This window comes from Bidens hawaiensis, unplaced genomic scaffold (genome assembly GCF_021521415.1).
Source record: "Bidens hawaiensis isolate Kalapana, Puna unplaced genomic scaffold, B.hawaiensis_p1.1 tig00016041_1, whole genome shotgun sequence".
Taxonomy (NCBI): domain Eukaryota; kingdom Viridiplantae; phylum Streptophyta; class Magnoliopsida; order Asterales; family Asteraceae; genus Bidens; species Bidens hawaiensis.
In genome coordinates, this window is record NW_027492454.1 from 12714 (window position 1) to 84238 (window position 71525).

The following is a 71525-nucleotide window of genomic DNA, read 5'->3' on the forward strand; positions in this document are numbered from 1 at the left end:
TCTGTTGGTTTTAAGTTTTATCGGTGTGAAATGCTTGTTTAGTTATGATTGTAATTTGTAGCTTAAGTGTTTGATTATTGATTTATAGCAGTTTATAGTACTCGATTTGTGTTAATGTTAGTTCTAGTTAGCTAATTAAGTAGTTGAGATTTAGATCTGATATCGAAGTTTGATTGATTACTTCAGTGAGCGTTAATTAATTTTCAAAATTAGCTGATTCAGTTCGTTAATATGTTTGACATGAGTTCCAATTGATGTAAATATAGCACTAGTGTATCTGTGCTTGTGAATTTGATGTGAATATACTACTAGTTTGATTGAGTGTTAATCAATTTCAATATTCTCTGATTCAGTTGAGCATTGAGCAACAGTCATACGTGATTCGTGAATGTGTTTGACATGAGATCCATTTGAAAGTTTGGAACTAGTGTTTTACCATATGCAGATTTGTGAATTTGATGTAACTATACCACTGGTATCTGTGTTTGTAAATTTGATGTAAATATACCACCAGTGTATCTGTGTTTGTGAATATACCACTAGCTTGATCGAGTGTTAATCAATTTCATCATTCTCTGATTCAATTGAGTATTGAGCACTGAATAACAGTCATACGTGATTCGTGAATGTGTTTGACATGAGCTCCATTTGAAAGTTTGAAACAAGCGTTTTACTATATGCCGACTTGTGAATTTTATGTTAACATGCTACTAGTTGTTGACTATATAGTTGACTGATGACGTGGACACTTGATGATGTGGCTCTCCTAATCAGCTATCCGTTTATTAGTTTGTTAGAATGGACCAACGGTGTATCTGTGTTTGTGAATTGATGTAAATAAATCACTAATTGTTGACTATATAATTGACTGATGACGTGGACACTTGATGATATGGCTCTTCTAATCAGCTTTCTGTTTATTAGTTTGTTAGAATTAGAATGGTTGTTATTTAGTTGAGTTGTAGATAATTAACAGATTAGTGTATATGAAAGTTCAGTTTATTTTTAATAGCATTTCACAAAACCAACACTAGTGTATGATCTGTGTTTGTGTGTGTCTATAATGATAAATCGTAGGAGCTTCATAGTTCTGAACTAGCTTCATTGATGCTAATGTTGCTTTCATTTCAATGGAATCAGGCATGACATAGACGTATGGACAGAAATTGCTAAGCGTTTGGACGGGAAGTCATTGGTGATGTTGGCAGCAACCAACAAATGGTTCCTTAGCAATATAATGGAGGATTTTATTTGGAAATTTGTCTGTTTGCGTGATCTTCAGATCCCTGATTGTGATGAAGTGAAGTTTAAGTGGATCAAAATTTATGGATCAGCTTTCGGTAAACATAACACATCCAACTATATGTTTTACATTGATCATGTTGTAGTTTCCTATTTACAGAATCATCGGTTATCGTGCCATTGATGATTGATTATGCAGATGGAAGTCATTCTTATTCCTTACGCCAGAAGGACAAGCATATTGGTAAACTTTTAAGTTTAGTTAAGAGTTTCATAACTATATAAATTGTCTACTAATACATGACAAGTAACTGTAAGAACTTTATTATGTAAACTTGATTAACCTTACTAAAATTATGTAGAAATTGCAACATAGATGTAGGAAAAACAAGTAGTTCCATATATACCATATAATGGATAAGCCATAGAACTGCAATACTGCATATGGATATCCAAAAGTTTGACTCCTCTTTGACTTGCATATCAGATTGGATGAGAATTGGTGCATTTTCCTTTGACTCACCAGATGCATTCCTCACGGAGAAGCTTATCCGCCCCACAAAGCTTCCAGTGGAAGATACCAAGCAAAACATGTTGGACTCTGACAGGTGTTGTCTAGTGCACAACGTCAAAACTGGAATGTGGATAGCAGGTTAAGATATATTGCAAACTCTCTTCAAAGATTCATCATTATTCATTGACTCGTTGTTGCTTGAACTAAACATCCTGTTCTTGTTTGTGTACAGATTTACAGCTTGTTCGGTGCCCTGTTTGTAACCTGAACACATGTGATGGTGAGAAAATACATATAAACACAAAGATTTGAACCAGTAATGTTTTCTTAACTACCTGTTGTATTTCTGGCAGGAACAATGCAGGTATTGGATGCCAGACACGCAGAGTTGTTCCTCAACGAAGGGTACAAGAATGGAAGCTGGGAGTACAAGCCGTTAGGATCTCATGACATCAAAAGAAACGTAAACAGTGCTTCTGGTGCCATTCTTGACATCAAGCATTTCAAAAGTCCATCCACAACCGGTAATTGATGTTTCACTGTTTATTACCAACTCATTTCATCAATTAAACTTGGTCATAAATTTATGATATTTCATGCTTCAATTGTATAAATTGTTACGACTTTGATTGAATTTTTGTGCAGACCTGTTCAATCTCAAGTCTTGGGTGGGGAAGCCGAACGACTGGCAGCCAAAAGCGACGGTGGCTGACAATGCAGTTGCTATTAACACAAATCTACAAGATAATGAAGGTAAAATACCCTTATGGTAACTAAATATTCAATTTAGTTTTAAAACCCATATCGTAAACTTTCTTTTATCAAACAACAAAAGTTAAACACACCATCTTATTTTTCAGGCCTTCAAATTAAATATCATGTCATGACATCTGGAGACACCGATGAAGTTGTGGCGATCCGAATATCCCAACAACTGCTCTAAAGTCTAAATAATAATGGCAAAGAAATTGATTCTCGTTGCTCTTATGTAAAGGTCAGTATAACTCTCAGTCTGGAACCTTGATAGTTAATACCATAAATAATATAGAGGCATTCGCATACATAACACCCCGCCTCCACACGAGAGTAAAAAAAAAAAAGATTTTGAAAAATTTATGCGGACGAGTTGGATACTTACAGAGTTACAGTTACAGGACAGTGGTTAGTTTCTGGTATAATGATAAAGTTTTGTAGACAGTGATATAGATATTGAGGATTTTGTAAACCGTTATGCAGAGAATGTAGTTCATTTTTAATACATGATGTTTCAGTAGCATGATTAAATATGGTTCGTTTTTTTACTCCATGATGGTGTACTTGAAAATGGTCCGGTTTACACAATCTAAACAGCTTGAACCGAACCGTGAAGGCACTATGCAAAATGTCGCAACATAGGACTATTAAACACATAATTCAAGTAAGAATTGAAATGACTCTTTTGGTGTGTTCACAACTATGAAGCTCACATGATCGCCTCATTTTCGATGTGTTTGTAAAAATTAATAAGTATACTCCATCCTCAATTAATGTGACTTGATTTGATGGTACACAAACAATTGTTATGTATACGCCTATACATGGCAAGAATGTAACTGTATACGTGCGTATAGGGCAGCAAATGTGATGGTGTACGTTTGTATTGAGGTATATGAGTATGACCATATAAGATATGCTATACGCCCATACAAGTTATGGTTGATTGATTGATACATGGTTAGCAGTTATATGTTGATGCATGCGGTATATGTATATTCCCTTAAAAAAAGTTATAACTTTTGAGGTACGCCGGCACCCCCTATAAGACGTATAAGAAAAGCGACTACACCCTTGAAATTTTTATATAATAATCATTTATAAGACGTAAATAGACATGTCTATAACCTATGCCCATTATTTTATACAAAACACAAGTTGACTGGAATCAAAAACATATACAAGATAAGTTTTTATTCTAAAAATACAAAGGGAATACCATTGACTTTTGTTAACTATAAACAAATGCAGGTTAGCTGTTAATAGGTTCAAAAGGCCAAAAACATTTGACCTGAAAAAAGTCAAATGTGTTGATTTAGTACAATGATGATGTTGATTTTATTATACACATGAACATTCAATTTCCATCCTTAGAATGAACAACAATGGAGGCTCTCAAATTCTTCCTTCACCTCCTAATATTCCTACATCTTGTTCCTACTTCATTAGCATCATCATACAACTGCCCGGTTTCCTTTTGTGGCCCGAATGCATACTCAATTCAGTTCCCATTTCGTGTGCTAGACCAACAACCCGACGTCTGTGGCTACCCGGGCTTTACTCTAGAGTGTAACAAACAAGGAAACATGGTATTAAACCTCCCGAATTCAGGATCCTTTTCGGTCAGAACCATTGACTACCGTTCTCAAGTTATCCAAATTTATGATCCGTCGGGTTGTTCTGCTTCTAGACATTTCTCTTTGGACCTATCCGGTTCACCGTTTTCGGGTTCTCCAAGCCGAAACTACACACTTTTGAGCTGCCCGGTTGAGGTCACAAGGTCCCGTTACACAACCGTTGGCTGTCTGACAAATTCTACATATTCAACTTTAGCTACTTCTTCTGAGAGTTTCGCTATCCGAATGGCTAACCGAACAGCTTGTGAGATCATTGGTTCTATACGGAGTCCAATATCGTGGTATCAAGATCAAGAAGGATTGACATCAGACTTAAATATGGATATATCTTTGACATGGGATAACCCGAATTGTCAAGAATGCGTAGAAGAGGGTGGGACTTGTGGTTACACAAATACAACTATGCAAGAAATTGCATGCTTTGTCAATACCAGAAAGAGTAAGACAATCCTTCTTAATTATCGCTTTTATGGGAGACGCTAAAGAGTCACTATCTACACACCACTGACGTGCCATATGGGCCGTGTGACAGGCGAAAAATGGTCATGCGAGGTCAAATCATATGAACTATATGATGTGTTATACTGATTGAACACCACTGACAAAGTCATACGACCAGTATGACCATTTTCCGTCTGGCATACAACCCGTATGATGATGCCAAATGGTGTACATATAGAAAATCAAAACTTTTAACATATCTTAGAATCAATCATATCTCACTAATTTTCCATTAAATTTTCAGGCAATAAGAAAATGACGATAGCTTTGATAATAGTATGCATAGCTCTAGCTCTACCGGCCATAGCCGCCTCTATGGCCATGATATATTACATCTTCAGGGACTACGGACGAGTAGCCACTTGGGTTGCAAGAAACGCAACACCAAATGTCACTGCAGTGACACCCGAGACCGCCATGGTTCCACATGACGGTCTGGTCATAGGTCTTGACCCGTTGACCATAGAGTCGTACACAAAAGTGGCTCTAGGGGAAAGCAAACGCCTTCCGGGACATGAAGATGCAGCATGCTCTATATGCTTATCAGAATACAATGTTAAAAGAGATTGTCAGATGCATTCCTGAGTGTAGACATTGTTTTCATGCTGATTGTATTGATGAGTGGCTTAAGTTGAAAGGAACGTGCCCGGTTTGTAGAAATTCGCCTTCACCGGCTCGTGTTGACTTGTAACATATTCAATATTCATTGTTTTTTTTCATACTTGATCTTGATTCATACCTTAAATCTTCTGAATATGCAAAATGAGAGATTTAGAAACAAAAAAAAAAAAGGTTGACTTTCTATATCTGCATATAAGTCCTTAACTTTTTTTTATTTTTATTTTTTTTGCATGAATAGAGCATTGAACTTATTAATTATTATATCCATTTTAATGCTTTTTAAGAGTCAAACAAATAAGTTTTTGTTCTGCATAATATCTGCACTGGAAGGAATGTTACAGTCATGAGAAGGTAATATATGAAGAATGTTATAATATCATTTGAAAATGGTGGTTGTTATGAATAGTTCTCTCTGACTGAATCAAAGTCAGACATGTGACAATGAATGTATGTCACCAATTATGTGTTTCTCAGCCATCTCTCTTTCTAAAATATGCAAGATTTAAATATTTGACTATTGATAACTAATACAAAATATTGGTTAGATTGTGATAAGAATGACCAAACCAATGATAAATAATAATAATAATAATAATAATAATAATAATAATGATGATGATAAAAAAAAGTAAGTTAAATCAATATGACACATCAAACAAGTTATATTAAAATCTCATGTTTAGATTAGTGGATGCATACCTCTATGTAGACTCTGATTTCATGTCAGCAAGTTACACCATTTGCAGTTATTCAAGTTATAGCTCAAGACTGTAATAAAGTTGGATAATTTTGTTGTTTGAAGATCACAGTCTTAGTTCAAAAGTTCGAACTAATTAGATCTACTTGATAGAGTTAATACTTAATACCAAAAAGAAAAGCATTATTATACATAGGTGGTTAATTCAACTAACTTATAAATTTATTTATGTTTAAGTTTTAATTTTATGAAAGGTTTTAATAGTCAGCCAAACTTTAGCTATGTGCCTATGTATATAGAGAGGCTTAGCTCTAGGGCAGTCCAAACCGCTCGCCGCTCGAACTCGCTCGGCGCTCGCTCGGAAATTGCTCGAAAAATGCTCGCTCGTTTTTACGCTCGATTGAAAACGAGCCGCTCTGCTCGGTTCGGTTTGTAAACGAGCCAAGCAACGAGCAAAGGTCTGATCGGTTCGGTTCGGCTCGAATATTTTTAGTTTATTTTATATATAATTATATATGAACAAATATATAAATATATAGACAAAACACATAAATATAAGCTTACAATTATTTTTACCCCTTTAAATTTTCATATTCAGTCAATTTTATAGTTTTATTTGTTCGATTCAAGTTTTTAGAATACTAGAAGTTTGTTTAAATGATCATTATATCTCACTTCGAACTTATTTTTTAATAAAAAATTACAATGTATTACACGTTTGTTTAGAAACTACTAATTTATTTATAAAATATATTATTTACAACCTTCAAATTTGTTTTTTATTGAAAATTTTAAAGTTAAAAAGAAATAAATAATGCTCGAAATCGCTCGACGTTCGTTCGAAATATACTCGATTCGATTTTGGCTCGTTTCGGTTTTCGTTCGGTTCGAATTTCAGCCGTTCGGTTCGGTTCAGTTGTAAACGAGCCAAGCAACGAGCAAGCCTTCGCTCGGTTCGGCTCGGCTCGTGAACAGCCCAGCTTAATGGTTTATTCAATCATTTGAAAATGAGCATTAAGGAACCAAAAGATAAGAACCATGTATCAATCATGCACATTAAAACCACATTTACCAATGGCATTAACATTATTATACGTCATACACTGAAACAAAATTCACCAGTTAGATAAACTCATTAAGGACTTATAACATACATAAAATAAACAAAATAAAAAAGGACAAAAGAACCTTCCAACATATTGTTACAAACTTATTTTTGACTTTTTTACCCCATATTGCAGGGTAGAGGTGCACAAATTGGGTTTTTTCTAATACCCGGGTTCGGGTATGGAACGGTTTCGGGTATGATCGGGTATAATCGGGTATTGAGAGAAATCAGGTAGGGTATTGAGGAGAAAAACTCAACCCTATGTACCCCGGTAGGGTATGATTGGGTTCGGGTATTAGAACCGGGTACGACCGGGTATTAATACCCGATTTTGAATTTATAATTTTTTTATACATTTTTTAATTGGTTTAAAATTTAAATTTGCTTTGTAATGTATAAAAATAATTAAACTATATTACAAAAACCACAAATCCACTCAATTACAAATTATTTACTTAGTAATATGCATTTTACAAAAGCTTAAACATAAGTTGTGAAGTAAACATAAAAATATACTATAAAAACTCATGTATGGTATTGGGTATCGGGTATAGGGTATGACCGGGTACGGATATAAATCGGGTACGGTTCCGGGTACGGGTATTGACCTCAAAATGCATACCCTATCCATACCCTACGGGTAGGGTCGGTTCCGGTTTCGGGTATAGAATACCCGGGTATAAAAAAACCAGTTCCGGGTATTTTTTCGGGTCCGGTTCCAGGTACGGGTTTTTTTTCACCTCTATTGCAGGGTCCCTTCCTACAATTACTATTTTATGATATAACTTACATCCTCTGTATCTTGCAAGTCATAACAATAACAACTTGTCTTTAATATAAGCTCCAAGAAGGAAGAAATTGTACTATTTAAGTTGTATGCATAATGACACAACTCACAACTAATGATTTTGATAGACAAAATATTTTGGTTGATTGCCCTCTCATTCATTCATCCTCAAATATATATGATACAACGTGATCTCCTATTTTGGAGATCGGATCTAGTTATCAAAGCCTGTTACAAACTTACAATAATATTTTTTTAAGGCCAATTTTAATTAAACAAAAAGGACCACTTACAAGATAAAAGTAGCCTGAAAACAAACAAAAGCAAAAAACAAGAAACAAAATATAAACATACATCTAATTCAATTGAAAAATTCACGAAATTGAACCGGCTCCATTTTTCCCACTCTAAGCACATTCTTTTGATTCACCCACATGAAGATGTCGATTTGATGTCGTTCACCAACTTTGATAATACATATCTACTAACTATAAGTCGTCTATTAGATCTCTATGGACAATGTCTCTTCCAAACTAGAGTTGTGTCCTAAATGATTTATTAAAAGGACATTCTGGACATATTCATTGTTAAAATAGACAAAGTCGAAATTATTTGCCTATATTGTTCCAAAATGTGTGATGTTGTTTGTAACACGTTGTGCCTTGTGATACAATTTACAAAACTCTTTTTGTAATATTATGCGGTTTGTACTTTGTAAGTAGATATGGCGAGACGGGTATCTTCCAATGTACATCATCACTCTGGTAAGTGGTATCTACCAATTTTCTTCAAAAATTTGTATAAATTTACAAAAAAAAATGATATCTCTATATATTAAAACACCAACAAACTATGCTTTCTTTTTTTATAAAAAATTATAAGTTAATCTTTTATCTATAACATAGATATAAACAATGTTCACAATGGCCAATGGGTTATTTTCAAAATTTAAGTAACGCTTATTTTACAAAATAGATAACAAATTATTAATCATCATCTGAATCCACCTAAGTAAATAATAGGATTTTGTTTATTGTTATGTTATCACAATTATCATCAATCTTTGTCTCCTTAGATATTAGAATCCTTCCTTGTTTTCCCCCTTGCACGGAGCATCCGAATTTTAAGAGACGACCCTGCTTACTACGCATTAGAAGGCGGGTAATAATAATAATAATATTAACCTATACGTCGTCGTATTACCCCATTTCTAATTTCCGTTACTCTTCAAATAATAATAATAATAATAATAATAACCTTATCTTTCTTCATTTCCAAACATCTCTGTCTTTCTTTCCAGAGGGCCTAAAACCCTATCCACTTATTATCTCCGGCCACCATCTCCTCCGTACTACCGTAGCATGCCAGCTAAACTACTGTCACTGCCTGAGGTTAACCCGTACAACTCTTCTTCACTTCCGGTAACCCTAATTACCATGAAAACCCTACCAGTTTCCAATTCAGCCCATGTGTTCACTCGTCTAACCTCCACTAGACTCAATTCACAATCAATTTCATCTTTTAATAACCTAGGGTTTCAAAAACTGACCACTGCAGTGCAATCTGAGCTACAGTTTTCGATTAAACACAGTAGGCTTGAAATTAGGGCTGCTAAGAGCTTAATTGAGGACGAGTCAGAGCTCGGTGACTGGTTTGGTGAAGTTAATTCGGGTTCTTTTAAGAAAAGAGAGGTGTTTAGTGACAGAGATGATAGGAGAAGTAGTTTTAGAGGCGGTATTAGGGGCGGAAGAGGCGGTAGTAGAGGCGGTGGTGGTTCGGGTATGAATAGGAGAAATGATGATTATAATGGTGGATATGATAATAATAGAGAAAGAAGAGGTGGCGGTGGAAGTAGAGGTTCGTTTGGCGGGAATTCACGAGGACGAGGGAGGTTTGATGGAAGAGGGGGAGGATCGGTGTCGGGAAGAGGACGGGGGAGATTTGGGGGTGAAGTGCAGAGGAGAGATGATCGGTTTGGTCGGGATTCGGATAATGGGAAGGGAGGTTGGGGTGATTATTATTCGCGTCCGGAAGGGAAAGAACCATATGTGCGTGATACGGATAGGTTTGGTGGTGGCGGTGGTAATGTGCGGGATACGGATCGGTTTGGTTTGAATATGAGAGATGATAGGTTTGGTGGCGGTGGCGGTGGTAATGTGCGTGATACGGATAGGTTTGGTTCGAATAGGAGAGATGATAGGTTTAGTGGTGGTGGTGGGAGAGGGAGAGGAAGAGGTGGTGGAAGGGCCCGTGGTGGTGGTGTTACGATGGGTGTTAAAAGGAGTATGGAAAGAGGAAGCTTGATGGTGTCGGTTGATGAAGATGTTGATGATGAAGAGGACGAAGCAAAATTAATGTATAACTATAGAGATTTAATAAGCGAAGATGATGATGATGGCGTCGACGACGAAGAAGATGATGTGCTATTAGAAAAGGAACATTCTTTGAGTTTGCCAAGAGTTCCAATGGAAGGAAGTGAGTCCTATCTAAGCGAGACCAGGTGCGTTGATCGTGTGTATTATGTTTGTATTGATATAATATTATGTACGCTAAAGCGAGTATTTTTATCTTATTTTTATCCGTTTAAACTTTAACAGGTTTGATGAATGTTCAGTTTCACCTCTTTCCTTAAAAGGAATTAAGGATGCCGGATATGAAAAGATGACCATCGTGCAGGAGGCGACACTTCCCGTCATTCTCAAAGGTTTGTGTATATTGAAACAAATAATAACATGGAATTGTGAAGTCTCAAACTTTTAGTCAAAACTTATGATTTATATGTATCTTTTTCTAGGAAAGGATGTGTTAGCCAAGGCGAGGACGGGTACTGGAAAAACCGTTGCGTTTCTGGTAATAATATACTGTTATCTAGAATTATGACTAATAAATGGTTAGCCTAATAGTATTATTGTTTGCTTAATAATTCAAGCTCCCGTCGATAGAAGTAGTTGTGAATTCGCCACCTGTCGCCCGTGACCAAAAGTGGCCCCAGATTCAAGTTCTTGTTATATGCCCGACTAGAGAGCTTGCAAGTCAAGCAGCAATGGAAGCTAACAAGTTGTTAAAATATCATCCTTCTGTTGGTGTTCAAGTTGTTATTGGTGGTACCAGAATCGCTACCGAACAAAGACGCCTGCAAACAAACCCCTGCCAGGTCAGCAGTTTTCAAATCGGTTTAGTTATAAACTTTTTTTGTTCATAGATCTTGAAAAGGTTAAAACTTGGCTTCTTCATTCACAGATTCTTGTAGCGACACCTGGAAGGCTTAAAGATCATATAATGAATACTTCTGGATTTGCCACTCGGGTCAAAGGGGTCAAAGTTTTGGTACTTGATGAAGCTGATCATTTATTGGACATGGGTTTTCGTAAAGATATTGAGATTATAATATCAGCTGTCCCGAAACAAAGACAAACACTTCTGTTTTCAGCCACAGTCCCACCCGAGGTTTCATTCTTTACTTCTTAAACTTGGTTATAATTCTATGAAAGTAAATCTTATGAAAGTTTGTTTTACTGTGAAGGTCCGTCAAATCTGTCATATCGCTTTGAAAAGAGATCATGAATATATTAACACGGTTGAAGAAGGAAGCGAAGAGACACACACACAGGTAACATCTTTTGTCATACTTATGGAAATTAAATTATTAAATTAAATTAAATTAAATTAAACTATCTGATTCATCATTTTTTAATGGTTTTTTAGGTTCAACAAAAGCATATGATTGCTCCATTAGACAACCAATTTCCACTGCTCTATACGCTTTTGAAAGATCACATCACCAATGATGCTGACTATAAGGTCTGTTTTCATACAAGCTTACAGCATATTTTCTTTGTTCTTTTTATTTATTTGTGTTTTGTATGTTTGTAGGGTTCTTGTGTTTTGCACGACCGCTATGGTGACACAGCTTGTGGCGGACATACTTGGTCAAATGAAGTTAAACGTACGAGAAATACATTCTAGGAAATCACAAAGTTACAGGACACAGGTTTCTGATGAATTCAGAAAGTCAAAGGGTCTTATTTTAGTTACATCTGATGTTTCTGCACGGGGAGTCGATTATCCAGACGTAACACTTGTTATTCAGGTATTACTTTTTATAATTACTCAATTTATACGACTTCCGTAATCCATTTTAATGGCTTAAATGTAACTCAAATATCTTGCAGATCGGGCTTCCGTCTGATAAAGCCCAATATATACATCGACTTGGAAGAACCGGGCGTAAAGGAAAAGAAGGTGAAGGGATATTATTACTGGCACCATGGGAAGAGTTTTTCTTGTCTACCCTTTCGGATTTGCCAATTTCAAAAGCGGACCCACCTGTTATCGATCCCGACACAAAGAAAAAGGTTGGTTTTATATTATTCTTTTTAATACGTGTTTATATAGAGGAAACAGAGTAATTGTGTGATTTTGTGTGCGCCAGGTGTCGAAAGCGTTGTCTTATGTGGATATGAAAATTAAAGAAATGGCATACCAGGCATGGTTGGGTTATTACAACTCGAATAAGACTGTTGCCAGGGACAAAAGCAGGCTTGTGGAGCTCGCAAACGAGTTTAGCCGAAGTATGGGACTTGATACTCCACCAGCAATTTCCAAACTTGTTCTTGGTAAAATGGGGCTCAAGAATGTTCCTGGTTTGCGTTTTAAATAGAGAATATATACGCCGGTAACATAAATTTCGACAACTTTCTGTTTGTGTGATTGTAACAAACTGTTTGCTTCTGTATTTGTAGTTGTAAGTTAGTGAAATGTTACTGTTAATGTCATTCAACCAATTTTTGCATAGAAGATTGTAATTTTGCTTGCTATGTATGTTTTTATGGTTGAAATTTATAATATTGAGCTTTTCTCGAGTCAAATTTTAAGTTTGTTTAAAAAACAAACTAGGGGTGTGACAGAAACCGAAAAAACCAATTTGAAACCGAAAATTTCAAACAGAAAAAATCGAACCGAAACAAAAACCGATGGTTTGATTTTATATTTTTGTAAAAACCGAACTAACGGTTTGGATTTGGTTTTGCATATAATAAAAATCAAAAAAACCGAACCAAACCGAAATTCTAAATTTTGTTATTTTATATTAAATAATTAATAAGAATTTAATAAACATGTAACTCAAATGTTTTTGGTAAAATGTTTAATACTAGTCTATTATTATACAACTAATAAAATTATTTATACCCAAATTAATTATTTTTTGAAAACTTTCTTTTGACCTAAAATTTTCAAGATCAAACGGTAAAAACCAAAAATAATCGAAACCAAAATGTAAACTGAAAAGGCGAACGGTTTCAAACACTCCAAAAACCAAAGTTTTGGTTTTCAGTTCATTTTAAACCAAATATCGTACCGAACCGCGCGTGATTTTAAACCAAATATCGTACCGAACCGCGCCACGCACGCCCTTAAAACAAACCACCCAATCAGAATTATTTGCACATAACAAAAAAAGCATGATTGACTTTGTGGCAAAAGTTTTGGCAATGACAATATGTTAATTTTAGGTCAACAATATACATACTTGTTGCAACATAGCATAAATTCTAAATTAACCAACTGTAAAAAAGCTACATGACAAAAGGGTGGGTCCATGGAAATTGGTACAAACATTTTTTTATGTACTAAAAACCCTAACCATCATCAGTTGAAAAACATGAGTAGCAAATGTGTAACAGGAGCAGATAGAGAGCCCTACAAACTTCAACAAAAGTTAATGTACTCGTGTTTTTTTAAACCGTAACATATTTGGCGGTGATGGCCCTTGCCTGCCTCGCGCATAACATACAAAAAAAGGATTTAAAGAGATTTTGTCACACTCAAATGCCACACCGCCTTCGAAAGCATATTAAACCAGTGTGTGCTGCAATTGATATAATCTGAGTACATATGGCTCCTTTGTTGGCACCACGACCCGCTTCCTTGTCTATTCCCAGAAGGGCAACTTTTGCAATTCTAATCGTCTCGCCTTGTTAACGAAGGATGTGGGATGGCAAAAGACAATCATAGCCTCCTGTCACAATTAAGAGATTTGTCAATATCATAAAAAACCAACATGTTGTTTTCATTTTCTATCGAGTCACTCGACATTATTTTGACATAACTAAAGTCCCAACACGTGTCAGAAAAAACCGACATTTAGAATGCATATACTTTCAAAATATACTTAAAATAATGACCCGTTACCGCCTTAAGTTAGAATAGAATGAACCATTATTTAAAAAATATTTTTTGTCATAAAGATATGCATTCTAGAAAAGTTTAGGGACTTCGGCGTAGTAATTAGGTTAACGGTCTTTTTTTTGTTTTTTTTTAACACTTTCTAAACTATTGTGGCTTGCAAAACGATTATAAAACTAATGCAAAGTTTATTTAGTTTTTGAAAATGTAAGCACTCGGGACTTATAACAGAAGATGTGAAAAATGTACGAAATGAGTCAAATCACAAAATGAAAATGATATGAAAATAAGACTAAAAAAAAGAGACTATAGTATTGCCTAGTCAAACCACCAAAGCCTATACGAGTCACATTATTTTATACTCATTTAGAAAACTAGCTTTAGCTCTCGAAAACTTATATTTTTAATCTTTTCAGGATGGCATGTTAATAATTTTCTTTAAAAGTTTCTTAAATTCTAAAGGTGAGGAGAACCCCTACACAGTTTCTAACCACTATAATTAAACCGATAACGATTCCAAAATGTAGTAGATAAAAAGTACCTTTGATGACGGGGCGATGACGGTTGATCTGGTGAATATAGCCTATGTTCCTCAAGCATTCCCCGGGCCCGACTCCCTTCACCACGTGGCGACTGCTCATTACCAGCAGAAGATCCCACCGAAGCAAACGCAAGCTGCTCGTTTTGAGAAGAAAAACCCGCGTTTTGCTCATACGGGTACACCATCACAACCGGACCATTTGACCCGTTCGACGGAACACCGGGTAAAGGATACATGCCATAAGTCACATTAGCAGGACCACTTTGACTTGTTCCAGGATGCAATAGCCCATTTTGTGTCTGGTACGTAGAAAACGAATCGTGTCTGTGTGAATTCATTGACCGACTTCCACTTGAACCCAGCCGGTCCGACCTCGCCGTTGACTTGTCCATTTGATTACGGTTGTGGTTCTGGTTACGGCCCGAACCACGTGACTTCGAGTTACCGTCTCTATCGGCATGATTATCACCTCTATCATTATTATAATTCACTCTGCGAGGCCGGTCCCTAACACCAACCTTCTAGAATAAAGGCCAAAATAACAAGTTAACTAATATTTTGTCAAAAAAGTAAAACTAAAAAAATCATAATAACATTATAAAAAAAATAAGTTGTAGTTTAACTAAAGTAGTAAATTAGTTCACTTAGTGTCAATTTACATAAATACCCTCCACAGACAATATACGAAAAAATATAATAAATAAAAATTTAACTTTCTTACAGGATTTGGCAAATATGTCCCGGTCCCACTACGATATCTTGGCATATCTTCAACATAATGCTGGTAAACATTAGGCGGTCGGTTGGAACTAGACTGAAGAGGTGCAAAGGGCACGAGCCGTGGTCCATAATTCATGAGCTGTGTAACCATATTCATGTTTGGCACGGGTCTTCCAGGACCGTCCCACGGGACCCGACCCTGCAAATACATGGGTGGAACCATGACGGGTGAAGGATAAACAGATGGTCCATGATGACGTGGACTTTGACATAACCGACCAAACTGTAGATTCTGCCAATGGCTAGCAAAGTCACTGTTAAGAATATCCGGCTTGTGTTCATCTGGTGTCTCACCGAGACCCACCTCTTGAGGACTAAAATCCACAGGCTGGTCACTTCCTTCATGATGAAAGTTTTGACCGATATCACCGTTTTCCATTCTCTCAAAACGGCTAGCTGCCGCGTCTGTTGACCCGTTTTCTGACGAGACGTTATAAAACGGAAGCATTGTCAGGAACGGAACGGGTGGCCCGGCTGGGTAAAAAGTCAAAGGCGTACCACCCGAATTCTCCATTGTCTGATGTCTCGGGTTGGACCCGATAATCATCGGGCCGATCGGAATTCCGGAACTAGACCCACTCGTTTGAGCCGGTTCGGTATCCGGGTTGTGGGGTCTCGGAACATGAATTGGAGCAATGGTTTGAGATACCGACTCAGACCCGAAACTCATTGGTGGGACCCATTCCTGGTCATCCTCCTCAGACTGAAACCAGTCAGACATAGACGACTCTACAAGGTTGACCGTTTTCTTCCCACGTTTTTCCTTTGTTGACTTGTTGACCGTCGATGTTTCATCTCTGGAACTCTCTGAAGAAGTTTTACTTCTTACAGAATTACTGTGAGCAGCAGACGAAAATCTTGAACTCGTGGCCCGTTCATCCAAATAAGCATTGTTCAACTTATTTTCTTGAGACTGTGAATGATCCGGGATACTATTTTCTCTTAACCGGTCTCGTTTTTCTTTGTTACTCTTGTGTTGACTTCTTACTAACCCACCGGACCCGCCTACACGACGAGGTGGCGGAATGTAATTCATCCCGGTAGAAGACGATTGTGGTTTATTATCTTCTTGTGGAACAATTTCAGAATTCACCCGATTGGGTTCCCGCCATAATTCATGATGATTAATATTATTATTATTATTATTATCATCATCAACGGAGTTCAGTTCAACCGACCCGATATTATTTTCATCAACTGAATCTTCAGAATTTGGAGGCACGTTAAACCCGGGAAAGTAATGAGGAACCACACCGTGAGGAAACTGCATACCCGAAAACTGAGGGTCAAGAAACGGCATATTTGCGGGAATCATTCCGGGAATATTCCTTTGCGTGTAACCTAATGAAGCTAAAAAAGAAGGTGAGATTGGAAACGGTAAATGACCCGACGGAAAATTCATCGGCCCGTTAAACCCGTGAAACCCAGAAGAAGCCATCATGTTCACAAGATCTTGTTCCTCTTGATGCATATCTTCATAGTGATACATGTTTGACTCAACTGACGGGTCAACACTTTGCTTTGGTGGAGCATGGGGTGAAAACGAACCCTCGGTTTTCTCAGTTTCCGGTTCAACCTTCTTTTTTCTGTTACGAGTTTTTCCATTTTCAGGCTGCTTGTTACGAGTTCCTTGAAAAAGGACATATTGGTATGTATCGGTTAGCTCTGGGCTGGACCGTGTTCTAGCAAAAGGAGACCGCTGAATGTCGTTAACCAAAAGGCCGGATTTCAAATTCCATTGACCTTGGTTAGCATTAGTAACACGGGTCTTCGGTGAACTTCCAGACTGATGATTGGTGGACCGAGTTTGGTCAAAGTCGGATTCTTGACTAACGGATTCTGACTTTTTGCCAACTGAATCGATCATACGAGTATCAACTTTCAAAGTCAATGAATCGGTAGCGGGTGCATCCAAACGAATACCATTACCATGTCGGTCCCACGTGTTGGTAAAAAATTTAGTTACTTCGTCAACGATATTTTCCTTCGGGCAGTCCAGAAATCTTCTCAGCCTTTTAGCCCCGAGCGAAATTGCACTACGTATTCTGAAAAAATTACCTGAAACATAATAACAAAATTGTCAAAACATAATATAATAATATATTTATAGATGAAACTTAGTAAATGCATACATATATATACCTTTACTAACACTTCTTCCGAGATTATTACTCACACGTAGTGGATCAACGACGTTAAAATGTTTGGAAATAAAAGGTTGCCCTTGATTATCTTGACCACTAGGAAAAACCGCATACACGGAACTACAAGCATCAAGAAACAATTTATTAAGCAGCAATTCTCCACTGTCCTTACGAGGTGGCTCGGCTGCATATATTACATAATATATCACCATTAATACAAATATGTTAAATAGTTTATCATTAAGTAAAAACATGTTTTAAAATAACACTAATACCGGTTACATCTGGAAGTGAGTTTATGGGCACCGGGCCCCACAAGCTAACACAGAAGTTATCCCAATCAAAATTACTGAAAAACTCCAGAAAACGATAAAGCACCTGAAAGTGAAATAATAACATTCTTTCAAGTTGCTATAAACAAATTTTTTTTTAAAAAAAAAAGAATATACTCATCATGGTTATAACCTCGAGTGGGCCCGCAAAAGAATTGTTGAAGACATGGAATATGTAAAGAACCAAAGTTTCAAGGGCATAAGTGGAAATAAGTCCATGATGAGCACCAAGTATACGACTCTCGTAATAACACCACGCTTTGATTAGTATAATGCTACGCTTAAATAAATGATTATGGTTTATCAGATGGTCAACCTGCACAACTAATACTTTATTAGACAAAATGAAAAATGATCTTTATAATATGTGTAAAAGCACTTGCACTAATTTTATTTTTTTTGTATGAAACAGATACCCAACCTATGTATGCATCACAACATAATAGTTTCTTGTCAATGTTTTCAAAAAAAAGACGGCGCCCCTACCATAGGCAGCATCTTGGTGTTGAAACCTATGCACTGGTTTGGTCAGGTGAAAGATTAACCTCCTACAAAAATTGTCCCCACCATGAGCGGTATTCGACACCTTTTGGTTATAGTGTGTCTACTAAAAGCAACCGCTCACTGAAGCCAGTAGAATACTAACTACACTAAGAAGTTACCCTTGGCAATCACAATCTCTCCAGAAATAGGCAAATATCGCCCATAGCGGGGGCTATTTTTGTGGGAAATGAATTTCTCACCTGACTAAATCAGACATGTGTTTTAACACCAAGATGTCACCCATAGTAGGGGCGCCAAAACCTTTGTAAGACATTAGCACTTGGCAAGAAACTACCTCCTTGTAATCTATGAAAAAGGTTGGGTACCGCCTTATGCAAAACAGTTGTTGCACTACACTAACCTCCTCAAGAAAACAAAGAGTACAAAGACCTCCAAGCTGATTAAAAGATATATCTACCACAATATTCTCCACCAAACACTTTATAATCTTCACCTGCAGTTAAATGGCAAATGTTTTCATAATCTACAACGGTTTTTTTAACACAAAGCCAATGACTTGACGCAAACTATTCGTATAGGCGAAAGAATTCAAAGCTAGAAGACTAGTTATAATAATGTATGAAAAATAATATATAAAAACATTAAAAGAAAAAAAACGCACTTCTGCTTGAATGTATTGAACTTCCTTTACGTGAAACTCTGCATTCTCGTTCTTCTCTTCGGTCTGCAACAAATCGCAAACTTCACTTGCCCATGAATCTTTCAAGTTTGGATTGTTGCTGAATGCTGTTAAGTCAATATCCCCATCTGGTAAATACGTTTTAAGAGGCACAGACCCAAACGTAAAAACCTGCAAAACCAGAAAAAATATCAATAAAAAATTCAAAAATCATATTCATTAACCCTAAATGATTAAAAAATCATAATCATAATCACTTTTTTCCACACTAAAGTTTGACAATATTTGCTAAATTAACATAACTAAAAAACTGATAAACACACAAATAATCAATAAACATCAAAGAACAAACAACCTGACAGGGGAAACACTGCATAATCAGCCGTTGAACATAATCCGCAACCGCATTTCTCCGTTCTTCCGACGGTTGATTCGGTTGAATACAACTAATAAGCTCAGCCGTCCTTTCTTCCGCAATCAACCACCTCTCCGAATCCAAATTATCCACCAACGACCGCGCATTCGGCACTAACCCATTCGGCAACAGGCGGCCCCCACCACCCACCTGTGCCCATCCCTCAAGCTCACCCATACACACCCACTAAACTACACACAAACTCTCAACTCCTTAACAAAAAAATCAAACTTTTCCAAATACCCAACACATAAAAATCACTAATTTAAAATACCCAGAATCCCAACCGCCATAAAAAGTTCCAATTTTTCAGGAACCCTAATGAACAAACAAACCCTAAAGAACAAACAAGCCCTAAACTTTGATCAAAATCAACGGCGAGAAGGTTATGAACAAAGGGTGATAAAGGGTACAAAACCCTTGAAGCGATTGGGCTATAATTGATGTATTGGGACGAATTGGGTAAATGAATGATGAATTGGGGGTTAGGGTTTCGACGAATAATAATAATAATGGAAAAATGATGAATTGGGGAAAAGGGCTTGGAGGAATCGGATGGAAGAAGAGAGAGAGAGAGAGAGATTAAAGGTGCGAAATTGTTGGAGGGTTTTGATTTGATTTTGATTTTGATTTCAAGAAAATATTAAAGGGGTTTTTGAAATTTTGGGCAAACGATTATGTTTACTGGGTGGTGGTGATGGGAATCTGAACAGAAACAAAATGGTTCATTTAATTTTTTTGGAATAATAATTACAATAATAATAAATTGCAACAAAATCTATATAAATAACTAGTGTTTCACCCGGTGCGGACATGTCGGTAAAACTCGGACGGTGGTAAAACCTAAGCGCTAAGAAGATAAGTCAACGCGAATTCGGTTCGTTTTAGTTACTCGTGTTATTGTAACAGTACAAAAACCCAAAATAAAACAAAGAATTATAAAAATTGAGGTAGATCAATGGGGCAATGTTGGTCGATAAAACTCGAGCGTTGTTAAAATCCCACTGCTGGTGATTCTGGGCGTTGAGGTGATCAGTCTACACAGATTAGGTCGGTTTCTGTCATGTTCCTTACAACACCGGAACTAAAACAAAAATATGGCATTCGGTTGGTTTTCGTTACGTTCACTGTAGAACTTGAACTACAACAAAACGTCGTGAGTCTACACAAAATTCGGTCAGTTTCCATCACATTCGTTACGATCCTAAAACTAAAACAAAACAATAACAATTACAAAACCAAAAAAAAAATTAAAAAAATCATTTTCACCATTAAAGTGCCGCCGAGTGGCCCAATAGGGTTCTTGCGGCACCAAAGTTCTTAAAATAGTAATAGTAATAGTAATTTTATTCTACTTTCCAACGTAGTTGTAGGATGTCTGATGTTACAAATAACATTTTAGGGGTATGGTGGTTCAATGAAAAAAGACTGAGATCTTGTTATTTTCAATTCAATCCTGAGGGCGTTTGGGTTGTACCACCAGTGGGTTTTTTCAGGGACTGGAGATAACTTGGAGGCACTTAAGAAATCCATACAGTTGACGGTGACATTTTTCTATTAGGTAATCCTGTGCGGGTACCTAGACAACTCTATGTTCGTAGGACGTTTAAAAATATATATAGAAATTTTCGTCATATTATATGTTAAAAACTTAAAATAAATTTATATGAATTAATAGAATAAAATGATTTATGATGTTTAGTAATCATGTGATATCTAACTCCTTTGATTGAATTGATTGATTAGTTTTCCCTTTATATAGTTTGTTTATGTAGCATGTTAGACCACGTGTAGTCGTAAAGCTCCACATCCAGGGGTTATGCGTCACGTGGCGTCCAGTCAGAGTTATGGTTTTGTACAAAAACAGGCTGTAGTCATAACTCTCCACATCCAGGGGTTATGCGCCACGTGGCGCCCAGTCACGTTTACACTTTTTTGCACCCACCACCGGATCCAATTATTCCGACCACCACGAAACCCACCGAATCCAACTATTCTGGCCACCATGAAACCCACCACCACCATGGTGTCACTAGATTCTCCGATTTGACACCGTCGGAGTTCCGGCCACCATGAAACCCACCACCACCATTTTTCCGGTGATCCCGTTACCACCCACCACCACCACCATTTTTCTCCTTCTTCTCCGATCTGTAACTCACCCACCACCACCATTTTTTCTCCTTCTTCTCCGATCTGTAACTCACCCACCATTTTTTCCAGCGATCCCGTTACCACCCGCCACCACCACCATTTTTTCCGGCGATCCCGTTAACAACAAGACCCACCCACCCAACGGTATTTTTTTTGGATGTGTGTGCCATTCTCGCGTTGTATCTAAAACGCACAAAAAAAATTTTCAACATAACGCGGGGGGGGGGGGCGGTGTACCCCCGCGTTTTCACCCAAAACGCAGCCACAACTTGACCATTACACATGGTCTTATCATTGGCATTAACTTTAGATGACCAGTTTTATAAACTGTTTTGAATAACTGCTTCTTTAGTAATTATATTTTTTACAGTGTAAAACATTGGTATAGGTCATTTTCAATAGCAAATTACTGTGATCATTGATGTTTTGGTTTGGTTTTTTTAAACTTTCTATACATGCTTTACATGTGTGATTTTGTATTAAACTAAAACAAAATAAAAGATTATCTCAGATTTTATCAATATAAAACTAACCAGTTGGAGTTGGGTTCTTTACCTAAAATACTTTTTAATTAGTGAATTATAGTCTGTCAAAGGAATTGTAATTGGGAAAAATTAAAAAATAAACGTTTATGAAAAGAAATTTCAAGTTTTAGGTGTTATTTGTAAAAATTTCAAAAATAGATATTCTAAATCAGTCGTGACGAGTATATTATGATAACACATGAGTAGTTTGTATAACCAACTAAAACTTGTCATATGCAATTAAACTAACTGTAACGAGCATGTTCACTAATCAATTACCCGTCACGACTAAATAAGTTTCATATATCGTAATCAACAGCCACGAGTAATTCATAAGTCATTTAGTCGTGACGACTAGTTTACCCAGTTTACATTCCATACACAAGTAGTTTATTAGTAGTTAACTCGTCGCAACTAGTTTAACCTTACAATATACTCGTCGCGACTAAATGACTTATGAATTACTCGTGAGCATTGATTACGAGCCATGAAACTTATTTAGTCGTGTCGAGTAAATAATACTTATCCGTTACGATTAGTTTAAGGACACGTGGAAAGTTTTTATTAGTTCTACAAACTACTCGTCACGATTAGTTTATAATATATATTTCGAGAAATTCTTGCAAATGACACCTAAAACTTGAAATTTGTTTTTATAAAAACTTATATTCAGAATTTTCCCATTGTAATTTGATTCGGGTCAAATTAATTGGAATATCATGCACTTCGGCACTTAGTTAAAAAATAAGCAATATTTCACTTTTTGTATGTTGTGGTTTTATTGTTTCTAATGATTTGCAATGTAAATTTGAGGTGTTTTTTTTCCACTATTATTAACTACCAAGTTAAATTATCTATCAACATGAACTTCATATCTTGATTATTTATTTAATTGGTTATTCCATACCTTGACAATTTATTCATTTTGTTGGCGAACATATTAACAATAATAGTAACATGTTTGGGGTATAAAGTTTAACGGGCGTTGGGCTAGGTACCCAATGCTGTTACATAATGAAAACCACAAAACTCGAACATGTTACGTTTAGACGTTAGGCCACAACCTGTTACTTGGGATAAACCACAAAGACCAGTTGGTGGTGGCATTTTACCCTTGAGTCACTATGTACGGAGTACCTATGTAATTCTCTGTTCGTAGGACTTTCAAAAATATATAGAGAGAAAATTTTGTTATATTATAAATTAAAATAAAGTTATATGAATTAATAGAATAAAATGATTTATGGTGTTAGTAATCATATGATATGATATCTAACTCCTTTGATTGAATTGATTGATTAGTTTTCCTTTTATGTAGTTTGTTTATATGGCATATAATTGTCATCGGCATTAACTCTAGATAACTAGTTTTAAGTATGTTTAAATTGTTATCTTTGTATAAGTTGTGTAAGATCGTTTTAAATTGTCTTTTTCAAAGTATATGTGATTTCAATAAAGCAACACACTAAACATATGTAAATTATTGTAATCATTGATGTTTTTTTAGTTAAATAACTTTCTATACATGCTTTACATGTGTGATTTTGACATTTTGTATATACTAAACTAAAACAAAATCAAAGGTTTTCAAAGATTTTATCAATATAAAATAAACCCGAAGAGGCTGGTTCGTTTCTAAAATACGTTATAATGAATTATAATTCGTCAAAGTAATTGGAATATCACGCACCTCTGCACTTGGTTGAAAATGTAAACAATATTTCTCTTTTTTATGTTGTGGTTTTATTGTTCCAATGGATTCGAATGTATATTTATCGTGTCAAATGGATTCGAACTGTCTATCAACATGAACTACTTGTAACCCATGTACTTGTAAGACAAACAAAATTAGAGCAAAATTAGAAGAAGGGGTATCCCGGAATGCTCATTAACTTTCTTGGCAATGTGCAAAATCAGTGAAATTTTGTTCCTTATCCGTTTTATTTATTCGAATACCCCTTAACTAATATTAAGATACTCGTATGTTAAAAAAAATATATTGAAGTGCACCTGAATATTTCCTCCGGATTCGCTATTGCCTACTAGTAAGGCTAGTGGGAGAATCTCCACAATAATCTCCTTGAGTCCTCGCCACTCTCAACCATTCGCTATCTAAAACAATTATTTTAATATAAAACTAATTATTGTTTATTTTAAAAAAATGATGGAAGATGATGGAGTATACCATATAGCCTTATTCCTCACCTTAACAATTTATTCATTTTGTTGGCAAACATAATAAAAATAATAGTTAATTACACAATCGTCCATGTGGTTTGGGTCAAATAACAGGTTTGGGGTATAAGATTTAACAAACGTTGGTCTTACTACCCAATGTTGTTACAAAATGAAAACCACATAACTCGAGCATGTTACTTTTATACCTTAGTCCTCAAACCTGTTGCTTGGGCCATACCATCGAAATACCTACATTGAGGTTTCAACCCTACAAGCTACTAGCTAATAACTCTCACTACGGCTAAGTGTTATACATGTCCCACATCACGATACCCATTGATAGGTGATGAATGCATTCATTGAATTTACAGGTAAAAAATTTATCGCCCGGGGTGATGAGATGGGTGACAACGTTTAGTGGTCACTAAAAACAAACAAAACATTAAATAACGAGTGACATAGTCACTTATACTAATTATTTATTAAAATGCATAATATCAAAATCAATATTTGATATTCTTGTTGCTTTTTAGTTTTTAATAAATTAACGATCAACGGAACTAGCAATCATAAACATGCAAGAAAAACAAGTTTTATTTAACCTTAGTATAAATTCTACTTTTGATGGTTTCAAACTTTTTAAAAATTGTAATACATTTACCATCCATAACCATGTTGAGTATTATAATCCGAAGATTTACAAATATTATCTAGTGTAATTCATTATTCTACGAGTGTTCAATATTCCTATTCAACAAGAAAATTTTGGCTTAAGGTATATGGGGTGCATGTCGAAGTACCTAACATACTCGAATGCCACCAAATCATTCATTTTTGGTTTCAAAATTATCTGAGTACACACGGGGCGATCTGTTGGTGTTCAGCATGCACAACAATCAATCATCTTTGCTTTCACACTCGTTTATACGTGTCGAATCCACAAACCGAACTAATTTTGTTGATGTTAACGAATAAGTCGATGAAACTGATTGAATACCCGAATAATGTCCTTAACGAACAAGTCGATGAAACTAATTTTGCTGATGTTAGCGAACAATGTGTTAAAAAACTGAATACGATTGTGTTTTTAGATATTTTTAAAAACTTAATTATTAAAAGTTATTATAAAAAAACAAAACTAGAGCTAAAACTAATTATTGTAAAAGAAATAAAGAATACACCCATTAATATGAGGTTACCAATTTAAATAGTGTCTAACTGATTTAGTTTAATCGATTGGACCCACCACTGCAATTTTCGTAATATAAACGTTTTTCTGATTTTTCATAATCAGTTAATTGATCACATATAATATAATAGTATTTTTTTTTGTCAAGTCTAAATATGTATAATATTAAACCTGGCCCAGTTAGCCAGATAAAAAATGCAGCCCGATAGTTATGATTTTGCATTTTTAACCGATAACCATAAACTGAACCGAACCGAACCAAACTAAAACTTTCGGTTATTGTTTGGTTATTGGCCAGTTTAAACTTCAAGCAGCTACATTGCTAAAATGATTAAAGTTTTCTTACATGTAACATGGTCTTGATAGTTTCTGGTCTTTAGAAGGTGGTAACATTTTTGCGTTAACGTTAGTATAAAGATATATATAGATCCTTGTGGCCCACAAGTTGATGTGGGCCCAAGTGTAGAAGACCGGGCCACGATGTTTCTAGAGGCTCAAGATTGCGCTTCCAGAGGTGCTGCACGAAAATGAGCTTAACTTGGGCTACGGGCCTCCGTTTTAGGCGTGCTACCAGTCAAAACAACCGTTGGAACGTGGGGCACGTTGTGGCAACCAGCCACAGGCGGTTTATCCCGTTTATTTTTCTGAAATAAGGCTTCTATATACATTTTCGGGCCACTTTTGTGTTTTTCGTCTAGTTTTCAGGTTTTGTTTTGGGCTGTTGTTGGGCCTTTGGTTGTTTGTGTTGGCCTAAACCTATTTTTGTTTCTCTATTAATATGTTATGAATGCTTGTGACTGATCATTGATCAATTATTGAATAAAAAAACTTTTGCTTTTCAAATTCATGACTTTTGAGTTGAATTTAGGGGTTTGGGAAGGATCATCACGCGTATTCGTAGAATCAACGTGATTTGCCTTCATTCTCTATTAGTATGCTGCATAACCATTGCTAAAACATCATACGAAAAAATTTGTTATTTTAGCGATTTGATTCTATAATCATATGATTGTAGGATCTTTATTTACAACATGATTCATATGATATGATCCATACAACATTAACATATGAACAAACTAAATTCTAAAGGACTACTCATATGAATTTTATTAGTAAATACATAATACAATAACACAATTTACAATTAACTAACCATCTCCTACTACATAACTCGCTTCACGCCACCTCTGTCGTAACCAGCCTCTTCTGATCCGAAACAGTCAACTTATTTTCTTTGACTTTCGTCTCTTGACTCCAATAATGTGGAGACTGTGAAGTCAACAACGGCCACAACACGTTCCTCTGTTGTTTAGGCTTCCTTATGAATGTCTTTGTGTGTTGTCTTATTATCGCGTTTAAAGCCTTTAAATAGTTGCTCGAGTCGTGGTCTCTAAGGATCGTGCCATCTGACCCGTATGCTGTCGGATGTTGTAGTGTTTCTATTGGATGTGGGGAGTTTAGAAACACCCGAATAGCAGTTTTGGTTAAATTGTGTTGTTTATTCTTCATAGCATATAAAGCACTTCCCGGAGGAAGTAAAGGGTGACGTGGCGATGACTTTTCGTCGGGTTGGAGAATGAACATTTTTCCCAATGGTGTATATAGAAAACTCTGCATATGTAAAATATTATCTAAATATATAAACAAGAATTTAAGCAGATAAAAAATTATAAATTATATAAAAAAGTGTACTTACATTTTTATTCAGGCACGGATGAGAACGAAACGTACCACACAACCGTTTAAGTAACCGCGCAACATGGTTAGGGTAATTGCATGAAAATGCTCTAGGCACAATGTCTCTATGCATCATGACACAATGAACATGATTTTCATCAAGGCCCAACTGATCAAGGATCTTTTGACCGTTACAGAACACAAACGGTGAACCGAAGGTGACCACTGGTCGTAGAGCGAATGGTTTGACCACCTTCCGGGTCAATAACATCAAGTTTACCAGTAAAGATAGACTCCCTCCTAGAGAATGACCTGTAAACTGAAGCTTCGCTCTTTCACCATATCGGTTTAGGTGTTCGAGAATATGTGGCATGAATTGCTCGTATATCCCCTTTGCCGCCTCGTATATTCCCCTATGAACTGGCACTCCTGTTTCCTGTAACATTTTTTTTATTAATAATAAGACAGAATTACAAATTTTGTCCTTTAAAAAAAGCCAAAAACCGGTTCGTGTCCTTTTCTAAGTTTCCTTGCAGGCGGTGTACTTTAAACTTTTTTTTCCTACAAGTTATGTCCTTTACGCTAACTGGGTTAGAAAAACTCAGTTAAATGCCCTCACGTGAGGCGCATGTGAGGGCATTTTTGTCTTTTCACCTGTACCTGCAACTCCTTCTTCTTCTTCATTTTGCAGATCTTAAGCTTCTGTTTCACCTGTACCATATCCATCTTTTCACCTGTACCATACTAAACCCACCACTAAACCTTATCATATCCATCTTCTTCATCTTCATTAGCCTCATCCTGTACCTGCAACTCCTTCATTTTGCCAAACCTCCTTCATTTTGCAGATCTGTACCTGCAACTCCTTCATTTTGCAGATCTTGAAAATTCATTACAGTAACTTTCCCAAACCTCCATTACACCTTTAAAATAATATTACTTAATCCACGTTTAATAAACCCCATAACCAAAATCACTCATCACTATTCATCGCTCCGACGTTCATAGCCACGGCTTCATCGCCTCCGACGATATCCACTGCCGTAAAGCATCGCTCCGACGATCTCCGCTGCCATAAACCATGCCGTAAACCATCTATCTGACGATCTCCGCTGCCGTATAACCAGTCCATTCACCATCTTCCTTTCTCTTTTGCATTCCTCCATCTTCGATTTGACCGAAAGACAGTGAATGGGTTTCGATAGGGTTCCGAGGTTGCTTGTTTGCGACGACAGTAGAGGGTACAAGCCTTCTCGTTTTCCGGCGACCAAAAGAAGCTCCCTTTGTAGCGATTGATGGTGATTGAAGCATTAGACGATGATTAGAAGTCCAATCGGACTAGTGACCAAATGAATAAAGGGACGGTAAGTGTACCAAGACCTCGATTAGTGTTCCGCCGGAAACCCTTATTTTAGATCTTAACGGCGATGTGGTTGTTGTCCGTCGGAAACCCTAATTTCATACCTAATAAGCTATTTAGAACACTAATTTTAGATATGAAGTGCGATGGTGTTATTATGGTTGTTTGGTGGTGTGGTGTGCAAGTGGCTACTTCGATTATGTTGAATTGTTGTTGTAGGTTAATTAGGTTTTGTGGTTTTGTGGCTGCCCTGATGGTGGTGGTGTTAGTAACGGTGGCAGGTGGAGGTCATGGTGGCTAGGAGAGAGAGAGAGAGATGAGAGAAAGAGATGGGGATAAAGAGTGGAGGTCATGGGAATACCGTAATTGTTACCGGATCTGTGTGTTAATAGATACAGCAGAAGAAGAAGAAGGGTAGGCAAAAAGACAAAACTACCCTCACATGCTTCTCACGTGATGGGATTTAACAGAGTTTTTCTAACCCAGTTAGCGTAAAGGACATAACTTGTAGGAAAAAAAAGTTTAAAGTACACCGCCTGCAAGGAAACTTAGAAAAGAACACGAACCGTAATTCGTCTTATTTTAAAGAACAAAATTTGTAATTCTGGCTAATAATAATTTATATTATTTTTATTATTATTATTATATCCAGTTATTTGAGATTCATCTTACCTCAAACTTAGCTGGTTCAAAGAAAAGATTTGCCTGCCATGATGCCACCGAATCCGAACCCTGAAATATTTACAGTTAAAAACAGTAAGCAATACACAACTCCATAACGGGCTCTTCTAATTAGCATACCTTATATATAAGGATCAGATCTTGAGAACCATTTTGGACCATGAAAAACCCAAAAATAAAAACAAAATCATAAAACAAAAATAAAAAACGCAAAAATGAAAAAAGTAAAAGAAAAACCAAAATTCTTATTTATCATGCCGGTTTCATAAAAAAACGTCTTGGTTTAGCTAAATTATACGTATATGTATAATATGTACATACATGTTTTTTTTATACACATATGTACAATTTAAGGTAAATGATAATGTACATATGTGTATATTACATAACTAAAGATTAAATGAAATTATACACATGTGTATAATATGATTTTTTTTATGAAACCAGAATGAAATATAAGAATTTTGGTTTTTTTACTTTTTAAATTTTTTTTTGTTTTATAATTTTTTTTAAAAAATTTATAGATGTCCAAAGTGGTTCTCAAAGATCTCATTTTTCAAATGGTTCTCTTAGGATCCTTACCCTATATATATATATATATATATATATATATATATATATATAGGGTAAGGATCCTAAGAGAACTCTTTGCAAATTGAGAACTTTGAGAACCATTTTGGACCACTAAAAACACATTTAAAAAAATATTTAAAAAATCATAAAACAAAAAATAACAAAAATTTTAAAAAAGTAAAAAAAACCAAAATTCTTATATTTCATTCCGGTTTCATTAAAAAAAATTCAAAAAAAATAAAAAAAAACATCGTATTATACACATATGTATAATTTTATATAATCTTTAGTTACGTAATATACACATATGTACAGTATCATTTATCTAAAATTATACACATGTGTACAAAAAAAACATGTAAATATACATATATGTATATATTATACATATGTGTATATAATTTAGCTAAAAAGGAAGCCCCCGTAAACTTCCTTACAGACCCCACGGAAGGGAGATCCACTCTACGACCGGCAGATTTGCTCGTCTTTGGTTGGGCCGGGGGAAAACACGCTTGTGTTGACCTCACAGGGTATCTCCCTTAGCTGGTTTGAGGGATAATGGGTTTGTAGCTGGGCAAGTAATGAAAAGGGCTGAAACGAAGAAGGTGGAGAAACATACTAAAGCCTGCGAAGATAACCAACATGTTTTTGTCCCTCTGGCTTTTGATACATTTGGCTCATTGGCACCGGAAGCTATCCGTTTCCTAACCAGGGTCCAACAGGTTGTGCATAGCAATGTGTCGACTCCAAAGGGGCAGGGGTATGTCTTTAGAAGGTTAGGGTTTGCAATTCAGAAAGGGGTGCCGGCGCAGCTTGTTGCCCGCCTACTATATTGATGTAATATCTATGTTTCTATATATTGTAGTTGGATCCTTTTAAAAAAAAATTATATATACAAAAAAAAATTTTATCGGTAAAAAATTTAGCTAAACCGAGTTTTTTTTTTTATGAAACTGGGATGATAAAATAAGAATTTTGGTTTTTATACTTTTTTGATTTTTGTGTTTTTTTTTATTTTATGATTTTTTTTATTTTTGGGTTTTTTGTGGTCCAAAATGGTTCTCATAGTTCTCAATTTCAAAAAGGTTCTCTCATGCTCATGATCCTGATCCTATATATATATATATATATTTGGGTAAATTACCTGTATGACAAAACACCGAGTGTATATACTTGAATCATCACAAATAAACCATTCACACGGTGACGAATGAAGCGACTGAAGATCCCGTGCAGCCTCCTGTTTCTCTTTCTCAGGGGCTGCAACTACTGCTGTCATAGTAGAAGCCGCCATGTACGCAGCCATTTCCGAATTATAAACTCTTGAACAAGAATCCGTTTTGTCCAAGACTATGTCATCATATTCCTCGGTGAGCAGTTCAGGTTCAGTATTCATCAGCTCGCCTGCTTGCGACTGTACATATGTTGCAGCCGAGGCTGCTATTTCATACGCAGAGGTACACATTATCTGCTTTTCGGACGCCTTGTTGTTTGCCGAAGAGGCTAATGGTACGCATGCCAACGCTTTCCTTTCGAGTGACGATGTTACAAATGTTAAGTCATAGTATCTTCTCAAGTCATCCTCCTATAATGTTTTCATATGTTAATATCTTTTCAGTGGGTTGAAACATTAACATATTACATATTTACATACCTCAATTTCCGGGATAACATAAGCCATGTTACAAAGAAAAGCGAGCTGCGAAAAATGCTTCGTATCCGACCATGAAACTTGTTTCAACAAACCCGAGAACGTTTCTTGATTAATGATAATATCATCTTCATCGTCACTATACTCCACCTCACATCCGCATCCGTTTCCATCTTCATCACACCCTCTTTCCTCTTCGTTTTCATCATCGAGTTCATTATTTTGTTTTTGAACCCACTGGCTTCTAATCTCCATCAACCTCTCAATCCAACTAGCCCGTTTCTTCTCGTCTTTATCCATTTCCACATCACTAACATCCGTATCCACATCCGTATCCACACCCGTGTTTGTATCATTACTCGTTTCAGGATCAAACAACAATGTCTTGAGTGATTTTGGAATAAAGGAACTCAATATATTCAAGTTGAAAATCCCAACAGAACGGCTGTTTTTCAGCTTCGGTTGGTTCATGGACGCTTGAACATTATTAGCCGAATAACATAAGTTGTTGTCCGAGTGAGCTCTTTGTATTCGTGCATGTGGTCTTAGGTTTTGACTTGAGATTGAGCGGTTAAGGATGTTCGGTTTCTTTCCTGTTGGCTGGCTAGAAACCGAAATACTACTGCATGCCATCGTTACTGAAAATCGAAGCTTCAAGTCATTGAACATTTATAAAGAAACTTGCTAAAAGGAGACAAACTAGGACCTTGGTATCAAAGACAACATTAGTCCAATGTAGATTACACCAAAATGTGACATGTATTCTGAGGATGACCGGCTTTTCATATAAGTTTGATGCTAAAATATATACAATATTAATATAAACATAACACCGTATCTTTTTCGGTACCTTCATATGTGGAATTTTGTTTTTGGGGACTTTTTTGCATACATCACTTGCGAACTTTTATAACTATGATCATGACACATTATATAACTATGATTCATAAGTGTTCATTATTTGTATCAGGCTCTAGGGGTGTTCAAACGGGTTTTACCCACGAAAACTGACCCGGACTCGGACCCAGTTAATGGTAAAGAATATACCTGGGAACTGACCGTATTGTAAATACTAGGTTTGGGTCCTAGGCAGGTATCTCGGGTCCTAGAACCGTTTGTTAGTATTGGAATTGATTTTTGCAGTTTCTAAAGCCATTTTTTGGCGTTCCTAGGACCCGGGAATCCACCCTATTTTATTATTATACATGATAATGATAATTAACAACTTTGGTGCCGCTAAGCCCTTATTGGGCCAAGTGGCGGCACCAAAGTGGTCCACATAATTTTGTTTTTTTTGTTTTTTTGTTTTTTTAATATTTAATAATTAAACAGTTAACTCACCAATGAAATGCTTGGGAAGGACAACTTTAGGTGTTTACTGACGCCCGGGTTTTACTGACCTTTTCGTTTACTTCCGGTATCGTAAAAAACGTAACCCAAACCGACCAAATTCGCGTCGACTCACTGTCGCAACGGCCGAGAACACTTAGGTTTTACCACGCCAGAGTTTTCGACTCATTGTTGCAGTGCTCAATACGAACAACGCTCTAGTTCTCTACATACATTGTTTGTTTGTTTGTTTGTTTGTTTCGGTTTGATTTTTTTTAAAATTTGAAATAACCTTAATTAATATTAAACAAAAGGATCTAATTACAACAAAGAGGCAGGTAAGCGGGCAACAACTTGCACCTGCGCGACCACCCCGTTCGAATAACCCGAACTCGATTTGTTCGAATCCGGTTTTGTAATCTCTAAAATGAAATAAACCAAATAATCTAACTCTTCAACCCGACAAACACCGCTAATTAAGCTTCGATTATACGCTAATTAAGCTTCATTGAAAATAATCATTTCTCACATGTATGTTAAACTGAATTAAGTAAAAGAAGTTTATTATCCCAAATTTATGCATTTTGTCCTTAATTGTACTGTAACAAAAACAAAAGCCCAAACCAATCATATAAAGTACTAAATTACTAACACATTTGTCTTCTAACTGTCCCCTGGAGTTGATACCAATGTGAGAAGACTACAGTTTTAACGTTCCAAAATAACCTGACACGAGACACTGTAGAACAAAATTTTGTTGTAGCGGTCAAATCCGTGTCGAGTCTTATAGGTTTTCTCACATCAGATCTGTACGAGGTTTTTGATTAGATATCTTAAATTCTTAATCCTTAGAAAAGTTGATGTCCTTTATGCATCTAACTATTATATGTCAATATAATGATTGCTTCCTAGGAGAGTTGATACCTAAATTTGTCTCATCATAAATGATAAAGAGTATATTCATGGATATATTGAACCTGTAATGGGACCCATTATTTTTTTTATGAAGAGATGTTATTATATATATATATATATAAAGGTTGTAACAAGTTGTCTTGTTAAGAGGTGTTTTATCATGTTATATTTGTGCTGCAAGATGTTACTTATTAAGAGGTGTACATGTTAAGGAGTTATATGATAAAAACACAAAGTATGTTTGTTTTTTTATGTGCAAAACATTGTTAATGGACTTTTAAAAGAAAAAAATTGAAAGTATGTTTGTTTTTATGGTATTTCGGGTGTTCACAGTTCGGTTTAAACCGTGTAACCGTCCAAACCGGTCATCGGTTTGGTTTCACGATTGGTTTTTTTCTTTTAATTTATGTCGGATGGTTTCAAAATTTTCAAACCGTAACAAACAGTTTGGTTTACGATTTATATAAAAAACCGGTCGTATAAAACCGGACCGACCCGTGTGAATTGGTATATATTTATTCTTCTGAATATGTCTTATTAATTGTTTATTTTAAAACATCTGAGTATAATTTTGAAGCACTTGGGTGGATCTTCACATAAACATATTACATGTTTAAATTTGATTAATTCTCTTAACTTCTGTTTTCATTTCTTACTCTCTTTTTCTTTTGTTTTCATTTTGGCACATTGTGTTTTATGAACTTTTTAATATACGATGCATTTCCAAAAAGAGGCCTAAGAAAGCCCAAACCGTGAAACCAACCCGTTTGTGACGGTTCGGTTTTAACCTTCAACGGTTTGGTTTTGATAACTAAAAAACCGTTAGTAACGGTTTAGTTCACGGTTTAACCTAAAAACCGCGAAAACCGGACCGTGAACGCCCCATTATTTCCCCTATACATTACATAAAATAAAAGACGGAACCAACTTTATTTGAATTGGGCCCTGAGGCCCACACATATCAAGAAAAAGTGCAGTTTTGGGGCATTGGGCCCTCAGGCTCACATTGGGCTTTTAACAAATAGTTATTAACTTATTATATAAAAATTCTTAAGCAACTAAAAATCTATAAAATACATTTAATACATAAATGCATGTGGGATGAAGTCTGATGAGTATGCCAAATCACTTGGGCTGTAAAAGTATTTTATGCACATCAGATGCATATCATGCATTAGTTTTTCATAAATAGGCCCCCCTAACAGTGTTTCTTAAATGATAAAAATGGACAAGCTGTCACGAGGTTTATGAGAATCTTGTCCCACTAATACTATCACTAATCAATTTCACTAATCAATTTTAAAAAGAGTACCAGAAAGGTAACATGGAATAGAAAATTATGTTATAAAAACAGACATAATTATATAAAAATGTTTAAGTACTTTCTAGACAATAATTGCTAGAATCCAGATTATTTGCTCTGTCAAGTAAACAATCATGTCTGAAACTTTCCTCAAACCTTGCAAATTCTTTTGAAAACATTTTTATTTATTTTTGTAATAAATCAAATGAAATTAAATAGTTAGAGTTTTACATGACTCGTTAAACCCGACAAAATAGCTCCACAACTTTAGGTGCAAGAAAACCAAAAGTATTAAAGACGAATAGTATTTGTTTATCTGTATTACACACTTGTATAACTAATTCTTAAATAAAACTACTCTGTCAGCTAAATAATCACGCATAATTAGCTCCAAAAACCAAGTCATATATTCTTCTGGTTTCAGTGCCAACGAACAATAAAATATTATTCGCTAAACGAGTATATCCATTAATCCATACAACAACCATATTCGTTAATATATTATTGTTATTTTTGTTTTTTTCGAACGGCTATGCTTTTATAAAACGAAAAAAATACCCGTGACCAAATGTATCAACAGGGACTAGAACCAAGTCAACTAACACGACACAGTTATATTGAACTATTAACTAGAAAGATGAAAATTACATAGAACCTGTGTTTCTAAAATATTATTATTATTGTTATATAAAACAGATTTACACTAGCATGAGACAACCAAAACACATTTAATGAGCCGTTCAAAATGTTAATAGAGTCAATTAGTTAGCAACTTGGCACGTATTCTTCAAGCATTAAGTTGACATAAATTCATAAACAGATCTCACAAAATTACCTGAAGCCTTGAAGACCGATCGGCTAGCAACTCAAGGGGTTTTGGCACCGTTTGAGATCGGATTTCGCATCAAACACATCTGCAAAAAACCAAAAATACACAACATTAACTAAACCTTCAATTTTCTCCGAAATTTTTACTCAATCTCTGCACGAAGATTAATGATTTTCTGAGATATTGTACTGACAAAAAATCATTAATCTTCATGCAACAACACACAAAATTAAACAATTCACCTAGATATGTGTCATCTATCATAGCTTTGGCTGTTCAAATAGCTTTGCATGAAGATTAATGATTTTCTGAGATATTGGACGAACACAAAAAATCATTAATCTTCACGCAACAACACAAAATTATATGTTTAAAAAATTCATTAATTTTCACGAAAAGCTATTTGAGCAACCAAAGCTCTATTATTTGCGTGAAGATTAATGATTCTCGGTTCGTACAATATTTCATAAAATCATTAATCAATCATTTAAACAACCAAAGCTCACAAAGCCGAGTCAACTAACTCAGAACTCTAGTATTAGAAATACAAATACAAATACAAATATTAGCGAATATGACAACGAAACGATGAATTTGCTCCAAATTCTCCACAATTTCACTCGGAATCCGATGAAAAACAAACTTACACATTTCAGCTGCTGCGAAAGCTCCAATCAATGGAGGACTCTCGCAGCAGGATTGCGAACGAATGCACAACGGTATGATCGAACGTGTTATCGGATTAATCGGTTGTCTCTGAAACAAATGTTGATAATTGAGAGACTCAATTACATGATGAATACGTATAGAATGATTACAATTTACACACAATGTAATGTGTAATGTATGTATGTATGTATGTATGTGTTTGAAGAGAGATGATATTGATAAAATATAAGTATAAGTGGTTAGTGAGATCTGGTAGGACTTTATATGGTTACCTGAGCAAGAATCTCATCACGTGGGTTTTCAACCTTAGCCACGTACTATTACCATTTCAAACTTTTTTTTTTTTTACCAAAATACCCCTCCTCCTCGACTCCTAAACTAAAGAATTTTGTAGGAGTTTTGGGTTTTTCAGTGCAGAGTTAAAGTTTTTCGTAAGGGTTTTGAGTTCTTTAGTGAATACTCAAGTTAGATTCTTATTTGTGTTATTTTTTGTGGATTAAGGTTATAAATGATTTGAGCTGTACATTGTGTAAAGTTGTGAGTTCGAATCCCGAGCCCACCGGTTTTCGTCACACCGTGTGTTACGCCAGAAAGTTTCGTGGCTCTTGTGGCGACACTACGACTGTCAAGTGGCAAGCGACGGGATGGTTTCCCGGGAAAACAACAAAACCAAACTTTGAAGTCAGCATGGGCCAGTTAAAATATTATAGTTTAGCATGAGTAGGGTTACGTGGCTCTCCAAATTAGGGAGTGTGTTAACCTAAATACAAGAAATTCGTCGTTTTAAAAAAATTAGGAGTGCAAACGCGCCGAGCATGAGCTTGAGCTCAGCTCGATTTGAGCTTCTTTTGTATGGAGGTATTGTTGGGACCGCGTTGAAAGTAAGAGAAGATAAGTCAATCTTTTTGAATGAAAGACAAAGATTAGTAGAATACCAACCTTGGATACTCTTTATAAAAGGAGAGCTTTTGATGAAATTAAATGGTGTCCACTGTGTCAATATGATAGGGAGTCGCTAAAACATATATCATATTATCTTGCCATGTTGCATCGGTAAAGCAATTAATTTGTAAGTAGTTTGTGCGGAATCTACGGTATATACTCTTGAAGTCTATGATCTCTTAAAGATTCATCTTACTATTGGAGATCTGAATACAAAAAAGATAGCAATCCAATCGGTGATGCTCACATCATGTTAGTGTATATGAAAGACAAAATTTAAATAAATTTAAATACTTTTCAACAACAAAAGATTTAGCCTCCTTTAGATAAAGAATAGGGGGTAATCAGTCGGACCAGATTGGAAAGCATAGTGTTCGTTTTCTTTTTGAAAATAATTTGTAATTGGATATGTATGTTATGCACTTATGCATAGTCTAGCCTCTTATCATTCTAGCTCTTGAATTTTATTAATAAAAATGGGTACATCAAAAGAAATTCTAACCTACAAATAATCATATAACTTCTTTAGTAAACCAAAACAATAATCATATTTCATTAATCAATTACATTATTAAAGATAGTAAAACAAAGTTATAAATTTTCTTTATAAAGTGAAAATTTAAACAACTTTTTGTATATACTCAAGTCTCAAACAACATGTTTATAATAATCAAACGAACTATACTAGTTAGCATAACATTCATATAGCAACAAACTAATGGTAATGAGTTGGAATTCTTTAATAGTAACATTCATCATTTAGAAGTAATAATAATAATAATAATAATAACCAGGATGTTACGTTTATTCATGACACTAGAACACTCTCTAACAAAAGAATCCGATGTTATCAAACAGACAAAACACATCAACTAATAATTTTCTTACATGTCATTTTAGTAGTATATATTCCAAAATTGATAACATCTTCTGAATCAAACTTAAATGTTATGAAATAAAACTACAGACTGGTCCAACTATAAATATTGATATCAATATGATTTTAATGACTATGTGACAACTGACAAATATATTAAATACACAAATTAAGAGATACTTGTGTATTAAAAAATTAAAATTAGGGGTGGAAATTTAGGGGGTGTTTAGGATTCCTTATTTTACTTATTATTTTTCATTAAGTTAATAAGTTACAAAAGTGTAACTTATGAAACTTTTTCTCTCACAATATAAACAATTCCAAACACCTCATTACTTCTCAAAAAGTTTATAAGTTATAAGTTTGTGAAAATAAGCAATCCCAAATACCCCCTTCATACATGATTCAAAATACAACTCAAACACGAAATAAATTTATTAAGCTTTCGGTACGTTCGTATAACCCGTATTATTGAATGTGACAACACAAACATGGTTCGTTTAATATATGAGTTATCCTGAAACGACTTTTGTAATAAACGAGCTAACACACATAGGATGCGTTTTTTTTAAGAAAAAGTACCTATTAGAATTTCAATTACAAAGGTTTCATTTGAGCCGGGTATTTGTTTTTAAAATTGCTACTAAATTACTTTTAGAGTAAACTAAGGTTTTTGTCCCTATGGTTTGTCTAAATATGCGATTTTAGTCCAACAGTTTCAAATCTGTGATTTCCGCCCCTGTGATTTCAATTCACTTGCATATGAACCCGACCCTACTAACCCCGTTAATTCTGGTCTTTAAACTCATCAGTGTGCCCTCACGTGAGATGCGATATGTCCTTTTTTTTTTACCCAAATACACCTCAGCCCCTCACGTGAGGGAGCTTGTGAATTAGAGCTGAGGTTTATTTGGGTAGAAAAGGACAAAACCGTCACTCACGTGAGTAGGCCTGTAAACGAACCGAACGTTCGGTAAATTGTTCGTGAACCGTTCGGCGGGAAGTTCGTTTATGTTCGTTTGTTTAATAAACGAACGAACATGAACACAAAATTTGTGTTCGTTTAACTAAATGAACGAACATGAACAAATGTTCCGTTCGTTCATTTATGTTCATGAACGTTCGTTTATGTATTAATAGAAAATAATTAAATATTATCTAAATATGTCATCTGCATAAAGGTTTTATATTTGTTAATTTGTGTTCATTTATGTGTTTTCAGATTTAAATTTGTTTATGTTTGTTTGTGTTCATTCACATTGGTTCGTATATATTTATTTATGTTCGTTTATCTTTGTTTAGTTATGTTTGTTTAGATATTAAACAAATGAACATAAGCGAACACAAATGTCCATGTTTAAATAAACGCACATGAACATAAATTTTTGTTCGATTAATTATAAAGTTAAATGAACGAACACGAATATGTCATTGTTCGTGTTCATTCGATTCATTTACGGGCTTTCAATATTTACATTGATGAATACATCGGTCTTATTCTCTAGCATCTACCAATTTATTTTTGCTCGTTTGTGTTCGTGAACCGTTCGTGAACACATTAATTTTCTTAATGAACGAACACGAACATAAAATCTCGTTCGGTAAGTGTTCGTGAACCGTTCGTAAACACAATATTTTCTTAACGAACGAACATGAACAAGGCCTTGTTCGTGTTCGATCGGTTCGTTTACAGCCCTACACGTGAGGGGCACGCTGATCGTTACACTTAACGGGGTTAGTGGGGTTGGTTTTAATTGTAAGCGAAATGAAACTATTGGACTAAAATCATAGATTTCGACAAACCATAAGAACAAAAAACAAAGTTTACTCTTACTATTATTACTTATATCTCAAATTAAACACGTTAATCCAAACACAGACACATTTACAGTTACGTACCCGTTTCATTTTTCTAAAACCATAATAAAATGTCAACGGAACTCAAATCCTTAATGATTTAAACTTCAGAAACCCTGAGATACGAATTCCATGAATCTCGACTAAAAAACAAAACCAAAGGGAATTTAGTAGTACAAATCCAACTGAATACTATCGAACAAACATACACACATACGTTAGAAAACATTTTAGTAAAGGGTATTATGGACACTTTACATATATGTCAGTCAGGCAAACATGGGCCAAATGTGCGGTTGCATGTAAGTGAGTGTGGCCCAGTGTTGTTTAGGCAACCCGTCAGCTAATATATTTAAAACCGGACTAGTTGTTAAATGTTTAATTGAATAGAAGTTGGGAGCTGGAATCATTAACAACGGTTTTGTTTGGTGTTTTGTGTAAAAGACATGTGACAGTAATCTAGCTGGTTTCTAACTTCTTCGGTCTTAAATGTGGATGACCAATATGTTTGACAAAACAAACATGTGACATACAAGTTACAATACACAATAATAGAAATGTAAATGATAGATAAAAAAAATTCAAACGTTTGATAATAAGTAGTAGGAAGTGTTTAGACTAGAGTATGAAGCCAGTTAGTTATTAGTTAAATAGTTAAGTTACTTGTATTTTGGTTTCATAGGCTATTCAGATGCTCTTAAGGAGTCAAGGTAATATTCTGTTGGTAAAGTGGTATACTCACCAATCAAATAATTGTGGGTTTAGCTTTTGCGAGTGTAAGGACATTTTTATCCAACCCCTATTTTATGTGAAAGATGTTTTTATAATTTAGAAAGTGATTTAAGCTTTTATGAGTGAAGAGTTTTTATATTTAAGAAAACGCAGTAATTTTTTTGTATATTTGAAAAACTACTATTCATCCATTATAATTTTTTAATATTTTTTTAAGTGGTTGTGAGTGAGAGAAAAAGAAAAAATAATGATAAAGGTATAAAAAAAATATTATTTAATTAAAATTAAGAGAGAAAATGTAGTGAGTTTTAATGTAATTTTTAGTTTAGAGATAGGGGGTGAGATGAAAATGCTCTACGTGTGATGATTATAGAAGTATAGTATAGAGTGGAGAGTATGTGTGTTTATCGGTAAATAGTGAAATGAAATAAGCTACTACATTTGTCCATCAAGTTCCCAATGGATGCTCGATATGTTACATGTCGAGTCCATAACCGCTTTACAACGACTGACATGCCAATTTTTTAGGCCATTTTTTTGATTATTTGTCCAATATCTTACACTCTAACCTTCTTAAACCGTATCCTCGAACCCTCATCCCCATACTTGTTCGTTGGAATAATACTTATGGCTGACGGGTTGTGATAAACCTGGGCGTCCTTGAGTTTTTCATCCTATGAAGGAGTTATGTCTTCTACATGAATCACGCTTTCACTTTTTTTTCTCTGGAAGATCAATAGCCTCGTCCACTTCATCACCATTAGATATAGTACCACTGGCCAACTCCTCTTGGTCTCGTTTGATTTCGGCTATGTCCTTAGGAATCTGCTTAACCAAGGCCTCAAGTCTTTTATCTCTTAGCTCGTTTTTTTATATAAATTATCCATCTATCATGTTCCATTATCATGTTCATGATGGTATCGAGCTTAAAGTTAAGTATATCTTATTGCTCTTCGTCTACTCACTTAGGATATTCATACTCATCTTTATCATTAAAATATTCATAATCATCCTCGTCATCCTCATCCCAGTCTGGTTTAGTATGTACAATCTCTTCATTAATTTGATCGGTCCCCCAACACAATGCCTCAAGAGATTTTCTTTGTTTCTCTGCTTTCTTGTTATTCTCAGCCACAATATTTAGCATTTGGTCAAGTTTGGATTCCAATATCTTGATAGCCGTGTCTTGGTAACTTGAGAAATAGGGCATATTAGGTTCACAATTTTCATAATACGGCTCTTGATCATGTTGGTAATACGAATTTAAAATACGCTCTTCATCGCAGTTCGATGACGTAAATTTGGGAGCCACAAAATATAACCCGGTGAATCATTATATAGGGTAAACATAGGTAAATGTGTTGTAATGATGATGTATACGTATTATTGAGGGTTCAAACTAGGGGCATGCTTTGGGTTACGAGTGTTCTGTATCAAGTTATTCGGGTTTCATAATTTCTAAACCATATTTGAAATTGGAACCTAATATAGCACGTCATTTACCATTACTTCTACGATTTCAAGGCATTCACATCTTTAATTATATACGACATACAGAGAACTCTAAAAATTTGATCATCACATGATCAATTGCTAAAAAAATACTTTCTCCTTTCCACCGACACATCAATTTAATGTTTCATGTATAAAAAAAACAAACAATCGAATTCAGTACAACTTTTGCATTAGAAATCCAATATAAATCTATGTACACCATACTTAACGCATACATCACGTAAGGTTAATCATACAAAATTAAACACACATTTAGTGCTTCATCATCGATAATGTCTCTCCCACTATTTAAGTCTATCAATATCATATCATTTTCTTAATTCCCATCATATTCCTACTTATCAGTTTGTAATGTCCCAAATAAAAACTTTTTGTTTCCACAGATTAAGTACTAGTTACTTTATAACACCATTGATACAATATATATATATATATATATGCATATAATGCATGTGCACAATCAAGTCACGTAACCCATTACCCACTATATCAAACACTACAAACCAATACGAGATGATAACTTGTGCGAACCCGCAGCAATGCGCAGGCACTTGATCTTTCTCATAATAACTAATCTGGTCAAATACCACGATTCTTAGAACATTTTTCATTAGAATATTTGAACCTATCCTTTAATAACTTTGTGGGTGAAGTACCGGTCTTAGGAGTGTTCGCCAATGCAAGCACATTCTCGGTTTCAAGGAATAATAGGCTTTGTGGTGACTTGGTTGAACTTGGGCTACCCAAATGCAAGGAGCCAAATATTGTTGCATATATGGAGCCTAATAGGGACCTCAAATTTGTAATTAAGCCAACCACGTATTAACCCGTTACATAGCCAGCCTACCAAAACCAATAAATAGGTTGATTTGTATTTTTGTTATTTCTATCTTAAACGGGCCAAACAAAATACTATACCAAAAATGGGAATGTGTCAAGCTGGCGAAACAGATTAAAGTTAACTTGAATCGATGAATGGATTCGGTGTACACATTACATTATCACAAGATCAAAGTACAGTAAGGCGTCTTATTTGCACTAATTCTTCCCCAACTCCAAAAAATATATTGAATGTTAAATGTTGAAATCAGATGTTTTTAGTAAATTTCCTTAAATAAACAAATATGGGTCATTTCTTGAACTTTTCAATCGTCAAATGTCCTACTTTAAAACTTCAAAGTTGATTGAAGTAGTGGCGAAGCTTGGACTGAGGCACCGGGGGGGGGGGGGGGTGGTCGGCCGAAAAAGACTAAACTTACATTACGTATAAAAATTTTCGGCCGAAAACGGGTAAATTTACACACTACTACGCAAAAAAACAGAGGCGGGCCACCCCGGGCCTCAATGAAGCTTCACCCTTGGATTGAAGATTTTAAGAAGTAACTAATACAAGCTTATTTTTTTATATCTGTTATTCTGTTAATATCTAGAAGTGTTGAATAAATTATCAACATATCCCTAAAAAGATAGCAACTATAGAAATTTTTTGAATTTATAAAGTTTTTCAGTTGACCTCAAAGTCAAATTTAGAAAATGCAAGAAAGGTTTATTAGCTGTAACATTTGACATTGAAAAATAACTTTTTAAAATTTTACATACTAGTATATAATGAAAGTTTTTCTTTCTTTCTTTCTTTTTTTTTTTTTGTCGAAAACAATTATCAATTCATTAACAGACTCACCTTCAAATTCATCACACATAAATAAAAACCAAAGCCAATGTAACCAACAGTCCACGTACAACAGCAAACAAATTCAGCAACATGACATACTAAGCAATTCAAATTCAAGGCTGGTGGGTAGAATCACACCCCATTATTAACACCTCATACAGAAGAAAACGATGCTCCATCCCTACAAAAAAAATGAAAAATAGAAGGGGAAACGAATTAGATGTACAACTAAGAGAGATGGTGAATCTGAAGAATAATATATAGGGTTTGGATCAAATACAAATGAAATTAACGTGCTAAAAATCAAGTAGAGTAATTATATATACAAGTAGAGTATTTATGTAATTACTCTATGATGTAATTACATAATTACTCTACTTGTATATATAATTACTCTACTTGATTCTCATGTTTAGCACGTTAATTTCATTTGTACGTTAACCTTCTCATATATATATATATATATATACACACACGCATACACACACACACCTGTTTATCTCTATTTCCGCTTTAGTAAAAGGACATGGCATCTCAAACATTTTGAAGTGTAGCCGTAACTTTCTGCAAATGTCTGGCAACATCACTGATATTCATTCGTTGTGGTGGGGAATCCATTGAGCATGATACCCCAATGTTCACAACTGAAGCCATACATTCCTCTATTTTCTGTGCATTTGATGTTTTAGTTTGCATAACAATTGCATCATCTTGATGGTAATTTATAAGGTCACCATCAATAACATCCATCACATTGTTCGGCAAGGCCAAGTATGCAAACTTATGAAGGCTAAGGCCATTGTTAAACATGTTGTCTGTTGGTCTTTTCCCTATCATGACCTCCAACAATAATACTCCAAAGCTATAGACGTCCCCACTACATGTCATCATATTCCTGAGACCATACTCTGCAACAAATAAGCATTTTAATATGAGAAAGGTAATAGTGAGTGTAACTAAATATGGACATTCTAGAATACATGAGTTCACCTGGAGGTGCATAACCAATGGTTCCTCTAAATTTTATTGAGTTGCTTTGATCTGAGTCCATTCCAAGAAATTTGGATAAACCAAAGTCTCCAACATGGGCCACCATGTCTTCGTCAAGTAGAATATTGCTAGGCTTCAAATCTCCATGGACAATTGCCGTTTGACAGTGATTATGAAGATAATCAAGTGCACATGCGACGTCGATAAGAATATTTATTCTTTGGATAAGGTCCAGTCGATGCGTACGTGTACTTGAATGCAACCAATCATCTAGACTCCCATTGGGCATGTACTCATAAACCAAAGCTTTGAAATCATTGCCTTGAAAATCAACACTTGAACATGCGGTTATTATCTTCAATAGATTTCGGTGACGAATACTCCGCCATGCATCACATTCCGCATCAAAGCTTCTATAAGCTCCTTGAATTTGAAGATGTAAAACTTTGATTGCTACAAATTCATCATCATTATCAAGAATTCCTTTATAAACAGAGCTAAAGCCTCCCCTGCCAATTAAATTGGCTTCGGAGAATCCATTAGTAGCCCCAGCAAGTTGATTGTATGAAACTTTCAAGAACCTTTCATTCACGGTTAATGATTGAGACGGTTGGCTCTTGCTTTTCTTACACCAAAAACATACTAACCATAATATGGTGAAAAGTGTTGCCGCAATCAAAATGACTATCACCAAAATAGTTAACCATTTTTTATGTTTCTTTGGCTCCTTGCATTTGGGTAGCCCAAGTTCAACCAAGCCACCACAAAGCCTATTATTCCCTGAAACCGAGAATGCACTTGCATTGGCGAACACTCCTAAGACTGGTACTTCACCCACAAAGTTATTAAAGGATAGGTTCAAATATTCTAACGAAAAATGTTCTAAGAATCGTGGTATTTGACCAAATAATTTATTATGAGAAAGATCAAGTTCGACCACTCCTCTCAAGGAACTTAGTGAGGGTGGTATCATGCCTTGAAATAAGTTGTCATTTAAGTATAAGATCGAAATGCTAGTGCAACCACTAAGGCTGGTAGGAATTCTACCTGATAAGTTATTATATGATAAATCCAGATTACTCAACATCTTGAGTTCTCCAACCTCAGTTGGAAGTGAACCAGACAACATGTTATTGGAAAGATCTAATGTTATTGACAGAGATTGAATTTGAAGAAGCTGCTTAGGTATTTTTCCACTAAGTTTATTGTCATCAAGGTACAACAATAATAGGTGACGACAATTCCCCAAACTTATGGGTATGTGACCTTCTAATCTGTTGGAACTTAAATAAAGATTTGTCAACAAGGATAAGTTCCCAACAGTGTCTGGAATTGGCCCGACAAACCGGTTTTCGTATAGACCCACAACCTGTAGCTTTTGAAGCATACCAATGGTTGAGGGTATATTTCCGGTGAATCTGTTCTCTCCTATATGTAAAGTGGTCAATCCAACCAGATTACCTATGCTTGAAGGGAGGTTTCCGTATAACTGATTGTCTAATAAATTTAAAGTATCGAGCTGATTAGAAAGATTACCTATTGATTTGGGGAGCATTCCTTGAAAGTTGCAAATATTAAGAGCCAATGTCAATAATTTGCTACAGTTATATAGAGACTCGATAAACTTCATTTCATCAGCATCATGTCCATAGAGGTTGTTATGGCGAAGGCTTAGTTTAGAAAGATCTCTTAATTTTGCAAAGTTGATTGTCACCTTTCCATTAAATTTGTTTGCTCCCAATTCAATAAGCTGTAACTTCGAACAGTTAGATATAGAGGGTGGAAGACGTCCGGTCAGATTGTTATTCCTCAACTGAAGGTTGATAAGATGTGGAAGCATTGTACCTATGGCTTGAGGAAGACTACCAGTAAGCTGATTCTCAACGGCGGCAAGATCATTTAGGAGTGAGAGGTTGTAAATGGAATGAGGGATGGATCCATGTAAGTTACAGTTTCCCAAGTAAAGTCCTGTTAAGTTTTTCAAATTGCCTAACTCATGTGGAATGCCCCCGCCCAACGGATTTTTAAGAATAGAGAAGACTTCCACTGATGTAATATTCCCAAGGAAAGGCGAGATTCCACCTGTTAAGATATTATTACCTAGTGAAAGCAGGGTTAGTTTCGAGAGGAAACTGATCTCTTTTGGTATACGTCCAACTAGCATGTTGCGAAGAAGCTTAAGTTCTTCAAGGTTAGAACAACCAGACAAGTTAGTTGGAATGAACCCAGAGAATTCGTTATAGGCTAGACTGAGGATACGTAACCTAAACAAACGTCCGAGTTCTTGAGGGATGATTCCTTCAAAGCTGTTGTTAGTGAGCAAAAACACACGAAGGAAGCTAAGGTTCCCTACATGAGGAGACAATGACCCTTTCAGGCCTTGCGAGATCAGTCGTACACGAGTCACTCTTATGTGCCGCTTCCCGCATGAAACACCACTCCAATCACAGAAATGGGAAGATGAGTTCCACGAGCTTAGAGCTCCATATGGATCTTGGTATATCATCTTCTTAAATGACAATAAAGCCATGTGATCGGTCTCATTTCCACTAAAGGAAGCCGAGATGGTGACAATAGTGAAAAGTATGATAAATCTGGAAAAGAGAAAAGTAATATGAAAGGAAGATGACAAGCAATTTAGGGGTTGCCTTGACTTCATTTTTGGAACTAGACTTAATTAGGATCACAACTAAGTTTAATGTTGCCCTCAGTTCTGTACATTGATCATTTGATTGAGTGCCATAGTCAGTCAACCTGGATTTATTATACGACTTGGTTGTTGCTTGTCGTCGTCTTCTTCTTCTTCTTTTTTTTTTTTTCAATTGAAGTTAGGGTCTGTAATTTCCATTTCTAGAAAACGTTTACAATAAAGTGCTTGTCATCTTTGCTTTATTGACTACCCCCGGCTCCACGTGTTTTTTTTGTCCATTCAAACGAAAATATTTTATATCAACGTGTAATTTGGAATTGGAAGTATTTTATATCAACGTTTAATTTAGCATCAAGATTCTTTTTCATCAGTGTATTAATTTGTATTCGAACGTATAAGTATTTGGAATGATTCCAGAAGTTTTTTGTCTTTCTGTTTAAATGATTATGTAATTTTTAAAAAGAGTTCAGCGGGTCGTGCACAGTAACTCAACGACGTCAAAGAACGATAACTTTGTTTTCGGTAAGATCGGTTTTGCCATTTAAAAATGGGTGGCGGCGCAGCTTATTGCCCGGTTAACCGCCTTTCTATTGTAATTGATTCCTTTTTTTTAATTAAATGATATGTGTGCCCGTAAAAAAAACCTTCTTTTCTTAAAATGAATACGTGGAAATATACAATATCAAGTATAAGCAATTACCATATAAAATTATTATATCATTGATTGAGACCAATTGGAAGCCGAGACGGTGATTTGAGTGAATTTGTCAGTCAACTTGGATTTATTAGAAGACTTGGAATAAAGATAAGTCGTCATAACAATTATGGAAATAAAGATACTTCACGAAGGAAGTTGCTTGCCCATCTTCTCTGCTGTCTATCCGCCACTTTGATTACTTTCACTTCTACCCGAAAATCGAAACCCAACCCAAGAAAACCTATATCCGAAAAACCTGAACTGAAGTATTTCGGGATGGTTCTCAGATTTAATTTATAAGTTTCGGGTCAACCTGAAAAACCCGAATAAACTTTTAGTTTTGATATTAAATATATTTTTAGGTATAATATGTCAAGTCTTAGCCACTAAAATTATCAAAATATGACTCTAATCGACTGTTGTCATTCCAAATATATATTATGGATCGATTGCTTATTGTTAATTTATGTTTTCTGTTTAATACTTATAGCAACCGTAATCAAACATCCAAATCATGCCCGACTAAAGAAGATTATGATTCGAGTTAGTTTTACTCTTCTTTAGAATTTTTTTATCAATTATATATTGGTTTATTATTTGATTATTTTCGTTATGAGCAAAAAAATAATATTTTGTTTTAATTTTGGCATTGTAGTTTTTTAAATTATTTTGTTGTTTGTTTTGTTTTATATAATATTCGAAACTCGATTAACGCAACCCCGAAAAAACCCGAACCCGAAAACACCGTGAGAGATTTGGGTTGGTTTCAGGTCAAGATATAAAGCTTTGAAACCCGACGCGAAAAACCTAAAACGCGAAAAACAAACCCAGAAAACACGCCTAGCTGTGATTTGTTAACTGAAGAAACGCCCCACTTGAGAGCATGGGCGGACCCACTATATTGGTTAGGGGTATGCCCTCTCTAGTGAAAAAAAAAAAAGAAAGTGCGATATGTGTGTTAAATGGAATTTTCGTTTGGTTCCGGTTTGATTTTCATTTTTTAATCTTGTTTCAGTTATATTTTAGTTTATTTCGTTGTTTAGGTTTGGTATCGGTTTTTGGTTTCATTTAGGTTTTGTTAAACAAAAGATCATATTAAAACCATGGTTGGGTTCGGGTGACTTCACATAGTGTTATGGCTTTAAATACAGCTAATACTTTGTTTAGAGTTGTAAAACTTTCGTTCAATGGTCTAGATGAAGTGTTCTTGTCGGTGGTTCAAACACGCATCCGAAAGTTGAAAAATGTCTGTCACCTGTGGATTGCTTGGGCATTGAACGAATTTGAAGTTTGGTTTTGAGAAATTTAAATGGCATGTGCATTTAGTATTAAGATTTGTTTTGAGAAATTTTAATAATCATCTTGGTGTATTATTTCTCATACATGAAGACATATATGTGACAAGAGCACCTAGAAGATTGGATGTAACCGGTGGGAATGCTGACTATTCTAGAAGCCTTGTTTTGGAGGTAAATATTTCTCTTGTAATTATTAATATTTGATTTTTTAATACCATCAAATAATTTTGTTTTGTCATGTGATGGAAATGTTGCAAGTGTGTTTTCTTCAAATGAACACCAACACAGTGAAAAGATCCAATACACTAATCCTTAACATACATTAATGTACATGAATCGATCCATAAAATCACATCCAAACATCTCGGAATCGTCAATACATATCCAATCAATAATTTGTTCTCCGAAAAAACAGTTTTGGATGGTTAATCGATCAATTTTTCACTTTTTCACGAAGACCATTTTTGAGCGTTTGGCTGAGCGTTTGCTGAGCGTTTAAGGATTCTGAGCGTTTTCTGAGTGTTTTAGGTTTTTTGCCTTTGTTTTTTTTGCCTTTGAGCGTCTCGCTTACGTTAATGTACGTTAAACATTAGCGTACAGTAACTGCACCCCACCAACCTAATTATATTGCTAGCACAATTTTATACAGTTATGATGTGAGTGTTGCCAAAATTGAATTATAATACCATTATATTGTTGAATCCATATCTGTAAAATCACCAACCTAATTATAATGCTAAACTAAAAAAATGATCTAAAAAACCTAATTCTATTACCACGATTCTGTATGCTAAATAATTGAATTGAATAACCGAAAATTACCATTTTACCCTTGTGTTTAGCCCTACATGTTATTCAAGATGCACTTGTTCTACGTTTTGAAAATGTTTGGTTTCACCTTTGGTTTGACTTTAGTAAGTAGACACTAAATTATTAACACTAATTTTATACTTTTTAGATCTTTATAAAAGTTAGAGAAATCTGCATTTTGTCTTCTTGGTTTATATCGTCACTGGATGGGTTAACCACTGAAAAAGATTTTGCGAACTTTGAACCATTGTGAAATTTTGGCGGGTCAGTCTGTCTCCTTGCCGTCAGTTGACTGACCAAAAAACGTTGAAATGACCATTTTACCCCCGAGCCTATAATTAATTTTAAAACTTATCGTGTAGCGGGTGGGGTTCGAACCGGCGATGTCTCGGTTAACAATAAACAAAACAAACCATTTGAACTAAACTAATGTATATTATATCTATACAACATGAAATATATATTCATCACTTTATTTAAAGGCTTCCTCATCATCATCTTAAGTGTTGATGTTGATGCTGCTGATAATTATTATGATACCCAGGTACTTCAAACCCTTGAAACCCTAACAAATTCGAACCAATTATTGGTACTTTTACTGTTTTGTTCAAGATAATTTCTTAACAATGATGTTCTTGAGACAACTAAAGAAGAATCTAAAGTGACATTTGAGGTGTAAATTCCCTTCATCAAGCATAGAAGTAGTTTTATGGCCATGTAAACCTTTTTGAGTGTCAATGTCTCCTGGATAGAATGGAAGGGAGCCAATCCAACTCTTCACATACAACCTACAAAATATTGGAAAATTTTGCAAATCTTACTCTGTACAGTGTACACGATAATATGGTATATTAATCCAAATATGCTAACCTCCGCATACAGTTGATAAGAGCTTATTGATGAAAGCTGAGGATAGTATAGCACACTGCCACTAATAAGATACCTGCTTTGAAGAAAGATAATAATCAGATTTAAATTATGAATTTGCAAACTTAATTCTCTCACCAGGTACCAGTTTCTGCAAAACCCTAATTCTCTCACTGATCTTATCATGCCGCTGTCGTGCCGCCACCGTCTTCCTCTTTGGCTTCTCAGCCACCTCATCGTCGCCAAAACTCACCGGCCGAAAAGCCGCCGCCGGTATATCATCTCCTTCATCTGCGCTATCGCCTCCGAGTCTGTCTCGTCGGATTCCGACGACCCTTGCCGGAAATTAATGGTGGAGGAAATGGTCGACCCGGATCCAATCTGGGTTTCTTGGATTTTGTTGGGTCGTCTGGTTCTTTTGCAACGGATGAACTATTATTATTATTATTATTATTATTAGGGTTAGGGTTTGAGATTTGAAACGATCTGTGTGAAGTAGAAGCAGATGATGGTGATGAGTGTTTTGTTTGTAATGGGAAAGTAGGGATAGTGGGCTTCTTGATTTTGTTACCACGTGTTGCTGCTGTTATTATTATTATTATTATTATTATTATTATTATTATTTATTAATATTAAAAGAGATGATTACCAAAATGCCCTTGACATCCGTCAGTCAACGCTTGGTCAACTGACGGTAGGAGTCAGAGGAACCCGCCGGAGAAACATAGGAGCCCAAAGTTCGCAAAATCTTTTTCAGGGGTAAACCCATCGCACGACGATATAAACCAGGGAGACAAAATACAGATTTCTCTAAAAGTTATTATATTTTTTTGTAAGTTGTGTAGGTGTTGGATTTGTGCTTGTGTGAAACTTAATTGTATGCTTGTGACAAATGATGAAATGAGATATCACATTTTTACATATAGAGGGAGTCTGGTCTCAAAGGTCTCTTGATAAAATATGCTTTCTTTTCTACATAATTAGTCCAGGTGAGTAAACTTAACAAACTATTGGTAGCTACTCCATGAAAAAAGTTACAACAACTAGAATTTGATCATAAGCATACCATGCATGCCAATTGCCAAACACACCTAATGAATGACACGTCGGTTAGCATCGAAGTTACATGCAACATGAATCTATTTGAGCAATTGTTAGCATTATTGTTACTGACTCATTTAATGAAACTGTGAAAGATAATATTCCTTGATAGTTTATTCAATAGTTCTATTTGGTTATGAAGGTCAATTTTGACTATTGTTGATCATTTAGGCTTCTAGCTATCCTTGCATTGAAGAAACCTTATTCTTATTTTTAATTGTGAGTTTAAGGTCTATTGTATATTACAAGCCAAACAGAAGAACTAAACCTAAAAGATTAGTCTGATAGATGAGAAAATACATTTGGCTTATAAACCTCATATCAGTTGCCCAATTGCCCATAGTTGCTCATACAACATTACAACTGATGTGGGATATGGGATAAGTCTCATACTTTTCAGTGGTTTCAGTTCATAACACTATAGTTTGTTTTGGATCTATACAGATAAATCACTCTATCATTGAATACTTTGGAGGAAAAAAGACTTGCATTACTCTATATCCAACAATAGCCATTATGTAACAGTGCTTTTAATTAGTTTTACTATGAATACAATTTATGGTATTATCTAAGTTAACAATTCATCAATATTTATTTGTATACTAAACAATAAATAAATATTTATAAATTATCCGGTTCTTGAATTTGATTTTACCGATAAAACTAGTTCTATGGATATACTAGGTAACAATTACGTTATTGCTAACGCCCTCATACAACCCCGCCACAAAGCATAGGCTCATTTGATAGTAAATTACAAATAGATGTGGTCCTTTTATTCGGATATTATTGAGAATTAGTTAATGTCCAATCGGAATAGGAAAGAGAGGAAAACAAGTTTTAAGAAAAACCCAATTTGATATATACTTTCTCAGTTTCTCAAGTACAACAAATTACTAAATATTTTTTTTTCATAAGTTGGATGTGGCTCAATTTAGAGCACTTACTTTACTAGTGAGATGTAGGGGGTTCAAACCTCACTATCACCAACTTATATGGGAGATATGAGGGATGACCCTGGCTTGTCAGGGTTCGAGTCCTGATCTCACCCGATTTTACCGGCTCTTCGCTGTCGTGCCGTTTAGCGGGCGTGGGGGTCGGGTTTTATCCGGTGAATCCCTCAACAGGTGGACCGCTAGGGGCTTCGTCCGTCCGGACTAGTGGCCGGCTCGGGCTACCTTTAGCCAATGGGAGGCGCGTACAGAGTACCCGGCGTTACTTAGTTGGTCGTTCAAAAAAATAAATAATTTTTTCAAACTATCGGTAGTTAGGAAAAAATCTGCCTTTCTTTTCCTTTTCTTTAACGTGGGCTTTTTGATTGGCCCATTAGTAGCCTAGTCTATCGATCCAGTTTAGATAACCTTTAAAGCCCATGTAAGCATTTATTTGTATATACCAGTATACCACTGTTTTCATAACCGGGCCGGACACTGAATCGAACGGCCTAGCGGTTCACCGGTTCAACCGGTCAAATAACTTTGGTAAAAGAAATGACGGGTCGGGGCTGGAAAAATGTATTTTTTTTATAAAAAAATATTTTTTTCCATTAAAAAGCGGTTCCCTGAAAGCCAAACGAACTATGTAGAACCGGACCGGTTGGTGGACCGAATCCCGGTCGAACCAGTTCGACCGGCCAGTCCGGTCTCAACAACACTGGTATATACATTAGGCCTCTTTTGTTTAACCCGAGACCAAACTTCCAAATGGTATAATTTCGTTCTTGTGGGACATGAATCTTAAGTAAATCAATTACTTTCGCCCAAAAAGCTTCAAGTCAACGCACTTCAATGTAAACCAACAACAAAAACTATTGTAATTTGATTTATATTCAAATTTAATATTAAGGCTCAAAAAATATTATAAACTACACAATCTTTATTTGTTATCTCCTGTTGATGTTGATTTAGAATTAGCTCGTTTAAAACTTGTTTTCGCCTTATGACAATAAAATATGAAAACTACTTAATCTTAGTTGCATTCCAAAAAATACTCAAAACTAAAAATGTAATATTATTAATAACTAGTCAATAACAAACACTTACTCATCAGGGTTCATTTCTTTGTTTGGGCTAACCATTTTTCGCTCGGCCTCCGTTTTCTTCGTGTGGGCCTCTAATTTCTTCGTTTGGGCCTCCATTTTTTCATTTTGGCCTATTTCTTCATGTTGGCATCATTTATATCATTTCTTCGTTTGGGTTTCATTTATTCGTTTGGGTCTAAATTTCTTCGTCGACCTCCATTCCTTTGTTTAGGCCTCCATTCGTTGGTTTCGGATGCCATTTGTACCATTTGGATTCCATTTGTTCGTTTAAGTCGGCAGTACTTCGTTTGGGCCTCCATTTATGCATTTTGATCTCCATTTCTTCATTTATGCATTTTGGCCTCCATTTAATTCGTTTGAGCCTCTATTTCTTCGTTCAGGGCTTCATTTATGCAGTTTAGCATCTATTTAAGCCTTTTGGCCTCTATATATGTGTTCAGGCCTCCATTTTTTGTTCGGGCATCCATTTATGAGTTTTGGTTCCTTTCAATTAAATAATATTTTCTTTTACCTATATCATAATATTCTCTTTATTCTTCATTCACAACTACTTTCTTTTAGAATATATTAAAAAAAATATTATATGATGCTACATTAACTTTTCAAATATACAGAAAAAAACTTCATTTTCTTTCTCTTCTACTCACAACTCCCTGAACCATACCGTAGATTATAAAAACCTCACTCACATAATTTGACGGGTAAGAGCATTCCTCATCCCATCCATTCTCTTTTCCCCAACTTTAAATTAAAAGAAAATACTAAAATTTAACTTCATCTCATCCTCCATTTATTTACTTCAACCCTAAATTATGAAAAGTTGTTATTCCAATATTTTATATATAAAAAATTGTATTATCATCCTTTAAATTATTATGAGTGTATAAAAACAAAAAATTATAATAAAGTAATTGTATGTGATAAGTTGTGGGAGATTTTTAGTTAAATTGTAAGATAAAAAGTATAAAGTTTTAGTTAATTTGTAAGGTAAAAAGTGATAGATGAAATGTGAATGGCATAAGACCGAGGGGGGTGGGGGTGAACGGCTGGGTGTGGTCCAGGTGGCTATCTAGGTGGCTCGCGAACACCACTACACCCTTCATGTGATCAGGGGCGCGGGCGAGGGGGGTGGCCGGGACCGCGGGGCGATCAGCTAGCCGTTGGCTAGTTAAAGTTTAAACAAACAGCCACGATCACTTGGGGCTCGCAAACACCACTACACCCTTCGTGTGACCAGGGGCGCGAACGAGTTGGCTTGATCCAGAGTCATGTCATCGCCTACGTGTCGGGTTTTCATTGTTTTCCAATAATAATACGTCCAAACTTAAACACGAACAATCTAATCCAAAACTCGTGGCTCATAAACGCATACATTGAATAATGATGTAACCACTAGTCCAATAGTGGGAGCCACTTTAGTCAAGTCACTTCCATTGTCGGTGGTGGTGGACCATACCATACTAACTTCAATAATAATAATAATTTATAAACACACGCACATACACATACCACCAATGTCTTCTTCATCTTCACTTAGGGTTTCAGTTTCAGTGTAAACAAATTGAAAATTGATGAAGAATGGAGGCAGCTGATTATATACGAAGACACCACAAGCATAATCCTATTCCTGGACGTCATCAGTGCGCTTCAGCCGTTGTTAAACACATCAAAGCTCCAGTTGATATCGTAATTATTAAATTAATTCTCTAATTATACATGCACGTATTTGTTATAACTGTGTTCCTGTAGATTCAATCAATCAATTTGCTGTATGAAGCTCTATATCTGTGTTTATTGGATCTAATTTGGATAATATGCATCGAGTTCCATGATTCTATCTGTTCCGTACATGATCTGTTTTGGCTAGGGGTGTAAACGAGCTAAGCGGCTCGCAAGCTACTCGAGATCGCCTCGCAAAAGAGCTCGAATCGAGCCGAGTTTCAGCGAGCTCGAGCTTTACTTATTGAGTTCGAGCCGGCTCGCGAGTCTAAAGGAGGCTGTTGTTTATATGATTTTTATTTAATATATGTGATATATATGTATACATATTTATATATTTAGTAATAGTTATTGTATATAAAGTTATGATTTGTATAGCTAAATAAAATATATTACATTATATATAAAATTAAATTATAATTAAAAAGTATATACTATATACATATATAGTTATGAATATATAAAAACTAACTAATAAACAGTAAACGAGCCGAGCTCGAGCTTGAAAAACTACTCACGAGCAAGCAAGCGAGCTTGATTTTTAAAATTGGAGCTCGAAACGAGCCGAACTCGAGCTCAAGCTCTTTATAAATCAAACGAGCTCAAGCTCTCTATAAGTCAAACGGGCTCGAGCTTGAAAAACTACTCAGAAGCGAGCTCGAGCTTAATAACTGGAGCTTAAAATGAGCCGAACTCGAGCTTGAAACACTACTCAGAAGCGAGCCCAAGCTTTAGAATTGGAGCTGAAACGAGCCGGACTCGAACTCAAGCTCTCTATAAGTTAAATTTTCCGAGCTCGGTCTTGAGTCAGCTAGGCTCGTTTGCATCCCTAGTTCTGACGTTTTTCACTGAATCATTGTGGATTTCTGAATATATTTACGCGTAATGCATTTATTTGAAACATTGAATTCAGTTTTTGCTCTGTGATAATTGTTATTGTTTAAAATTACAGCTAAGTGACCAACTGTTTCTATAATTGGTTAGGTGTGGTCACTAGTAAGGAGATTTGATGAGCCTCAAAAGTACAAACCATTTGTTAGCAGATGCACTATGCATGGGGATCTTAATATTGGGAGTGTAAGAGAGGTGAATGTCAAGTCAGGGCTACCGGCTACTACCAGCACAGAGAGGTTGGAGCTTCTCGATGACAAGGAACACATACTCGGCATCAAAATCGTTGGTGGTGACCATAGGCTAAAGGTAATAATTACAACTTGTATTCAAACTTTAATGCTTTAATAATCAAACCTGCAACTTAATTGTTCACACTAATGGTTGAACCAGACTAAAGACGATCATTGAACCATTCACACTACTAGTTTATAGATCGAGCCAGAACCGGACTAAAAATTGGAACATGCCAAACAAATATTACAATTTTTTTTAAATATTGTATTTTTATGCTGGTTATATTTAAGTATATATTGTTTTTCTAAAAGAATAATAATGAAATTTTTTTTAGAAGGGATCATTTAATTTATTTAGCTATATAGGGTAAAATGTCTTATGTATTAACTAATTCATCTAAACGAGTAGCGTTTACATTGAAATAGAAGAAATAGAAGGCAAACCAACAACAAGTTGCGCCGTTAGCCCTTCTGTGTTACTCAAAGTCTCAAACACTATAATATACGTATGAGATGTCCAAAGTTTAAATTTTATAATCTAAAAAGAATTTTCACAAAAGTATTTTGTTCCTTAAAACTGGTCCTAGCACTAAACCGGGTCACCAGTTCAACCGCCACTTGTCAGGTCCAACTAGGCAACTTGTGACGGTTCAACACATGCGACCCGAACTCCATATTCAACATGCCACCCGTTTTTAAGAGCATTGCTTTGAACGAACTTTATTATCTACTCTCCTGAGTCTTTTCTTTCTGATTCCGCAGAACTATTCATCAATCCTAACCGTCCATCCAGAGGTAATCGAAGGAAGACTCGGGACACTAGTGGTGGAGTCATTCGTGGTGGACATACCCGACGGCAACACAAAGGAAGAAACATGCTACTTTGTCAAAGCCTTAATCAACTGCAACCTTAAATCTCTTGCAGATGTTTCAGAAAGAATGGCTATCTGTCCGGGATCAGGCATCAAAATACCCGAGATCGCTTATGGTGTTCCGGTTTAATGTCAAGTTATTGTGGAATATAATCATATATAGTCAGACTCAGTTGTAGTTGCAGCTCATTGTTTGCAGGATTGCTTAAACCTGCAAACATTTGGTAGCGGTTTATATTTTATAAATATAAAAAGTTAATTAATGTGGTAGCAAACAATGACATTTGAGTTATCTTTTGGATGTATATCCACATCATGTCTACGTGTTATTTTTATTAATTTAGAGATTAGTTTCCTTAATTTGCAAATTATTTTTCAAGCTATTTCGAAGAAACTTGGAATTAACCCGACATGACACATCCAAATGGGTCCATTTTGACAAGAAAATGACATGATGTTTCTTGTCATGTTTATTCATAATAAATTAAAAAATCTAAAGAGAAAATCATTTAAGTAAATAACTAGACCAACCAATATAATAATAATAATAATTTATTTTAGTACTAAAAAAATGATTTTTAAGATTAGTTTCCAATTGAAAATATTTAATTTTGGAACAACTGAGCTTCACCCATTATGATTCAAGAACACTAGATTCTTGGGTGGCACAAAGTGTAAATAAATTATGTTGATTGGCAAAGTACAACTTTTAAAAAGAAAACAAATATAGTTATCAACTTATCATCCAATTATCGAACGAGTTAATTTAGAAACAAAAATTAAGTTGAGAACTGTGAGAACCGCATAATACACTTGTACGTAATGCTTTGAATGCATTATAAAAGACATTTACATAACCGTCACACCTTCTCTCTCCAACTACTTGAATTATATTCAATGCACTATGTACAGGTGAATAAATTCAGGGTCGGCTCAATGAATCTGGAGGCCTAAATTAAAACAATATTTTGTGGCATTTTCACGCCAATTGTTAAGGAATTTTCTTTTTTGCTTATTACAAATTTTGAAGTCGTAACATATACTTTAGTAACAACCAAGCATACCGCACACCAATACATTACTTTGAACTTAATTTACCCAATATAATATATCTGTATATAATGTTTTTTTTAACTTAAAGACTTTAATTAAGTGTGGGTCTAAAGCTCTAACTTGTTTTCACTATCCCACGAGCCATCCATGAGTGAATTATGTGAGTCTCGCAATTTTCAATATTTCGAACTTTCGTGGTGTTTTTATTTTTTTTATTTATTTTGTTAACGAAGATAAGGAAATGGATATTGTTTGCTTTTTTTTTTGTCACTAAAAGGTACAAAGAAAGCATAGTTTAGTGGTAGTGTGGTTTAATCATTGCTTCTTTTGGTTTAAGAAATACTTTATAGCCGAAAGTCGTGCTATCATAACGACATAACCTACATGTGAAGTCTATGACTGGTCCAAGAAAATAATTACTAGTATTAACATTTGTTACTGTTTGATAATAATTTGGATTGTATCAATTGGTTTAGGTTATGTTTACTTTTACGTGACAATACAAATAGATTTGATTTTTTTGAAAAGTCGAATTATGTGTATATAAAAAAGAACCACAAGCGAAAAGCATGAAACTCAAAAATTTAATAGAAGTTAGGTTAATTGGATTTTAATAATTCAAACTTTGCATCGTTGGCCGGTGCTAAGCCGAACTTTGAAAACATACCACAACAGTCTCAACTTTCAAACTATTGACCGACAACAAGTTTTTCACTAACGGAATTAAATCTCGTTAGTTTTTGGTGACGTTGAACCGCTTACATGGATTTTTTTTGTTTCTTATTTTATATTTAGTGTTGCCTGGTTAATCCACGTAATACTAAACAAAAAATAAGAAATAAAAAAAATCCATGTAAGCAGTTCACGTCAGCAAAAACTAACGAGATCTAACCCCGTTAGTGAAAAACTTGTTGTCGGCCAATAGTTTAAAAGTTGGGACTTTTGTGGTATATTTTCAAAGTTCGGCTCAGCGCCGGCTAACGGTGAAAAGTTTGGATTATTAAAATCTAATAAGCCTAGAAGTTAAACAAACGACCACCAACTAAAGCAAACGAACATGAAACTTATAAAGGAAAATTAACGAAAATAACTTTGTATCCCGAATCTCAGTGAACGCTCACCTGCTTGCTTCTATTCAGGTAGGATTGTTTTCTAGAATTTGCTTCTTGAGTTTATTAGAATTCTTCTTAAATCAATGCTTTGATGGTGTCAAATGGCTTATTTTTTACTATATATATAATTCATAAAAACTTATATGATAAAATCTAAAGAACATACAAATATAAAATATTTATAACGTGATTTAAGAGTTAAATAATTTAAAACTTTCCATGGAAAAGAGAAACTATTTAAAAACAAAAATAAAGTTTGTAGATTAAGATAAATCATGATAAAAGGATAATTCTAAAATATCTAAACAAATCTGAATAAAGCAAGATGAATCCTATATATAGAAACAATAATTTTAAAATTAGAAAGAATCAGATTAGATAGATAAATATGATTGATCCCATCATCTTTTCGAATTATCAAAATCTTATTTGAAACAAAAGAACAATAAAACTCACTTTTCTTATATATTAATATTATTTTATAAAAATGTTAAATACTTTATGTACTCCAAATAATTGCCTTGCTTATCTCCTTCTAAATAGAATTATCTCCTTCTATCATAATTCATCCATCTCTTTTTGCTAAAAGATTTCACATAACGTATGAACTACGTAGAAATTCGAGTCTATCGTGAGAAAATATCACAGCAACCGCTTAACTTCATCTGTAACCGGATTGTATAATCCTATAGAACGACTCACTCTAGCTACCATAAAATATAATCTACTTGTAAAGAAAAATGTTTATAATAAACTATTTAATTTACCCTTGTTTAATCCTGTAGTAAATTCAATTTTCACTGCTTCTTAAGGTAATTACAAATAGATTAAATTAAGTTTTTCTTTTGTATTTAACTATTTATTTGGGTATGCAAAATATAGGTGGATTTGTTTTGAAACACAACTAATCAAAGGGAGTACAAGTTTCAAACTCTTTTGTTTTGAGAATGAGTCATCATGTTCTTTTTTCTTCATTGCCATAATTGGAAGGCATATATTTGGCAATACAACTACACTCAATAGTCAACATTCACATAATCACATGAAAATGAAAATGGATATTAATGGGTCATCCACCATCGTTTATGTCGGCACTATGTCCCACTAGAGTTATAAGCCCAACCCAGACATCTTGGCTCACTTAAGAGTGAGGGTTGTTCACCAGCCGAGCCGAGTCGAACCGAGCCTAGCGGATCAAAATTGAACCAAGTATTTTCCGAGCATTTTCGAACGGTATCGAGCGAGTTCGGAGCATTACTACCCCCCCCCCCCCCACTTTAAGTTCTTATATTATGTGCATAAAAATAAATTAGTAATTTTTAGAAAAACTAATAGTAGCTTGTATTTTTTATGAAATTGAAGTTTGAAGTGGGATATAATGTAATAAAACAATTAATAATTAAAAAATAATTATTTATATGAATATATATACACAAATATATAACTTATTTTTATAATTATCTTTAATATTAAAATATTAAAAACTAAAAATAATTATCTTTTATATTTAAAGTACTATAAAATATTCAATAATTAAAAGATACTATATTAATATTCAGATTTTCAATATTCAAGATAATTATTAAAATAAAATATATATTTATGAGTATATAAATATATATAAAATGAATTAAAAATGTTCGAGCCGAACCGAACCGAGCGGAGCAGCTCGCTTACAATCGATCGAAAAAATGAACGAGCATTTTTCGAGCAAATTCCGAACGAGCGGCGAGCGAGTTCCAGCAACGAGCGGTTTGGGTAGCCTTATTTAAGACTATTAGAACAGATCTTTCAACATCCATTTTCTTCCAACATCCATTTTCTTCTTACAAACATTTTTACAAATCTTTATATTTTCACATCATTACTTTCTCACTGTATTTATTTTTCATATTTAAATTGTTCTTATCATATTTAATTTAGTCGTTTAAGAGTGTTAAAAGTTAAAACATAAAAAAAAGTAATTTTTAAGAGGGGTTCGTACATCACCATCCTTCTCAACATACATTCTTCACGAGCATTTGGCCCTCCAATGCAGTCATTCGCAAGGATAAGGACGCACATTGGCGACGCTTCTCAAGGGACATGGGTGGCCCCTCCCCCTCCCCCCTTTTTGCTAAGTAGTATAAAGTTACACGTTTTCGACCGAAAATTTGAGCCCATACCCTTTTTTTATGAAAAAGTGTATACATATTTTCGTCTGGCCTCCTCGGTGTTTTCGTCCAAGTTTTGCCATTGAGGACTCATTAGTTAAGGGTACTCTCATGGACGGTGCTTTAGAGATGGTCTTATAAATGGTTCGAATCTTACATATAATTGGTAGCCTTTTCTCCATTTTTTACCTTGGTGACCAATAATTAAGTAAAAGTAATCTTTAACGAATTATATTTCTACAAGAGTACCTCACGCGCGCTTGGTGAGATATTTAAACAATACTTCCGATGAAGTATTTCATGGGCTAAAATGGCAAGTCACTTTGATGCTTGTGATAAAAGTTTTAGGCCTTGTTAGTTAGTATATTGTCTCTGAATCTTAAAAGTTAAAGTTTGTTTAGGTCATGATTAAGAGATGATTTGGCCGAGATAAAAGCTCTAAGTCTTTCTGGTTTGCATGGTCTGGTTCGTCGACATGTTTAATTAAACATCAACCTAAACATGACCATTCATTTAAACTAGTTAAACAAGTCAATTGGACATGACTCATTTATCAAACATATTAAATATATAAGTATGTAACCATAAACCTAATTATCTTCCTATCATGTGAGAAACCATTAACTTAAACTAGTTAAACATGTCAACTAAATATGATTATCTTCTAGCTGTGTCAAAAGCCATCGCCCATACCGTTGGAAAGCAGGACAAGTCAAGTTGCTTACGCTAAGAATGGTATCATTGTTGAGCTTTACAAGCCTTTGTAACGATCAATGTAGTATATGATACAAACAACATAGATGATCGAATCTGAGGTTGACTATATCAACATATATTCCAATAAAAAAAACACTTGTAAATCTACCACACAACCCTCAAAAGCATATTGAACTAGCTTACATTAGAGGAAGCGATCAAAGATGGAAGATAATACCTTTTAAGAGGAATATCAGGGTGATGATATTTAGATAACTTTTGCCGTCTCTTCCTCAAAGACCCCTACGTTAGACCAACCATAATAAACGTAAGAAGTCTTTGAGGAAGAGAAGGTAAAAGTCTACCTTAATGACGTCCAAATTCGCAAGATATATAACAAAGACATTGCTTGTTAGTACTCCCTCAAGAGCCTCGTGCTTTAAAGTTCTTCTTTCATACATTTTAAAACTATTTAAAAAGAAATTAAAGACAAGAAGCAGTTAAAGCAAGAAGCCCTTGAGAGAGTTAACAACCTTTGCCTTTCAAGCATTGCATGCTACTCACATGTGTTGTTTTTCATAGCGAAAGACATAACTCCTATTTATAATAACAAAAAACAAGACACAAGTCACACAACATGTTGGTGGGACCTTAAACCACACAAATAGTACTAAAGATCCTTACATAGCTACAAAACTGGCTCCTAATGAGAGAGTCAACCCCAATTGGATGAAGAATAAAGGCATCTAATCTATCAAAGGCATATAAAACCATATCATTTTGAGTTTTTGACACATTCTCCTAATCTCCACATCTCATCGGGGCGCATCTTACAAATGGAACCATATCTTAAATCTAAATATGGTTGACACGTTTTATATTTATGTTTTTCCTTCATTATCTGCATATAATATACAACAAGCAGGGGCGAACCTATTCACAGTGTATTTATTCCCAAAAACTCTAATGGCCCCCTATAACATTTTTGTTAGGCCTCTCGATCGTTCTTCTTAAAAAGAAATCTTGGGTATACCATAGACAACATTAATGAAGTAGCTTAATTTTGATATTAGGCAACAACCTTCATCCACCAAAAAACGATCGATAACCTGAAATGCTATAATTACCATAATTATAAAGTATCAAGAAAGTTGAAAATAATAATAATAATAATAATAATAATAATAATAATAATATTATTAATAATAATTGGCTGCCTAGTTCAAGTAAGAAGAACCAAGTATTAGTTTTTAGTAACTTCTTATAACATTACACATGTATATGAATAAAAAAACTAACAAAATGATCTTAATAAAGCAAAACATTAAATCAAAAAACCCAAATGGACCCAAAGCCGAAAAAACTTAACCGAATAACCAAATTCTTCGATTCGGTTTGATACCCCAAGCGAATAAGGTGTTCGGTTTTCCCTTTCAGTAATGTGATTTTACTCATATATGGTTGTATTCATGTTATTTGTATTGTTGATTTGTTTTTGAAGATCCATTGTCACGTTAATATTTTTGTGGTGTAATTTACCTATTTTAAAAGCAAATCAAGTACCCTAATAAAAAGATGAGGTATATCGAACAAAAAATCAGTTTCTTTGGTTAGAAACCGAAAACCAAATCGAATTCTTAATTTGCTTATTTATTTATCACATACTTGGCTATCCATGCAATTTTGCCCTTCAAATAGTAAATGAACACACATGTCATATTGATGGGAAGTTGAAGATCCCTAACAAGTACAATTTCGAAATAACCGAACCAAACCACTCGTTTAAAAGCGAATCGAATAAAGTTATTTGGTTCACTGTCACACGCCAATATTTTCGGTTTGGTTTTAACCGAATAACCCGGAAGATTGTGCATGGTTTGGTACGATTGGTTTTGGGCTAAAATCAATCCGAAAACTGGAATGTCGGTTTTTGAGTTTTTGAAAAATGTTTGATTTCAGTTTTCTCGGTTCGGATTCAATTCAGTTTCGGTCTTTTCGGTTTTGCCATTTGGGCCGATAAATATTAGCCAAAAAATGAATTTGGACCTAAAATACTTTGTTACTTAAGAATTTAATTACCTGTTATACATTTGAGCTAAAGTTTATGGGTTAAACAATATATTAAACTATTATAAATAGCTATAAATAATTCAAATTTAAATTATAAAAATAAAAATCTATATGTACGTATTTTTTTTCAAATTTAGTTACATACAAACCGAAACCAAACTTTCAGTTCATTTTTCATGGAAACATAAAACCAAACCATTAATTTTGTTTCATGTCAGTTATTTCAGGTTTTCTAAGTTTCGTGAATAACCAGCATTAGAAGTTAGAGGTGCACAAAAAAACCCAAACCTAGACCCGAAAATATATCCGGAACCGGTATTAGTTATATCCGGGTTTCTAAATAGGGTATGCATTATAGTACCAAAACCCATACCCAGAACCGGACCCGATTTATATCCAGTAATACCCAAAAACCTAAACCAATTCCATATCCGAAACCGGGTTTTTCAAATACCCGATCTATACTTAAAATTATCCGAAAAATAATACCCCCAAAAAATGCAACCCCTTAAATGATCCAACCAATACCCCGAAAAAAACTCGAAAACATAGTTTTTTCAATACCCAGAAATAGGGTATTAAAATACTAGGTTTTAGAATACCCACACTATACCCGACCCAATGCTAGGGTATGATTTTTAGAGACAATATCCAGATCCGGACCCGAACCAACCCTGGTATGTCAATACCCGATTTTTTAATGTCCCATCATATCCGAACCGGGTATTTGAAAAACCCGATTTATACAAGTTACACAATTACAGCCCATGTTTACTCAGCCCATGCCATATATTATTTATAAGCCCCTACAATTTCAATCTTTAACATTTATAGTCCCCATGATATTTTAGTCCAAATTTTGCAGCTCATATTATATACCATCAGTTCCAATCGTCTTGAATTAACCTTAAAATCCAGATACGTGAGAAGGTAATTGATATCGAGAAGGCAATAATTGATTATTGTGTCTTTAACGATCCACAAGGTTTAATTTCATTACTTTACTTAATTCATGTTTATTATATATATGCCTACCAAGTGTTCGATCAAATGCCCCTTTGCGATGTTACAAATTAACAGTCTTTTTTATGAAACTTATAATTGATTGTTTTTTCCCAGTTGTTTGTTAAATTGTTTTTTATCAGAATCTCAATTTCAAGCTGGTTCAAATTAAGATTATAAGGGTTGTATTGTACTTTTGTTGATACTAGTTCTCATCCACATTTACCAAACTAGTGCTCTAAACCCTGCAATTTTATCCACTAGGGGTGTAAACGAGCCGAGCCCGAGTTCGTTTAGGCTCGAGCCCGGGTCGTTTTAATTTAAGAAGACTCGGGCTTGAGCTTGGTTCATTAAGTTGTATTTCTGATGCTCGAGCTTGGCTCGTTTAGAGTTGTATCTCTGAAGCTCGTTGACTCGTTAGTAGTCCGTCGAGTTCGAGCTCAACTCAGGCTTGGCTCGTTTATTATTTATTAATTATTTAATTATATTAATTTTTACATTTACAATTATTTACATATATATTTGCAGTTATATATTTTATATATAATATAAATATATTTTTAATATATATTTATCATATTTTTATAATTAGTAATAGTATTAGGTATTTTATATTATATTAAATAAATGTTATATAAATAAAAAGCTTGTTTAGGCTCGCAAGCCGGCTTGAGCTCGATACGTGAAGCTCAGGCTCGAGCTCATTTATTTATTGAGCGTTAATTTGAGCTCGAACTTGGGATTGAGCTCGCTTAAGCTCGACTCGGTTCGAGTTTTTATTGGGTTGATCTCGAGTAGCTCACAGGCGGCTCGGCTCATTTACACCTTATCCACCTCATGTGTTGAAACTTGAACTGAGTGTAAAATCAGTAATTGCGGATAGTAAAAGTGAGTAATGGCTGATGGAGAAGAAGACTTGCCAAGGGACGCGAAGATAGTTAAAACACTGCTGAAATCAATGGGCGTTGACAACTATGAACCGCGCGTTGTTCACCAGTTGCTAGAACTTTGGTATCGTTACGTGGTGGATGTGCTCACAGATGCACAGGTCTACTCAGAGCATGCTGCCAAGTCCACTATCGATTCCGATGATATCAAACTTGCTATTCAGTCAAAAGTTAACTTTAGCTTCTCGCAACCCCCTCCCAGAGAGGTACCTTATTCAATATCCGTTTGTTTTCAATATTTAACTATTTATTCATGTATTCGGTTATGTTATATTAAAGGTCCTTTTAGAGTTGGCTCGGGAAAGGAACAAGATTCCGTTGCCAAAGTCATTAAGTGGGCCCGGAATGTCGTTGCCACCAGAGTCCGACATGTTAATCAGTCCAAATTACCAGCTTTTGATATCGAAGAAGCGAGCTAGTGAAGCTGTTGAAGAAACGGAGGAAGATGAAGAAGGTAGTGATTCTAAGACAAATGTGTCTCAAGAACAGAGGACTGATTTGCAACAAGTGACCTCTCAACGGGTTTCGTTTCCACTTGGGCCAAAACGAGCGAGGTAAACTGTGTGTTGATGAGTGGATTCATATAATGTTTTTAGTTATTATTGTTTGCTGCAAGTGAAGGTGTAGTTTGAAGTATTTCAATGCCATATATGGTTTACATTATTGCCTTAAGTCAATTAGTTTTTATAAAAACATTCATGGACACACACCATCAAGGCTACAAAAGTCAATTTTTTATTTTTAATTTAACAAATCGATGCACAATAAATAATCAAATGTACCCTGTAAAATCCCAATCCCATGAAGTATCTAATCGGGGATTAGGCAAGAACCTGATGGCAAATTAACCATCTCATACGACCAGCATTCAAGACTACACAAAACCGAAAACTGTACATATATAAGCATGTTATATATAATTTTTTTGAAAATAATTAGTGATTGTATGCCACATCATGACAACTGATAAGATAGCAAAGAGGGGCTAATTACATAAAAAGTGAAGTATTTTTAATCCTCTCTTTTAACAAGATGCATATTTCAAATACTTAATACATGGGTCAGGCCGAAAACAACTTGTTTAGCCAAACGTTTTAGCGGGCTCAACCTATACTATTTAGACTAAACTCAAAACCGAAGATTTTGTGTTAGGTTCGTGTTGTAAAAGAGATTCACGTCCCTAAGTATATATAAACTAACCAAAGGGAGCTGGTAAAAATTTCACTCAAAATAAATAATAAAAACTGATAAACCTTATATTTTGGATTAAATATTGTAGAGGTGTTAAAAGAAACCTGTTCGGAACCAGTTAACCGGAAACCGAACGAACCTAACCGTTCGACCCTAAAATCGTTTTCTACCAAACCAATTCCCAGACTGAACCAAACCGTTGGTTTGTATAGTTGTTTGAGCATTTCGTAATCAAACCAGTTTTAAAACCATTTTTTGTTAAACCGGTTTAAAACATGTTAAACTGGTTTTAAACCGACCCTAAGCGGTGCTAGATAAGTTTGGCAACTTCTATGCTTAAACCGGTTCGGTTTATAAAAAAACCGGTTTTGTACACCTCTAAGAGGTTGTCCCTAATTTCGTCCGGACCCAACCGTTTCTGGGCTAACACATGGAGTGGCCCATAGAAACCCTAGTCATATGTTCTCTATAAAAAGGATACTTCACCTCCAGAGTATAGCATCTTCTTCTCTCTTAATACATTACGTTCGAGTGTCAAAGGTGGTCGAGAGACCTTGGTATCTGACCCCTTCTAACAAGGGTTTCATGGTTTTGTATATACATAACGAGATAAAGAAGACAAGATGTGGTTGATTCTTCTTTCATTATCCAAGAGCATTTATACTGTAAGGGTTTGCTTCTTCATATATAAAAGGTTAATAATACTTTCATGGCTTATAACTAGAGATGTTGATCTCAAGTAGCCTCTTTTTCCTTGGTTAAAACAAAACTCAAGAAAAGGCGTTTTAAAAAATGATCAAAATCAGCGTTTAGGACAAATCACAACAAACTTACTTTTTATAAACACTAAAAGAGGAGTTACTAGAATAACCATATGAGAAAACGAATTTCACGTTCGGTTCAAGAGCACTTTTTTCGTTTAGAACTCATACCCTCTCACAGAGAAATCAAAACTTATGGGCCTATCTATTCCGTCTCTCGATCCCCAAAGAAACCCCCCTTGCCATTAAACATGAGTTGTCACTTAACACAACATGTATGGGAAATGGACCCTTTCAAAGGGGTGTTACTTCTAACAAAAATGATGATGAAGATATGACGAAAATGGAGTTAGCTAGCAAAATGGAGTTAACTAGCATTGTGGATGCTAAGGACGACATGATAAATATTGTCAAAAAGGAAGAAACGAAACAGCTTGTGACAGTATCTTCTATGCATGATGCTACTCGTTCTGACACATACAAAAATTTTGGTTAAGGTAATTTTCAGAGTGATTATGGAAGGGGTGGTGGAACTAACTAACAAGATTAGGGGTTTGATTCTCAATATAAAGATAGAGGGCTAAGGGACTCGACTATAAATGCTTGGAAAGGATATGCATTAACCAAGGGTCAAAATGACTATGATTAAACAAAACTGAAGATGTTAGGATCCACCGAACTCGATAAAGAATCAGAATTAATACCTAGTGCGGTTTCGCTTGGAAAACTACATACGTTGATTAAGCATTATATGGTTCGAAACTGAATGAGATGATACTCGACCAAGGGTCAGACACACAAACTTCACTGCCTGAAAATTCTCTTACATGGAAGAACAAAAGATAGATTTAACGTCGAGGATGTCGAAATGAAAGTCAGAAGCCCAATATTCTATAGAAAAGAATCTTTAACATGTATTGGCGATCCGTCAACGGGTAATGTGTTTCACCGGAGCTATAAGAGCTAAGGAGAAAATTATATATGGTTTTGTATGTTCGGAATGATAACTTATTACTTGATAAATTTTTATCAACAAGTTGTTGCGATGTCCTGCACGATAAATATAAGTTATTATTAATTGGTTGTTTTAAAAGATATATTTTCATTAACTATAGTAACATTTTACTAACTTTTTCACATTATGTTTAAATTAATAAAAAGTATGTATTCGTCGTTAAATGTGGTTGACGCACAAAAAAATTGTAACTTTTGGAGGGGACCCACACGTCACCCGTCTTTCTCAACATGAACTCTTCATGAGTGTGTAGTTCTCTAGTGACACCCTCCGTAAGGGCATCGATGCATTAAGGAAACCCACATAGACCATATATTAACAATGATTATAGAAATGATTGATTCCCACACCTAATCAATTTAGGTCTCTTAATAACCAATATTTAAGAAAATTCGTCTTCCAACAATTTTATTTATACGGCTAAGAGCATTTCCAGCTGCTCCTCTATATTTAAACTCTCATTTTAATTAAATATTATTTTCAATACTTTTTAACACTATATTTTATATCTCCTCTACTCGCAACCACTTTCAATTATTAAAATAAAAGTGTGAATGAACAATATTTCTTCAAATTTATTCTCCTTCACTCACAACCAATTACGACACTATAGGTCCCTCAGAGGAGCTGTTGAGAGTGCTCTAACAGACGCTTCATGTGTACGCTAAATCGCTAATTATTTTATACAAACCGACAAGGAAGAGCTTTCAACGAAGCTTTCCACAGACAAAAATGTGCCCGAAATAAAAAAGAAAAGTTTTGGGCTTTCTGTAATTAACAGATTTTATCCGGCTTTCTAAAATGGAAACTTTGTTTGCTTCATGGTTATAAGATGGTTTCCATAAACCTTTGATGAAGGAAAACTTGAGAGATGAACTACAACCATTGACTTACAAGACATTACATTACAACTTACAAGTTTGTTTTGTTTTTTATAGCAAAAGATACTACTCTTGTTTATTTTTTATGTTGGTGGGACCTTAAATCACACAAGTCAACCCCATTGGGATGAAGAATAAAAGCATCTAAAATCATTATCATTTTTGACACATTGTCATAATCTCCACATCAACTTACAAATGGAACCTGATCTTAAATCTAAAAACGGGTGGTCGATATTCTATTCTTCTTTCGGTATCTCACATATGCGTATAACGTACAAGTCAATAAGGATTGTCACATTCACACATCGCCCAAGCGCTACAACTTACATACATCATAACCCCAAAGCAAGTATCTTGCATATTATCGTCCATTTTCAACCCGATTTTAATCCTGGCCGATA

General features: G+C 35.0%; 7 protein-coding genes and 2 pseudogenes across 12 annotated transcripts in view; 5 read left to right on the forward strand and 4 right to left on the reverse strand.

Annotated features, from left to right (window-relative positions):
- Nucleotides 1-3122, forward strand: part of LOC143550412 (putative F-box protein At3g61730) — a 4427-nt gene extending 1305 nt beyond the window's left edge. Inside the window, exons 2-8 of the mRNA XM_077041058.1 lie at nt 1141-1340; nt 1442-1486; nt 1730-1894; nt 1989-2036; nt 2110-2280; nt 2402-2509; nt 2617-3122. Coding sequence (XP_076897173.1) covers nt 1141-1340; nt 1442-1486; nt 1730-1894; nt 1989-2036; nt 2110-2280; nt 2402-2509; nt 2617-2699 — 820 coding nt within the window. The 3' untranslated portion in view covers nt 2700-3122. The remainder of the gene's footprint in view (nt 1-1140; nt 1341-1441; nt 1487-1729; nt 1895-1988; nt 2037-2109; nt 2281-2401; nt 2510-2616) is intronic.
- A 648-nt stretch (nt 3123-3770) lies between these two features.
- LOC143550413 (putative RING-H2 finger protein ATL21A) lies at nt 3771-5404 on the forward strand (annotated as a pseudogene).
- A 3744-nt stretch (nt 5405-9148) lies between these two features.
- On the forward strand, nt 9149-12622 carry LOC143550437 (DEAD-box ATP-dependent RNA helicase 31-like). Of its 3 annotated transcripts, none has more exons than XM_077041081.1 (11): nt 9149-9964; nt 10034-10360; nt 10458-10564; nt 10655-10710; nt 10790-11014; nt 11101-11307; nt 11384-11470; nt 11566-11660; nt 11734-11950; nt 12033-12215; nt 12293-12622. In XM_077041081.1, exons 1-11 carry the CDS (start codon nt 9222-9224, stop codon nt 12518-12520), a joined length of 2475 nt encoding a protein of 824 aa, XP_076897196.1. In that variant the 5' UTR covers nt 9149-9221; the 3' UTR covers nt 12521-12622. The 3 variants fall into 3 exon arrangements, with proteins under 3 accessions (XP_076897196.1, XP_076897197.1, XP_076897195.1); XM_077041082.1 differs by having other exon boundaries at nt 9149-9925; XM_077041080.1 differs by having other exon boundaries at nt 9149-10360.
- A 788-nt stretch (nt 12623-13410) lies between these two features.
- On the reverse strand, nt 13411-20138 carry LOC143550438 (uncharacterized). 2 transcript variants are annotated; one of them, XM_077041084.1, is made up of 9 exons: nt 19382-20138; nt 19009-19197; nt 18748-18840; nt 17977-18159; nt 17787-17889; nt 17510-17695; nt 15309-17425; nt 14588-15105; nt 13411-13879 (listed from the first exon to the last, which is right to left on the reverse strand). In XM_077041084.1, the coding sequence occupies exons 1-9, from the start codon at nt 19616-19618 to the stop codon at nt 13870-13872; spliced, it is 3636 nt and encodes a 1211-aa protein (XP_076897199.1). In that variant the 5' UTR covers nt 19619-20138; the 3' UTR covers nt 13411-13869. The 2 variants fall into 2 exon arrangements, with proteins under 2 accessions (XP_076897199.1, XP_076897198.1); XM_077041083.1 differs by having other exon boundaries at nt 14588-15108; nt 19382-20137.
- A 6369-nt stretch (nt 20139-26507) lies between these two features.
- Nucleotides 26508-32082, reverse strand: LOC143550414 (phospholipase A1 PLIP1, chloroplastic-like). Its single transcript, XM_077041059.1, has 5 exons — nt 31432-32082; nt 30922-31362; nt 29196-29255; nt 27183-27599; nt 26508-27097 (listed from the first exon to the last, which is right to left on the reverse strand). Exons 1-5 carry the CDS (start codon nt 32059-32061, stop codon nt 26663-26665), a joined length of 1983 nt encoding a protein of 660 aa, XP_076897174.1. The 5' UTR covers nt 32062-32082; the 3' UTR covers nt 26508-26662.
- A 12520-nt stretch (nt 32083-44602) lies between these two features.
- LOC143550415 (receptor kinase-like protein Xa21) lies at nt 44603-47603 on the reverse strand. The gene is made up of 2 exons (XM_077041060.1): nt 45059-47603; nt 44603-44976 (listed from the first exon to the last, which is right to left on the reverse strand). Exons 1-2 carry the CDS (start codon nt 47586-47588, stop codon nt 44603-44605), a joined length of 2904 nt encoding a protein of 967 aa, XP_076897175.1. The 5' UTR covers nt 47589-47603.
- An 8449-nt stretch (nt 47604-56052) lies between these two features.
- On the forward strand, nt 56053-58551 carry LOC143550440 (abscisic acid receptor PYL9-like). Its single transcript, XM_077041085.1, has 3 exons — nt 56053-56208; nt 57226-57441; nt 58131-58551. The coding sequence occupies exons 1-3, from the start codon at nt 56101-56103 to the stop codon at nt 58368-58370; spliced, it is 564 nt and encodes a 187-aa protein (XP_076897200.1). The 5' UTR covers nt 56053-56100; the 3' UTR covers nt 58371-58551.
- An 8563-nt stretch (nt 58552-67114) lies between these two features.
- Nucleotides 67115-67990, forward strand: LOC143550416 (transcription initiation factor TFIID subunit 9-like). Its single transcript, XM_077041061.1, has 2 exons — nt 67115-67479; nt 67553-67990. The coding sequence occupies exons 1-2, from the start codon at nt 67222-67224 to the stop codon at nt 67829-67831; spliced, it is 537 nt and encodes a 178-aa protein (XP_076897176.1). The 5' UTR covers nt 67115-67221; the 3' UTR covers nt 67832-67990.
- Nucleotides 67991-71507: 3517 nt separating this feature from the next.
- The window catches only part of LOC143550441 (DEAD-box ATP-dependent RNA helicase 42 pseudogene), a 5588-nt pseudogene continuing 5570 nt past the window's right edge, over nt 71508-71525 (reverse strand). For both annotated transcript variants that reach the window (XR_013138328.1, XR_013138327.1), the window contains one exon: nt 71508-71525. This exon is cut by the window's right edge and continues 294 nt beyond it. The product of XR_013138328.1 is annotated as a DEAD-box ATP-dependent RNA helicase 42 pseudogene, transcript variant X3 (transcript).

Coding starts and splice junctions, on each gene's coding strand:
- LOC143550437 (XM_077041080.1), top strand. CDS start 9,222: ATGCCAGCTAAACTACTGTCACTGCCTGAGGTTAACCCGTACAACTCT. Junction 10,711..10,789: donor GAAAAACCGTTGCGTTTCTG/GTAATAATATAC, acceptor TAATAATTCAAG/CTCCCGTCGATAGAAGTAGT. Junction 11,308..11,383: donor CAGCCACAGTCCCACCCGAG/GTTTCATTCTTT, acceptor TTTACTGTGAAG/GTCCGTCAAATCTGTCATAT.
- LOC143550438 (XM_077041083.1), bottom strand. CDS start 19,618: ATGGGTGAGCTTGAGGGATGGGCACAGGTGGGTGGTGGGGGCCGCCTG. Junction 18,160..18,747: donor CTCTTTGTTTTCTTGAGGAG/GTTAGTGTAGTG, acceptor TTAGTTGTGCAG/GTTGACCATCTGATAAACCA. Junction 17,890..17,976: donor CTTTTGCGGGCCCACTCGAG/GTTATAACCATG, acceptor TTTCACTTTCAG/GTGCTTTATCGTTTTCTGGA.
- LOC143550414 (XM_077041059.1), bottom strand. CDS start 32,061: ATGGCATGCAGTAGTATTTCGGTTTCTAGCCAGCCAACAGGAAAGAAA. Junction 31,363..31,431: donor ATGTTATCCCGGAAATTGAG/GTATGTAAATAT, acceptor AAAACATTATAG/GAGGATGACTTGAGAAGATA. Junction 29,256..30,921: donor CTCGGTGTTTTGTCATACAG/GTAATTTACCCA, acceptor TAAATATTTCAG/GGTTCGGATTCGGTGGCATC.
- LOC143550415 (XM_077041060.1), bottom strand. CDS start 47,588: ATGGCTTTATTGTCATTTAAGAAGATGATATACCAAGATCCATATGGA. Junction 44,977..45,058: donor CATTGGTTATGCACCTCCAG/GTGAACTCATGT, acceptor TATTTGTTGCAG/AGTATGGTCTCAGGAATATG.
- LOC143550440 (XM_077041085.1), top strand. CDS start 56,101: ATGGAGGCAGCTGATTATATACGAAGACACCACAAGCATAATCCTATT. Junction 56,209..57,225: donor TCAAAGCTCCAGTTGATATC/GTAATTATTAAA, acceptor ATAATTGGTTAG/GTGTGGTCACTAGTAAGGAG. Junction 57,442..58,130: donor GTGGTGACCATAGGCTAAAG/GTAATAATTACA, acceptor CTGATTCCGCAG/AACTATTCATCAATCCTAAC.
- LOC143550416 (XM_077041061.1), top strand. CDS start 67,222: ATGGCTGATGGAGAAGAAGACTTGCCAAGGGACGCGAAGATAGTTAAA. Junction 67,480..67,552: donor CGCAACCCCCTCCCAGAGAG/GTACCTTATTCA, acceptor GTTATATTAAAG/GTCCTTTTAGAGTTGGCTCG.